Source organism: Eschscholzia californica, unplaced genomic scaffold, assembly GCF_041429995.1.
Source record: "Eschscholzia californica isolate CP2 unplaced genomic scaffold, dmEscCali1.0.p SCAF_5, whole genome shotgun sequence".
In the NCBI taxonomy this organism is placed as follows: Eukaryota; Viridiplantae; Streptophyta; class Magnoliopsida; order Ranunculales; family Papaveraceae; genus Eschscholzia; species Eschscholzia californica.
The window spans coordinates 5929015-6000936 of record NW_028238472.1 but is presented as its reverse complement, the minus strand read 5'-3'; the positions used below and the strand labels follow the sequence as shown (position 1 = coordinate 6000936).

The following is a 71922-nucleotide window of genomic DNA, read 5'->3' as shown; positions in this document are numbered from 1 at the left end:
AATAAAAAAAGTTATCATTTGTATAAAAAATTGCAAACAAACTACAATAGTGTATTACATTTTGCAAAGTAGACGTCTAACACTGTAACCGATGAACGTTTTTTCTCCCAAAATTAGTGTCTTTTGCTTCTCAAGCTTTTAGCCTACCAAACAAGACCTTTCGTCTTCCAAATTGAACTTTTGGATCTGTCTTCCATTCAAATATGGGGAGAAGTTTTTACATATTTGCTGGTCCTTTTGGACTTGGAGCATCTCTAAGGGGTTTTCTAAATTAATTCTGAACTAAAATCATCTCTCAAAATGTAGCCTCGCTCTGAATGCAAAAAAATTACTAAACTGACATCTCATTATTTTATTCGATTTAAATTAAAATAATACTATAGAAAACATATATATAAATATACTATATAAAAAAAATGTTCCTTTCCACAAATATATATATAGAAAATGTAAAGTATAGTTAAAACGGGTATACTATATTAAAAAGAACAAATCTACACTATAAAAATCACAAATATACCTCGAAGTAAAACTACCACACAAGAAGTTGGGCAGGTCACCACTTATGTCTCTCTACCTTCACACCCAACTAGGCAACTAGATGATGATCTTCCAGTTTTATAACTTTTTTCTTACAATTGTGTCTTTTTCAATAACACTCACGTTCATTTGAGTCTAAAAACAACTGAGATCCTGTATTATAATTTATTCTCTAATTGTGCACAATAAACATTTTTTTTAACGTTCTAGTTATATTTTACTATGTTTTTTTTCAGCTTGAAACATCATAAAGGTGTTTCACGGTTTCTTGGGCAATGATTGCATGCTTTTCTTCGTAATTCTTATAACGCTATTACATATGAATAAAAATAAAATGTGGAGGCTTGGAGGGATAAAGAAAAACCTCAAGGGCATAAAGAGTTAGTCAATCACGATTGACTTAAGGTGCATATTTATTTTTCGATTAAAAAATTTACCAAGTTGTCTTTTATCTCCTAATCTTCATCTTCCCCTACCTCAACCTTGAAAGAATGACAATGATTTCCGAAATTTATAGCATTAATACTCTCCCTTCTCTTCGAACAAGTTGGAGGAAAGGAGGAATTATTAAACACAACCATTTTCTAAATAGAATTGAGAGTGTGCTCCGATGTTCTCATGCCAAATTTTGTCTAATCATGATCATTCAAAGAAAAACAAACCCGAAATCTTACTTGGATTGCATAGAAGGTATATCTTGTCTAATATGATCATTCAAGAAAAAATTAAATAAAAGAACAATTTTAAGCCGACTAGTTATGGAAGATGTGGATGGAAATAATTTAAGAGAAAGTAACGTCAGTTTTCTCCTTATACTTTGTCAATATTTGAGCCTTCTCCACCAGCAGGGGCCTGTTTAGAAACGAGAGCTATCCCCAAGTATAAAAAGCTGCATAAAGGTTACTTTGTCTTGGGGACAGCTCTTGTATCAGACCTCCGCCAAATCAGCAAAAAGATGACATTAGGATCAGGCATACTTTACAAGGGTAGTCCGTAGTCATTTCTTTCAAGTATTTCCCCACCACATTTCAAATTCTCAACCGTTTCTTACACACGAGCAAATGTAAATATGCTGTTATCTATTTAACTATTTTGAATCCTTAGATTTTCAGATAAATTAGGGGTTGCTTTCCATTTTTGACCCTAATTTGTGATCAACTAGTTGTTTTGCCCACAAATTTTTAATCAAATGATTAATGTCTGACCTATTTGATCTAGTTTTACGAGAAGTCTGATGAAGGGATTATTCCCCTTTGCAGGAAAGAGATAATCAATTATTTTTAAAGGTCAGTAGAGAAGATTGATAACTCCAATCATAGTTATTCATTTGGGACACATGAACAATTGACTTGATTAACGATCTTTAAATTAGTTAGAACCGAATCCAATATTTCTTGATTCCTTTCTGACGGTAAAGATCAAAATCCCTTTTAATTGACTAGATAATTTTATGAGAATGATTGTTTTATTTTCAATCTTTTGTCAGAGTAGCTAGAGAGACAAATCCAAGATCTTTCCATTCCTTATCATATTTATTATTGTCCAGTTATAAAGACTTCAAAAGCCTAATCTCAATCGAAGTAAGATTCTTTAAAAGACGCAAATCAGATTCTCTAACTGTAGATGAGACTTTATTCAGAATTTTTTCTGATTGGAACTCCCAGATGAAGATTACAGAATCCCCATCCACGGGGATCCCTGGCAGGTCTACAGAGTCCCCATGGGGCTCCCGGCTAGGCCGACACCTTCCCTGACCCCTTTGTGCATTCCTTGGTCGTTCTTATACTGTGCCTTATGCGTTTTTTTTCACTAGTCATTTTCTTCCGATCAAATCATTGATATTTGTGTAAGTTGTTGTAGGATTCAGTCGTCATTAGTCGATTGAGCCGCAAATCGTATTGGTTTCAAGCTAAACATTATGATCCCCAAAACGACTTAACTCGATAATTTTCATCATTTTGTATTCGACCAAATGGGTCACATTGTCACCTTGATGGAATGACAATCCTTCATTCACGCACTTGTCCTGGAACAAGTGCAATGCTCGATTCCCTATCTCATATGAAAATCAGGCAAGATAAAACACTAATCTCTTCAGACTTTTTTTGATTTCAAGGTCAACTATCAAAATAAATGATTAGCTCTTTAATCCGTTTAAACACGACCATTTATTTTCAGTTGCTACTCTTCAAGTGGTCCAAAAACACCAATCCTATTTCAATATGACGACAATGTACATTCTTGTACTCTAACTTACCTTCACGTCTCTCATGCCTTGCTCGATATCCATTTGTCAAATAAAAAATTATTTATTTCGTGTTCTTCAAACTTTTTAAGTTACCAAAAGACATAGTAAATTTATTAATTTACTTCGAAATCCTTTATGTACTCCCAAAGTTTTCGCTAAATATCAAAATAGTTATAAACTTATAATATTTAAAAAAACTAAACAGAGTTGACTAGTAGTATTACTAAAATGTATATAGAAAACGTGAATGTATTTTTATTTTCTTTATTAGGCAAAATGTATTTTCGTTTATTAGTAATGAAATTGAACTAGCAAACACATTAACGATCTACGAAAGAGTTAAAAATTATTAATGAATAATTGTGTTTTGGTGAAAATTGACAAAACATGATTGGAGTGAACTTGAAACTTTTGTCAAGAAATTTGGCCAAGTTTATTTTTAAAGAGATACTTGCTAAACATGCCCGAGATAAACCTGAAAAATGTCAATATGACAATCAGAGTTGTTCTAAATAAAAAACAATTTTGTCAATCCCTTGGTTTAAATACTTTGTCGGATGGGAACAAGAGTGACCTTCAAACTCAAACGACAAGATGACCTTTTAGCAGGTGATGAAGGAAGGAGAGAGGACTTCAAAACTTTTCAAGAATTAATGAGGGGTGATGGATGGGGTTGCACATCTTTTGGCTTCTCACAATTCATAATGGTTGGGGTGGCCATGGATGTGGTGGCGATGGGCAAGATTCTTGAGTATTATGGTTATGGGGAAAGATGAAGATGGGTTTTTGGGTCCCACAAGATTGGAATCCATATCCAGCCAATTCACATTTTATTGGTCTCTATAGCTCCAATATTTAATCTCTTCTTGGACCAATGACTAGGTTCTCTGTATGCAATCTTAGGGATACCATGTGTGATTTTTGTTGGTTTAAATTAGGGACCTTGGCTTGTAGATAAGAAAAATAATAAAAGCGAAAAAGTCGATCACGAAAGGATATTAAATAGACTCGAAGACATAGATAGTTAATTTTGTGTGGGTTGGAGTAGATTTTGACTTGTAATCTCTTCTAGCATTGTTCTTTTAAATAAGTTAAAGTGAAAAAATAGATTTGAACATAAACTCGTATAGTCAAGTGAGTATCTCAGTAATACTAGATTTTCAGATGATTTTGACAGAATCTCATTTCGATTAAATACATCCTGTATAAAATAATTCAACAACTCTCATAGTTAAACAGGTCCATACCAAATATTGAAATTAGAGATGTATAGAAATTGGGCATATACGTAAATGACTAGTATCAAACCATTGACCAAATCCCACTTCGATTAAATACGTTCAATATAAAATAATTCAACAACTCTCATTGTTAAACATGTCTATACCAAATGTTGAGTTCTAAAAAATTGTACTGAAATTAGAGATGTATAGAAAGTGTGCATATATGGAAATGACTAGTATAAACCCATTTTAGATACATGTATATACATAAGTATTATGGCATTTGACAATATGAATCTTTTCAATTGACACCTTTTTAAGACATAAGTTAGTGTTTGAATTGAGTATTTAGGGGGAATGAGTACAAACACAAATTAAGAACTACAAGGAATATGTCATGTTTTTTGGGCTAAAAGATGTGCTCGGAGTTAAGGAAAAAAAAAAGTACTCCAATATTTAAGTTGCAATTTTATCACAAAGTATAACCATGTAATGGATCATGTTGAATATTTTCTTTTTAAAATGTTGAATACATATATATCCGCTTCATATAACTGGTCCAAATAAATATTAATAAACCACAAAAACAACAATAAATTTTAAACTGAAAATGTCACTCAATCAAAATCAAAGTTAAGAATTTTGAAAACATAATCTATCCTACTATCAAAGTATGATCTTAATTTAAATGAGTGTCAATTCTAATCAGTATAATATATTTAGACATCCGTTTCCACAATCATGTTATTAGTCCACTAAGATATTTTGATATACATAACAATCAAACTTTCTCATGGGTCCTAGGATATGAAGCCTCATTATATAATGAGAAAATTGAATTGAAAAAAATAACATTGTAGACCTACTAAATAAGGAAAAAATCTAAATTTCTAAATCAAGACCAACTACACTTGAGAGAGAGGTATGGGGCTTTAATTCAAATAACTCATATCCACTCATGTGCAAATCAACACTCTTCCTAACTTTAGGTTAAAATTGATTAAATATTATTTGTTTCTATTATTGTGAATACATGTGGCAAAGGAAGAAGAGCTATAACAGACACTTTTTAAATGGTCCCAACAACATTTTACTCTTCTACACATTTATATTACTTCCAAGATTGAACAATTCAATAATTAGTTGGATGTCTACACCTAATTTGAATTTGAGTGTTAAGACAACTTCCACCTATATATCACAAGAAATAGTAAATTTGACAATACAAAAATAAATAATTTGAAAACTCAAGTTAAAAGTTTGTTATCTCATAAAAAAATAGGTAAAAATTTGTTCCTTCTTTCTTGAAGTTAGTCTTTTCTTGTTTTAACTTCAACACAAAGACAATTTTACGGTGGAAACAAACAAGTCTTGATTCGTCGAGGAACAAAGTGATCAATATTTTGGAGGGAGTTCATATATCTTTAGGATTTTCTTTGACTCCTCTTCTCTTGACTCTTGCAATATTCTTGTTCTACTTCTTCAATTGTCTACCTAGAAATTCATGTTATACTTTCTCTCTTAGTTAAATGGAAATTTTGGTTTCTAAGAGATTCAATTTCTGAAATTAGAGTTGTTGATTCGATGAAGATGACACATTTAGTTCAAGTTCTAATTTTCTACTTTGTTCCTAGGCCAGCCAGGGTTTTATTTATCTAGTTGTTGCTTAAGAATATACCACCCATGGCGGAAATGAATATGACGTATTGAAATGTCTGAAAATTGAGACCGACGCAATAAAATTAGAAATCATATATTGCTTCTAATGCAACACAAAATGTTGACAAATGGCCCATAAACATTGGGTTCTTTTTAGTAGGTTGTCGTCTTCTTCTCAACGAGAAAAGATTTTCATTGTTAACGGATAATGAAACAAAAGGGTTACTATGAGTAGGGGTGTACACGAGCCGAGCTCTTAACGAGCTGCTCGAGCTCGGCTCGATTATTGCTCGTGCTCGACTCGAATATTAACGAGTCCGAGCTTAACACGAGCTCAAAATCAAGCTCGTTTACATAAACGAGCCGAGCTTGAACATTCTTTGGTGTATCACGAGCTACTCGTGAACAGCTCGTTTAACATATTCTTATAATAGTATAGTACATAATTACGTATTAGTATTGAAACTTGTACATGAAATATCAACCATTAAAAAATTATCGAAATATGAATCATTGATCATTATTATTGTATGTGACAAATGATCATTGAAGTATTTTGATGATTTAGAAAGTTTTAATTTGAAGTATTTTGATAAACGAGCTTAAAACAATGCGAGCTCCAGTTCGAGCTCGAGCCCTTTCAAACTTATACGAACCGAGCTTGAACAAGTGGACAATTACTCGAACGAGCTCGATCTCAACAGTCAAATACACGAACCGAGCTTGAACATCTTACTACTCGGCTCGGCTCGGCTCGAGTACACCCCTAACTATGAGATTTTAAGGGTGGAAATTGAAGGAGATTAGAGAGGAAAAAACTTTAGGAGTTTTATTTTCAAGGAAGTTCTAGAAAAATTTCAATAGTTCTAGATTCTTGCTGAAACCCATACTTGTAACGGGAAACCAAACAAACTTTTTGATATACAAGTAAGTTTTTTTACTAAACTAAATTCATGGGACAGTCCCTGCGTTTAAGTCGATCTTGCCAGCTTCCCTCAACTCGTTTCGAGTGCGGGTATTTCCATTTTCAGGCTCGCTTTCGCCGTTGAGGAAATCTTCTGATCGTTCTACTTGTCGTCTCTGTGGGTTTCCCCAACCCTGAATCATCTCATCCATGTTTCCATGTTCTTGCCCCGTCATGTCATGGTTCATTGGTCCTTCATCAGCTTGAGACCCAATACCACTTCCTCTTAAAGGAGCTTGTGCGAGCATTTCAGCTCGAGTTTGGGCCCGAAGTCGGGCTAGCTCAGTTTGAACAGATTCTGTTTGAGTTTGGGCCCGAAGTCGAGATTGCTCAGCCAGAAACCTATTTGCAATCTGCATATTAGCAGCCTCAGCAGCTTCTCGACTGGCTCTATTTCTATATTCAATCTCTGCCATTAATTCAAAAAAAGCTTTTTTCTCCTCTCGTAAAAGAGCTTGTTTTATCATGAGTCTCTCTTCCGACCGAAACTCCCCTCCGCTTCGCCTAGCAGAAATTATATTGAATTCTGACACTTGTTTCTCGAAAGTCGAAGTAAACTCAGCAATCTTGATAGCAATATTTTGGTCCCATTGCTGGGAGCGAGAGAGCTCCTGACCCGTTGTGTCAGGATCGAGAATTCCATCGTCTTTTTCGGCTTCATAATCAGCCAAGACATGGTAAGGCAGTAGCCTGCAAAATTCATAAAAAGGTACCAATAAACCAGCTGCAATAAAACTTCATGAAAAACCTTTTTTGAGCAAAAGAATAGTCATATGCCCTGGTTAGCATGTCCGCTAGATGTTTCAGAAGACAAAGACAATTACTTTTCAAACATTTGATAAGTTAGTTGTTTAACATACCCTCAGATCAATTAAGAATAGTATAGTATTTCGAGCAAACAATACGCGAACTTAGAAAACAACAAGCATAAAAATGCGAGCACATACTTTTATAGGCTTCCGTGCAAACATTTCACTTAATTTCAATGGAGTTGATAAACCCCGTCAGAGGGGCATAACAAATTAAAAAGAAGGGTTAGATAAAGAAGCATCTATTCTAGTATCTAAACCAAAACATCTAGTTGAAGACCCAAAACAAATTAAGATTGAACGACAGATGAAAAAAAATTGTGTGCAAAGTTACTCTAAACTTAAAGAATTGTTTGAGATGCCAAGGGCTTTTTCTTCATGCTTCTCCCAAGCATTAGATCATTTTTCTCGACATGTTGAAGAGAGAAAATAGTTAAGGTCTCGACATAATAGTACACTAAACTAATGAAAATCGACAGGTTAGAATAGTTCCATTATTACATGTTAAGTAACAATTGTAGGTCTGTTCAAAAAAAAAAAAGTAACAATTGTAGGCGATAAACAATATGACAATCTAAGAGTGTGACCTGAGCAATTCAATTATTGTACCTAACATGATATATGGTCCAGTCGGTTGTACATCTACTCCAAAAACGTAGAGGTCACAGGTTCGATTCATGGTGGAGGCAGAATTCATCATTTATTGACTTGTGTTAAAAGGGTATAAATAAAGTAAATGTAGAAACGGGCTTTCATGCCCTGGGCCGATGATGGTAGTTATCGGGCTTATTCAATCCACGATGTATCCATAACATATTGAATATAATGACACTCTTAGAGTCCATATAAAAAAAAAATCCTTGCCATAGCCACCAACCCAGGATGAAGCTTTGTCATAACAAGTTTGGGTAAGTGAAAACCTAATTCAACTTATAATTGGGAAAATAGAAACAACCATATTCATTTGATCATTTCTAGCCCTTGTTCTCAAACCTAAATAACAAAGTCCTCAAGTTTCATGCTTGTGTGGTGAAAATGTGATAATGATAGAATCACTTTCTTTTGTCTTGATCTGTTATGACAAATTACCAATTTGGCTAAAAAGAAAAATACCCAATCCTTAATAACCCTAGAGAGAGAAAGAGAGAGAGAGATGGAAGTACCTTTCACATGCATCTCTAATGGAAGAGAAAGGGCGCTTGATATCAGGATGACAAACACGCCAAGCATCCTGATACGCTAGTTGTTCATGTCTGTTTACCCTTTGTTGATGCTGCTGAATAGGGTTTAAGCTAGGGTTAGGGTTTGAGATTTGTGGTTGCAGCTGCTGATTTTGCCCTTCTTGATTAGGGTTTTGCTGCTGCTGCCCCTGCTGTTGATATTGTTGTAAGAGAAAGTGCTGCTGTTGCATAGAATTTGTCCCTTCCATGTCTCTCCTGTTTTTTTTTTTTTTTTCAATCGGTGAGCATCAATTTTAAGGGAGTATGAAACCAGAATGCCTCGAACGATCGAACCCGAGACCTAGAGAGCATAAACTTAGTTCTAAACCAACTATATATAAATTCACGGTAGCAATGCGTGCGTTTACGAACAAAATAGTTTGTCGATTTGGCAAAAAATCTAGCAATAAGCTAAAGAGCGGTAGACTTATTTGATACAAAAGTAAATATAGAATGGTTTGTCGCTTGTGTAAGTTGTCATTTTAGTTTGTTGAGTACTCGACTCTTTGTCGATTCAACATACTAATAATTTGGTGGTTTTGAATATAGATTTAAAATTTATGAAACAAGATCATAAGATATTGTTCTAAGTTTTTTAAATATTTTTTAATTTGGCAAAAACTTTTTGTTAGTAGTGGTCAGGGGCCACGGCTGAGGGGTGAGAAGTGGGAGTCTCCTACGACCCACAAGGCTCCATAAGCTCAGGAGCCCGAAATGGGCGAGCAACTTCAATGCTTTTACGGGTTCCAATTTTCAATTTCAAAGCTTGAGCGGGTACACGCTCCTAGCCTGTTTATAATCAAGTTAGAGGTCATTAAGTTTAGGTGGGTGTTTAAGCGCCCTGACCAACCTCAGTGACCTGAGTCAATCAACTTTAACTAACCTATTCTATAGGCGTCCGGAAAAAAATTTTCTGCCCTAGGACTGTCCAGATTGAGAGAGTAAGCATGTTCTCGGACTGCCACGTTCTTATTCTCTTTGACCGGTCAGTTTAAGGGCTTATTTGTTAGACAAGTTCAAGAGACCATTCATAAATTGATCAGGTCTATTACTACTTACAAATTAGTTCAAATCCTATAGGGGCCGATTATGAGAATCTAAGTCTTCTAGGCTGCTCCTCCTCAAATATCTCGTTTAGATGATATCCATCTCAATTAAATACACAAGAAGATTCACTTTCTGAAGATGAAATACTCGAGATGGGTGGACAAGATTGGATTTGAGAAAGAATCAACGTGTAAGACCGAACCCTCCTCCCTAGTCAGTTCTCCATAAGAAATTGACCTATCTGTTTTCATGTTTCCTTGTTATATAGTATAGTTGCATCAATATAAATCAATTCAACCTTTTGTCGATTGTCAATTTACATCTATAGAAAGACGAAGGTTTTAAGATAACGAAATCAGTGGGAACCTTTACCAAAATGCCTATGTGATTTTCGGTATAATTAGTGATTAACTTCACAAGTGGCGAAAAAATATTATAGAAAAGGAAAAAATTGCAACATTTACTTGATAGTACCAAGTCAAATTGGGATTAGGCACCAAGCTTTGAAGTAGGAAATGAAGCACAATATTGGCATTTGAAATGGATTATTCTTAGTTTGGGCTACAAAATCATTAGTTAGTAGTATAAGTACCAAATGAACTCTAAGGGGACCCTTTTGATTATATTGCACAATGAAGAGACTAGACAGATCAATATAATTATAGAACATTTATACATAGAGAAGAATGACAAAAATTCCACCTTCACCTCCTCCTTCTTCATCATTCTACTTCCTTTCATGGCGGCTCTTACTTATCTTCCTCTTGTTCTTCATGCAGATATGATAATTCCTTCAGCCTAGCAAGCTCCCTAGTTAGCTAGTATATTTATACATGACAACATAAATGGTACTTGCTCAAATTAATCCATACTAAATGTAGATGATGAACTTTGATTATGTTGATCATGAAGAAAAATCCCCTGCAACATATTTTAGTGTCAAGACATGGAATATGAAATAAGAGCAACGCTAGAGGAGGCTACAAGTCAATGCATAATCCAGATATACACGAAATCAATGGTCTCTATTTTCGAGACAACTCTCTTTTCCTCTTCTGGTAAACTTTTTCGCTCTAGAAAGACGGTAGTTTCCTATTCAAATCAGGGGTAGGTCTACTTTTGTAGCCTCTTCTATCATTTTTCTATGTTATTAACAACAATTCACTATTAACTATTTGAAGGCATACCATGAGTACCACCATTGATATGCAATGCTCCATCCATGCTTTCTTGATCTATATCCGAATGAGCATCACCATTGTACGAATCCGTCTTACCGTCCTTATCGTCTCCCTCACCCATCACCATAGCCGCTCCGAACCGAACATGACCAACTCCTCCACCTCCACCACCACCCGGAGAGTCAATGGACGTCGAACTAGTCGATGTTGCACCACTTGTTCTAGCATTAGCATTTTCAGGTGCAACCTTGTTGTTGTTGTCGGCGGTGGTGGTTGTGGTGGTGGTGGTGTTTTTTGGTGGGGAAGAAGCTACAATTCTTTTCAACCAAGCATAAAAGAAAGTGAGGATCCAAAAGATCCATGGAATTCCAACCAAGACAATTCCAACAGTAGGATACCATGAATTTGATTCAGATTCAGATTCAGGATGAAGAATATACATAACAAGAAAAGTTCCACCTACTATAACACATGATAATAACAAGATTGATACAATATATATTCTGAAATCCCCTGTTTTTCTTTCCATTCCTGATGAAGCTGTCATTGTCCCAAGTAATATATTGTGATTCCCACACAGACAATGACCTAATTGATCAATCACAATCTCTCTCTAGGTTTGTTTGTTTCTTTCTCTAGATCTCTCTTTCACATTGATTCTAGTTTGGGTTGCAGAGAGATGGATGGAATTGTGGGGTATCAGAATTTCATATGGTGGGGAGGGAGAAGCGTGAGGTAGTTGAAAGAAGTCGGTTAGGTTGCTATTTTTTAGTACTAGAAAGTTTTTGAAGACAATTATTTCCATGTAGCAAAATAAAGAGATTCTTTGTGGGGAGAAAAATTGAAGTACAAAATTTTAAAATTTTTAAAAGAAAACTGTTTTATTAAATTTTTCGAGACAACAAAATATCTTATTCTTCTATATCTATGGCCACCACCACCATTTATTTCTTTATAATGTGAGAATTACTATATTACGAAGTTTTAGTCCAAGTACTTAAAACATGGCTCTGCTAGTCTAACCCAACGGTATTTAAAGGGCTGGGCACATGTACAAATTTTTTATCGCCAACGAAGCAATAAAGCTAGATTAGTACACACTTCATGCCCGACTGCGTGCCCAACCGACTCAAATCCAAGGCAGATGTTAGTTATCTAACCTATTTGGTGGATCCACTTATTTTGCTTGCACATGGTGGAGATCTGCAATTCTTGAGAAGATGACTATCAAAATCATTTGTCTTTCGCAGGTCTCACATCATATTACTAGAGAAACTTATAAGTGTTTATAATGGGTTACTTGACAACTTATTGTAAACAATATGAACTGCCACATATGCAATGAAATAGAGACAATGGAACACGCACTTCTTCATTGTCCGGTTGCCAGGAATATCTGGTTCCACTTTAATATCATATCAGAAAACATAGAATCAATTAAAGATCGGATTTTCTCGTGGAACAATTCTACTTATAGATGCAACATTCCAAAAAGAACACACTTTGCTACTATTATATGGATTATATGGAAAACTAGATGCAATAGTTGTTTTTAAGGAACCAAAACCCAGACATACAGCATCATCAACGCTATACAAAATTTCCCGGAAAATAATGATGAAATTATAAAGGAAAAAAATAAAGATACCGGAAAATGGTCCCCCCCAATAGAACCGTTCTTTAAAATCAATGTTGATGCCTCCTTCAAGACGATTGATGAGAGCATAGGCACGGGTCTAATTATTCACGATCACAAGGCGACTTTCATTGAAGCGGCGGCCGCTTGCACTAGAGCTAGAAATAGCGAAGAGAGCGAAGCTATAGCTATTTGCAAAGGTATGGAATGGGCAATACAAAGAGAATACAAGCACATTATCATCGAAAGTGACAGCTACAACCTCATACAACACATCAAAGATCGGAAGCATTCGATAAGGTGGCAATCAAAGATCCACATCCAGAAAATTAGAGATATGACGAAAAGCTTTGAGGGTATATCCTTCCAATATACAAAAAGAACGATGAACTCTCAAGCAGATGCATTAGCGAAATGGGCGAGAAGAAAGAAAAAAGGAAAGATATGGAAGCAAGTGCCTTATTTTCTTATTAAAAAGTACTGTAAGAATGTTTTAATTTAATTTATATATAGCATCCTATTTCAAATAAAAAAAAAACTAACATGAGTAAAGAAGGGTCTCCACACGCTCGTACATGCATACACAAGCTTTGGGCTTGAGGAATTTACAAAAATAAGCATGATTTACTTCGAGTTTATCTCTGACTCCCTTATCTTGTTCTTTACGTTTCCTAGTCAGTTATTGATTTCTCTGGGGCTATATATACTAACCTTAAAAGAGAAAGACACAAAAGATAACAGTTATCATCTTCTTCTTATTAGATCGACTTTCTAATTTCTCAAATATTATTTCCTTTAGTGCGAGAAGAAAACAGTAGCTGTGGTAAATCTTTAGGGTGTGATCAAAGTATAAAATTTACATTGAAGTTGTTCGGAACCACTTACAAGGAGGACTATGGTTGCCCTTGAATAAAAGTCTTTATGGATTGAAACAAACACCAAGGCGTATAAGAAGTTTGAGTCAGTTATGGAGGAACATGGTTATAAGGAGATTACTTTTGATCATTGTGTGTTTGTTTAGACATTTGATGAGGATGGTATTATTATTTTGTTGTTGTATGTTGACGATATGTTGATTGTGGGCATAAACTTAGGTAGAAGTCAGGAGTTGAAGAAACATCTTAGCCAAATTTTTGCCATGAAATATTTGGATCTAGCGAATCAGATTCTTGGTATAAGAATTGTTCGAGATAGAGGCAAGAAGTTGATTCACTTGTCTCAGGAGAAATACATTGGGAACATAGTTAAGGGTTTTAAATGAACAGATCTAAAGTTGTTAGCACACTGCTTACTGCATACTTAGATTGAGCAACCAATAAAGTCCGAGTACATATTCAAAGAAGGGAGGCGGTTCCATATGCTTATGTAGTTTGGTAGCTTCATAAGTTATGGTTTGGTAGCAGACCAGATATAACTCACGTTGATGGTACATTTGGTCGTTTTTCCATTCCCGAAAAGTAACATTGCAATTATGTGAAGTGAATTATAAGATATATTCGAGGGACTTCTTGTTTGAAGTTCACCTTTGGAGGTGATAAGCCATTACTTATTAGTTATTGTAATAGTCCCACATTGCTCACAAGAGTGTCCAGAGACTGGGCTATATGTGTAAGCTCAAGCTTAATAAGTACCGAGGCCTTTTGGGTGGGCTTGTGGTGCCTTCGCCAAGAACAAAACCCCGTACCCGTGTGGGCTTGGGCCTGGGTGGTTAAAGCGGGGACAATATCGGCAACTGCTAAGGCTTGGGGCGTTACAGTTATATTGATGCTCTCAGAGTTACGGGCCACAATCACGCTTTGGTAGCTTTGGGTTTACGTCGACCCCGGGTGAAAGTCAATTATTTTTTAATTTTGTGTTAGTGAAGATATAAATATGGAAATTTGGTCAAAAATTTTCACAACTTTTTGTTTTGGTGAAACACGATTAGTATATTGTTGGGATTTTTAACGGAACAAGTTTTAACTCCTTTTCTTAACAAAAAATGATCAACCCAACTTCCTGACATAAACAATGACTAGGGTATATCCCGTGCCTTTGGCACGGAATTCATTGAGCACTTTGTATATTTCTAAATAAATATGTAACGTACTAATTTTTTTTCATCCCATTCTTATATTTCTCTTGTAAACCTAAAAAATAAAAACATGATATTCAAGTCACACGCTGAATCATCAAACTGTACCACAAAACAACACCTTCTCTGGAGGAACAATGTTTTACAAATGAGCAAAATAAAATTGATTTAATGTAGAAATTTCGTGCAAGAGCAGTTTCTACATAGAACCCAGATCAATTATCTACAGACTCATCTTAAAATTTTCAATGAAAAATAAACAATAAAACTTTGTCCATTATAAGCACAACTAAAATAAAAAAGGAAATTGAATACCTCATGATCTATGATTCCATTTTTTTAAGGGAAATCAAGCAAGAGTGAAATGCAAAGTAACTGAGTTCCGCAACCTAAAATGAATGCAAATTTTCCAAATTCACTTTTACATAATGAAATGCGAAGTAATTTAAGGGAAATCAAGCGAGAATGAAACACAAATTGAAACATAGGACTTCAAGTTTCACATAATGAGATAATAGATATCATAGCCTCGAAAAATGACCGACTGTTTCATACTTTTTGGAAAATCGTATAGCTAATCATGTACCCTGAAAAAATTAAATAGAAACATTAATAGGTCGTTTCTCACCAAAGAATACAGTCTCTTTAAGAGAAGCAAAGAAGCATAAGAGGAAGTGAGGAGCTTCTCACGAAAGGAATACAGCCAACATTGACCTCATGTCCTCGTGGAAGTAAAAGTAATATGTTAGTTTTCCTTTCCTCTATACCTTATGACTGTAAAACATCTCAAAAGAAATAAGACTTTTCAGCTTCATACTTTAAAGCTACTGTCCAAATCTAACTCACAACTAATTATAAAAAAGAAGCAAAGGAAAGGAAACAAAATATTGTGGTACAAACATACGTCTGACTAACAAATTAGACTCACATTAGAAGTCATCTATTTTATAAGTAGGTTTTGTGTAGAGATGGAAAAGAATTTGGAATATACTTGCATTAGCTCATGACCATCATGTCAAATACTCAACAAAGTCTTTATTTCAAACCACCGTAGCCCAGGTCAGATGAAATAGATACATAGAGAAAGAAACTTCTATGCACTTGAAAGAGCTATCTATTACTTTAAAACAAATTGGATAACATGGGTACAGACTACAGAAGTAACATGTAAACCAAACCTCAAATAAATTAAGAAAGTAAGACATTCATGGTATTATCCAAATTAGTTCAATAGGTAAAGACTACAAACAAAGGGTTTAATTTTTAGTATAAGTATTAATCAGCAAAATAAATAAAAAAAACAATGACAAATTTTACTTCATCTGACTTCAGAAAAATACAACATGCTCCTAACATGGTGTATGTGTACAACTACGTCAAGACTTATCTCAGTTTAACATCTAACAGATTACCGTGAATGATTAATGTAAAACAAATTAAGTAAAGCAATTATTTGGAGGAAAGATTATTAATGTTTAAAATATTGAAGTATTGAATCCTATGTTAACTATCACCCGGAAAAATAAGTACTCATGATTCAATAAGCAAAAAGATAATATATATCTATTATATAAAACAGAAGGGAAAACGATGACTGGGACAAACATCCTTATTTAATTATGCATATTTTCTAGAAGCCCTTCTAAAAATTTAAAATATAGTCCTTCGTAGAAATAATCTATTATATAAAACAGAAGGGAAAACGATGACTGGGACAAACATCCTTATTTAATTATGCATATTGTCTAGAAGCCCTTCTAAAAATTTAAAATATAGTCCTTCGTAGAAATAAAGTTACCTATTTAAAAAACAATAATCTTTTCCTTCTTAGAAATAAAATAACTAATTTAAGGAAAAAAAAAACAAAATAAATTTCAATCATAATCTATATAATAAAATAGAAGGGAAAACGATGACTGTGACAAACATCTTTTTTTAATAAAGGATATTGTCTAGAAGTCCTTCTCAAAATTTAAAATATAGTCATTCGTAGAAATAAAATTACCTATTTACAAAATAATAATCGTTTCCTTCTTAGAAATAAAAATCTTTTTTTAATAAAAGATATTGTCTAGAAGCCCTTCTCAAAATTTAAAACATAGTCGTAAATAAAGTTACCTATTTAAAAAATAATAATCCTTTCTTTCTCAGAAATAAAAATTCTAATTTAAGAAAAAAAGAAACAAAATAAATTTCAATGGTTAAAAAGAAATTAAAATATCTCTCTCAATAATATAATAACTAATTTAATAGAAAAGAAACAAAAAAATAATAACTAATAAAAAAATTTCTCTCTCAATAAAATATAACAATAAATTTCGTAACATTTGATTGATACAAGTGTCCGTGCCCTAGGGCACGGATTATACCCTATTCTATATAATAAAACAGAAGGGAAAACGCTGACTGGGACAAACATTTATTTTTAATAAAGGATATTGTCTAGAAGCCCTTCTATTAATTTATGATATGGTCCTTCGTAGAGGTAAAGTTACCTATTTAAAAAATAATAATTCTTTCCTTCTTAGAAATAAAAATCATTTTTTAATAAAAGATATTGTCTAGAAACCCTTCTCAAAATTTAAAACATAGTCCTTCGTAGAAATAAAGTTACCTATTTACAAAATAATAATCTTTTCCTTCTTAGAAATAAAAATTCTAATTTAAGAAAAAAAGAAACAAAATAAATTTCAAGGGTTAAAAAAAGAAATTAAAATATCTCTCTCAATAAAATAATAACTAATTTAAGAGAAAAAGAAACAAAAAATAATAACTAATAAAAATCTATCTCTCTCAATAAAATATAACAATAAAATTCGTAACATTTGATTGATACAAGTGTCCGTGCCCTAGGGCACGGGATATACCCTAGTATATATATAAATCAAATGTTACAAATTTTATTTTATATTTTATTGAGAGAGAGAGAGAGATTTTTATTAGTTATTATTTTCTTGTATTATTTTTTTGTTTCTTTTTTTCTTAAATTAGTTATTTTATTTCTAAGAAGGAAAAGATTATTGTTTTTTAAATAGGTAACTTTATTTCTACGAAGGACTATATTTTTAATTTTGAGAAGGGCTTCTAGACAATATGCATAATTAAATAAGGATGTTTGTCCCAGTCATCGTTTTCCCTTCTGCTTTATATAATAGACTAGGTATAACCCGTGCCCAAGGCACGGAAAATTTGGTTAATTACAACGGGTATGGGGTAAAATTTATTCCGAAACTAAAATAGTTTAGAATCGAAATGAAGTCGGTAAACACCTTAAATTCACAAAATTTAATTTGATATAATAAATCACAAATTTATAAGAAAAACGTACACAAAAATTATTATTCGTGGAGGACACCGATATGCACAATAATATCGCAAGAACGATATCACATGTTGAGAAATTCAAACATTTCTCATTTCATATTTCGAACATGTAGTAGTGAGATAACTAACCATCAAATTAAGTGCAAATCACACTATTGAGTAATAACTTTCCTAAAAGGTTCATTAAAATCTACTTGTTTTTACAGAGGGTATTGAAAACTCGAACTTTGGGATAATAGAAAACATTACTTGGTTAACTTTTATCAAAGAAAATAGAGAGATATACTTTATTATAAAGTGTTAAGTGGATAAAATTGATTAACTACTACTGCTATGTGGTTTGAGTTTCAAGTCTGTAAAGGATGAACTTATTAAAAAAAATCAAGAAGCATTTGATAAAAAATTTATTCTTTACATCATTTACGTAAGAAGTCTTAATGGAAAACTAACCAGGGATGAAATTGTATTCGTGCATTACATACTATCGAAGAAGGAAAATAACAAATTGGCGTATCCTGCATTTATATCTTGAATGAGCATAAGGTTTAAGACATCAATTTTCATTTTTCACACGGTCAGCCTTTGCTACTCGTAAATCAGTTGAAAAACTCCAAGCATGAATAAAGAAAGTGTTGGAAGTGAAGTAGAACAAAGATTTAACTTTTTTTTTTTTTAACTCAAAGCATGTCTATTATCACCAATGAAGATTATAAAGAGAGATTCAAGGTCCAAATTCCGCTATGACGTTAAGATCTTACATCATTGAATGATATATTATTACGTTTTTCCTCTTTGAATGTTTGCCGAAACTTTCTCTGATTGTTTCACAAAGTAAGGAAGAAATCAAAGACTATTAGAAGATCCAGTTTTTCATTCAAACCAAACCAGATAGATCAATAGAAATAGGAAGTAAATCTAAATTTTTAAAGGAAAGAAAATATGTTCTAATATATTTCATGAAGTGGAAAAAAAATTAATACAAAAATCCGTGAAAACAATCTAAATAAATAAATTTAAAAACTAACTAAAATGGAATCTACAAAAATTTAAGAGCATTTCTCTTGGTTGATTTCTTTTTCTGAAATTGTGGCTGGTCGTTCTTCGGGACTCTATACCAAATACAAAATGAATAACTTAAAATATAGATCTATGAAAAATAATTTGAGTTCAATTTATTAGTCAGGTAAATTAAATAGAAAATACCTTGTAATCCATCCTGAAGATACTTTAACAATTACCTGAAGCGTAAAATATAAGGACCACAACGATCAACATGAAAGTTAGAGAGAGCCAACACAGGATCAATTTTGATTCAAAATTGAACACAAAGAACCCAATCATTGAAAAAGAAGTAAAAGAAAGAGGCAAGGTCTAGAAAAATAAAATATAAACTCAATTCATCCATTATATTAAGGTAATTATAGACAAAATAATCAAACTCCTGATCATCCTCAGTAATATAAACATATAAAAAGTCTTATTAGAGACAAAATATTAACAAATCAGAGTGACTAACAAAACTAAAAAAAAAACTAATATCATCACGTAAGAAAACAAATCGAACGATAAAACGATCAATCTATGGACAATAAGCATGGTGCTCGATCAAGTTAGAAAGAAGAATTCTCATGCAAGTCTTGAAATTCGGGAAAGCTAAACAACCACATTCGAAAACAACAATATTAAGAGGGAAGTAATTCATACAAATCTAATTAATTTCTCTACTTTTGAATGACAATTTGTCGAGAAATTGATTTGAGGGACAAACTAAGCTAGCATTAACTTACGGTTACAAATTAGTTTCCGCCAGTTAACAGAGAGATAAAGTGTAAAGAACAAAATTGAAAATAAGTACTAATAGAAAGAGATTTGTCGAATTACTTATTAGCTATTTCCTAATGTGTAGACATTTGGTTTCCAAATTAATTGAAATTTGGTTTTCGAATTAATTGTTTCCATCCACGATATATTTCCATATGAAATTTCCATTATGATAAAGTGTAAAGAACAAAATTGAAGATATTTAATGTATGATTTTTAATATTGCTCGGGCAATATACATCATTCTATAGTTTCCAAATTGTTGTGTTCCATAATATGGCAATGTGTATTAAATTTATCTGTTTCCTAATTAGTTGTTTCCAAATTAGTTTCCATCGGTTGGTACTAAGTATGAGAAATTGGTATCTATCTTTTTGTATGATGGATTTGTCCAAATTAATAGAAAAGGATGTATTGTAAAAATCAGAGGGTCTTTAGACAATATCTTTTATTAATATAAAAGGATTGTATTGTAAAAATTAGTTATTTTGGTGAGAGAGATAGATTTTAATTTGTTTTCTAACCTTTATAATTTTTTTTTTTTGTGAATTAGTTATTTTTTTCTTTATTTAAATAGGTTAGATCTTATTGACTAATATAACTCTTCCTGATATTCGGTAAGTTTTTCTCTAATTTTGTTTCCAATTCTAAATCGAAGGACCATATTATAAATTTAAGGAAGGATTGCTAAACAAATATTGTTGGAATCGGAGCCTATTTTGGCTCGAGCCGACTCGTCAAACTCAGAAACGGAACGCGCCATTGCGTTCGTCTCGTCGAGCTCTACAATTTAGAGCCAAGAATCACTCAAATCCGATTCCGGATGAATGAGAAATTCAAGGTTAAAGTTTGAACGAAAAATCGGTTGAAATAGGTACTAAATTGTCAAAGAGGACAAGTCACGTTGGGGGGCATTCGCGCGAAGAGGACGCGCTCAGATCTGAACGGTGGGCGTTCTTTCCGCGAGATTGCGCGAGATCTAATGGTCCGCGTTCCTTCCGCGTCCGGACAGAAGCGGGACTGTGCTTTGATAGACACGTGGCTAGCGCGTGGGATACTTTCGGGACAGATCACGCCCATCTAGCGGCTGCTGTTTCACCCGAGTTTTTGAGCCAGATCTGATGGCCAAAAATTCACCCGAAAATCCCAGTTATATAACCAACTCTTCCCAAAGAGTTGTGTCCCTAAAAACCAAGAGTTTTGTCCCCAAAACTCTAGAGATGTGTCCCAAAAGTTTATACCTATTCAATTCCTATAAATACCACCCAAACTCACTTCATTTTTCATCAATTCAATTCATTCTCTTCTACTCTTCCCTTCTAACAATTAGAGGTTCTGGTTAGCCTAGAATATCTAATTAAAGAAGTATTTTCTAGAGGTTCTGGATAGACTAGAATATCTAGAAAAGGAAGAAAGAAGTCTCGAGTGAAATTTGAATTTCAGAAGCATCTAGAAGTTCATCCGCATTAGTCCAAGAGCTCATAATACTGACAAAGGTTCGTCCGCTTTCAGAATATAGAAGTACCATCTTAAAATTCTGAAAGGTTAGTCGTTGTATCCCGAAGGCATTCACCCTAACGTTTGGTACTGTTACGGGGGTGTAAAATGTCTTAAGGAAAGAGAATTTATTCTCGCCTCGACTACATATTTAGAAAGAAGGAATATTGATATATCATTATTCTGTAATTATTTATTTCTCTATAAGTTAGAGAAAGGAAACTCTGTCTAAATCAAGCCAAGACAGAAATCGACTTATCGATTTGATAACCAGAGAAACAACAATCTTAAGACATTTTACATTATTTCTCTAGTTATAAGAAATTGATTTGTTTTAATTTCTGTGTGTTTCAGAAATGGCAAGAACAAGAACCACTCTACGGGTTATTCCGCCTAACACCACGAATGGGGAAAAACCAGAGAAGTTCAAGGGAACTGACTTCAATCGTTGGAAATTGAAGATGATGTTCTACCTCACAACATTGGGCCTGGTTAAATATTTAACCGAAGAGAAACCCACCTATGCAGAAATAGAGGATGAAGCACAGCGTACCGCTGAAATAGAGGCGTGGAAACAAGAAGACTTCTTGTGCAAGAACTATATCCTGAATAGTTTAGATGACGGGCTCTATAATCTATATTCGGTTATAGAAACGTCTAAACAACTGTGGGACACCCTTATCAATAAGTATAAGACTGAAAAGGCGGGTGTCAAAAAGTTCATCGTAGGACGATTCTTGGACTACAAGATGACTGATTCAAAACCAGTTATGACCCAAGTCCAGGAACTACAGAGTCTCCTACAGGAACTACAGGCAGAGAATATGATAACGAATGAACCTTTCCAGGTCCGAGCTCTGATTGAAAAATTACCCCCGGGGTGGAAAGACTTCAAAAATTATCTCCGCCACAAGAATAAGGATATGAGCCTTGAAGAACTCATCCTAAAGCTTCGAATCGAAGAGGACAGTCGCACTGCCGAGAAGAACTCTGAAAGACTCTCGAATGTGAACGTAGTAGAGACTGGTCCAAGTAAGAAGCGTAAGCATCTGTCTAAAGACGGAGGAAAGCCGAAGAAAAAGACGAGGCTCGGCCTATGCTACAACTGTGGCAAACGAGGCCATATGGCAAAGGATTGTCGTTCCAAAACCGGCAAAAGACATAAGAAGTCGAATGACCAAGCCTCGCTGATAGAAGATACCGAAACTCAGAACCTATGTGCTATGGTTACTGAAGCCGAAGAAGTGACTGAGAAACTTCAGAACTTGAACCTCTGTGCAGTGGTATCTGAAGTCAACCTGGTTAACAACCAGAGAGAGTGGTGGGTCGACACCGGAGCAACTCGTCACATTTGTGGTGACAAAGGCCTCTTCTCCTCTTATACCGAAATAAGTGAAGGAGAAACCCTGTTCATGGGAAACGACTCAACCACCCAGGTCAGAGGAAAAGGGAAGATCATACTAAAGTTCACTTCAGGAAAGGAAGTAACTTTGAACGATGTACTTCATGCTCCAGATATCCGTAAGAATCTGGTTTCTGGTTCTCTTCTAAGTAAGAATGGGTTCAAGCTAGTCTTTGAGTCAAACAACTTCGTCTTATCTAAGAATGGGATGTATGTTGGGAAGGGCTACTTATGTGGGGGGTTATTTAAACTAAATGTAACCTCTGTAACGCCAAAGGCGTCTATTATTATTAATAAAATTAATAATTCCGTTTATATTGCTGAGTCCTTTAATATTTGGCATGAAAGACTAGGACATGTGAATAACAAGTCATTAAGGAAATTAATGAACTTAGAGTTAATTCCGAAAGTCGAAATTGATTCAAAACGAACATGTCAAACATGTGTAGAATCAAAGATGACTAAGACATCGTTCAAATCAATAGAACGAGACACAGAACCTCTAGATTTAATTCACAGTGATATTTGTGACTTAAAGATGGTTCAAACCAGAGGTGGTAAAAAGTACTTCATCACTTTTATCGATGACTCCACTCGGTTTTGTTATGTTTACTTACTAAGAAGTAAGGATGAAGCAATCGATAAGTTCGAGCTTTATAAAACCGAAGTGGAAACTCAACTTAATAAAAAGATTAAGGCTTTGAGAAGCGATCGAGGTGGAGAATATGAATCTCCTTTCGCCGAAATATGTGCGAAGAATGGCATAGTTCATCAAACAACGGTTCCTTATACACCTCAACAAAATGGTGTAGCAGAGCGGAAAAACAGAACATTAAAGGAAATGATGAACGCTTTCTTAATAAGTTCTGGTTTACCTCAGAACTTGTGGGGGGAGGCGATATTATCGGCGAATCACTTATTAAATAAGTTACCCCATAGAAAAACCGGTAAAATTCCATATGAATTATGGAAAGGAAGGATGCCATCCTTTAAGTACACGAAAGTGTGGGGGTGCCTAGCAAAGGTATTAGTTCCTCCTCCTAAACGGGTCAAGATAGGACCTAAAACTGTGGACTGTGTATACATAGGGCCTGCAATAAATAGTGGCGCCTATAGATTTCTAGTTCAAAAGTCTGAAATCGAAGATATACACGTAAACACCATTCTGGAATCGAGAGATGCTAAATTCTTTGAACACATCTTTCCTTTCAAACAGAATTCAGAAGTCTCATCTGAAAGTAGAAAACGTGTAAGAGATGAGGAAGAGGAAAATCTAGAGACATCTAAAGAAGATGATATCGAGGAAACAACACTCGAACCTCGAAGAGGCAAAAGGACAAAGAAAGCTAAGACATTTGGTCCTGATTTTCTAACCTATATGGTAGAAAATGAACCTCAAACTTTCACAGAAGCAATGGCTACTCCAGAAGCTCCATTCTGGAAAGAAGCTGTTAATAGTGAAATAGAATCCATCATGCAAAATCATACATGGGAGCTAGTAGACCTCCCACCGGGTTGCAAGCCTCTAGGCTGCAAATGGATTTTCAAAAGAAAATTGAAAACAGATGGATCTATAGACAAGTATAAAGCAAGACTTGTCGCAAAGGGATTCCGACAAAAGGAAGGGTTAGATTATTTCGACACCTATTCTCCAGTTAGTCGAATCACCTCAATAAGAGTGTTAGTAGCTATAGCATCCTTATATAATCTAGAAATTCATCAGATGGATGTGAAAACCGCTTTCTTAAACGGACAACTCGAAGAAGAGATTTATATGAATCAACCAGAAGGGTTCATAGCTCCGGGACAAGAAAAGAAAGTGTGTAGGTTAGTGAAATCACTATATGGGCTAAAGCAAGCTCCAAAGCAGTGGCACTTAAAGTTTGATGACACATTATTATCAAACGGATTCAAGATCAACGAATGTGATAAATGTGTCTATACAAAGGTAACTGCTAAAGGATGTGTTATTCTATGTTTGTATGTGGATGACATGCTAATTATGGGAAATAATTTAGATGTCATCAATACAACTAAAAAGATGCTTTCGAAAACTTTCGACATGAAAGATTTAGGGAAAGCGGAAGTCATTCTTGGAATTAAGGTTTCCAAGACGGCTGAAGGGATAAGTTTATCTCAAACGCATTACGTTGAGAAAATCTTAGAAAAATTCAGCAAAGATGACCTCAAAGTGGCGAATACTCCGATAGATCCAAGTATTCACTTAATGAAGAATACAGGGAATGCAGTAAGACAATTAGAGTACTCTCGGATTATTGGAAGTCTAATGTACCTAATGAACTGTACTCGACCAGACATAGCCTACTCAGTCAGTAAGCTAAGTAGATTTACGAGTAACCCGAATAACACACATTGGAACGCCATAACGAGAGTGTTACGGTATCTAAGAAAGACGAAGGAGTACGGACTCCATTATACCACATATCCCGCTGTCTTAGAGGGATATGCAGATGCAAATTGGATATCAGATACCGACGACACTAAGTCTACCAGTGGATATGTGTTTACACTGGGAGGGGCTGCCATATCTTGGAAATCTTCGAAGCAAACGTGCATTGCTCGATCAACAATGGATTCAGAATTCATTGCTCTAGATAAAGCAGGGGAAGAAGCAGAATGGCTGCGACAATTCCTTGAAGATATTCCAATATGGCCAAAGCCGGTGCCTGCAATCAACATACACTGCGATAACCAAGCAGCGATTGCACTGGCACAAAGCAAGATGTACAACGGTAAGTCTCGACACATTCGTCGGAGACATAATACCGTTAAGCAACTTCTCTCTAAAGGGATCATAACTATAAATTATATAAGATCCAAAGATAACCTAGCGGATCCATTTACAAAAGGGTTATCTAGAGAGTTAGTAGTTGCATCATCAAGGGGAATGGGGCTAACGCCTAAAGTAAATGAGTAAAGGCATGGTGAAACCCTACCTAGATGACTGGAGATCCCACGATCTAGGTTCAAAGGGCAACTGAAGCTATATCCTGACTCGACAGTAACACTGTAAGAGATCTCTATCTCTTACCCATTCCTAGGATGACAACAGTGTTACCTGCATTGAGAGGTTAAGCATTAAGCTTTTAATGAATCCGAAAACTTAGAACTTGATTCTAACGTGAGGTATAGCAGGATACCTTATTACGGATAACCTATATGTGTGTGAATTGATGCCGGTTCTATGGGAAGGTCGTCTAGGCCGACTTCTCTAAAGCACACACGAAATCGGGAATGTTCAGGGCCGAAATGAACACAACCGAGAACCTAAGTTAGTAAGGGATTAGCTGTGTGATAACTATTTTGGATTACAATTCCCAGGACTCAGTTCAAGACGTAAAGTTCACTGCCGTCCTTGTAGACCTTGTAGTTATTCACTAGGAAAGGTTCAAAGTCGAAAGACTACCTTCTTCCGATGCAGCGAAGTTCCGCTTATGAGCTCTGTCAGTGTCAGTCTGTCAGTATAGTATGTCTGCATATATCATAGCATAAAACCTCAAATTTTCATTCATGTGGGGGATTGTTGGAATCGGAGCCTATTTTGGCTCGAGCCGACTCGTCAAACTCAGAAACGGAACGCGCCATTGCGTTCGTCTCGTCGAGCTCTACAATTTAGAGCCAAGAATCACTCAAATCCAATTCCGGATGAATGAGAAATTCAAGGTTAAAGTTTGAACGAAAAATCGGTTGAAATAGGTACTAAATTGTCAAAGAGGACAAGTCACGTTGGGGGGCATTCGCGCGAAGAGGACGCGCTCAGATCTGAACGGTGGGCGTTCTTTCCGCGAGATTGCGCGAGATCTAATGGTCCGCGTTCCTTCCGCGTCCGGACAGAAGCGGGACTGTGCTTTGATAGACACGTGGCTAGCGCGTGGGATACTTTCGGGACAGATCACGCCCATCTAGCGGCTGCTGTTTCACCCGAGTTTTTGAGCCAGATCTGATGGCCAAAAATTCACCCGAAAATCCCAGTTATATAACCAACTCTTCCCAAAGAGTTGTGTCCCTAAAAACCAAGAGTTTTGTCCCCAAAACTCTAGAGATGTGTCCCAAAAGTTTATACCTATTCAATTCCTATAAATACCACCCAAACTCACTTCATTTTTCATCAATTCAATTCATTCTCTTCTACTCTTCCCTTCTAACAATTAGAGGTTCTGGTTAGCCTAGAATATCTAATTAAAGAAGTATTTTCTAGAGGTTCTGGATAGACTAGAATATCTAGAAAAGGAAGAAAGAAGTCTCGAGTGAAATTTGAATTTCAGAAGCATCTAGAAGTTCATCCGCATTAGTCCAAGAGCTCATAATACTGACAAAGGTTCGTCCGCTTTCAGAATATAGAAGTACCATCTTAAAATTCTGAAAGGTTAGTCGTTGTATCCCGAAGGCATTCACCCTAACGTTTGGTACTGTTACGGGGGTGTAAAATGTCTTAAGGAAAGAGAATTTATTCTCGCCTCGACTACATATTTAGAAAGAAGGAATATTGATATATCATTATTCTGTAATTATTTATTTCTCTATAAGTTAGAGAAAGGAAACTCTGTCTAAATCAAGCCAAGACAGAAATCGACTTATCGATTTGATAACCAGAGAAACAACAAATATTACGATATTTATTATATATTTTATTGAGAGAGAGTGATTTTTATTAGTTATTATTTTTTTATATTATTTTTTTATTTCTTTTCTCTTAAATTAATTATTATTTTATTGAGAGAGAGAGATTTTAATTTCTTCTTTTAACCCTTGAAATTTATTTTGTTTCTTTTTTTCTTAAGTTAGTTATTTTATTTCTAAGAAGTAAAAGATTATTGTTTTTTAAATAGGTAACTTTATCTCTACGAAGGACTATATTTTAAATTTTGAGAAGGACTTCTAGACAATATGCATAATTAAATAAGGATGTTTGTCCCAGTCATCGTTTTCCCTTCTGTTTTATATAATAGATATATAAAGTAGTTTATATGTTCTCTCAAGAAACAAAACAAAAAAAGAGCAGTTTGTATGGCTTAAAATGTATGACTGGATATTTATATATGTTATAAATATATTTTATCTTTGGTAATATAACCAAGCCAAACAACATTTGATGTATGACTCGATATTTATATATGTTTTTGAATAACAAATTACATCTTCAATAAAAACAATAAAAATAGAAAACAACAACAAATTACATCTAACAAATGTTAGGAAAATCCTTTTTTTTTTTTGTTGAAACTTAGGAAAATTCATTTGGTATTAAGAGAAGACTTTTGTAACGGCAAGCCAGAAAAGAACAAGGTTTGTCAAACTTTAGAATTATTTGCATATGCCCAGAGGGAGAAGTTGACCTTTTGCTTTGCGTTCACACAGGATTGGAATCTAAACCCAACCAAACTTTTGGTGTGTTCACACCTAATAATAGAGTAATCTCCAATGGACACTACGTGTGTTTAATAGTTTTCCCTTCACTTTTTAAAGCAATACGAATGGACCTAGTTAGGTCTATTCCAAAAATGATACAAGAGGTTACAAAAATTGACCTATCTAAGACTTCAATAAGACCCGATTGTTTATCGAGGAAAAAAAATCATTAAAAGAGAAATGACTTGAAAATGAAGATCCATGCATGCATGATTTCCTGCAAGTTAAGAATAGACTTCGACTTGTAGATGTAGACTCTTCTAGTATTGCTCTACTCTGGTACTTGATTTGTACTATCGGTTAGACGAGTGTATATCGTGATAGAGCAACAAAGTCACTTAGTCACCCATGTTTGCATTACATTTTCCCCGAACAGCCTACCAGCTCGGTAATTATAAGCAGTACATTTGACTGGTGATGCTCGTTTCATCACATTATACGGTAAGTGATTTAGGCAGACACACCATATACTCTTGCATGACATGCTTTGGCGACAATTTGTTTTTCTTCCATAACAAGTTTGGCTGAATTGTTTGTGTTACAGGCACAGATTGCGCCTACTATTTCCGTATTTCCAGGCTATAGGAAGAGTTTTGCAACAAAAGAAAAAGGTAGTTTGGGTGTGTGGTGTGGTGGTGTGTATATGATGACTAAATTACATTACTTTAGTATGTATATGTGAAAAGCAAGATAAATATATTAAGGGTTATTTCTAGTTTAAGCCCCCTAGTTTAAGCTATATGGTCTGCCTAGTGTATATCGTAAAGCAATAACAAGTAATGTTCTCGGCCCCCTAGTTTAAGCTATATGGTCTGCCTAGTTTAAGCCCCCTAGGTCACTAACATCTCACGGAATAGAGGACGAAAAATAAAAAAGGGGGCTAAATTGAAAGCTAGCCATCTTTAGGGGGCCATTTTGGTGAGTTGGTCATCTTTAGGGGGCCAAAATGAAATTAATCCAAATAAAAATAAATAAATAATATCTTTTTTTTTTTCTCACTCTCCTTCTTCCTATCTCTTCTTTTTTTCCTCTCTCCTTTCTTCTCTGTCTCTACTCACTGTCCGGCGAAGGGGAGGATCCTCTGCAACGGACGAACAAAGGTCTAGTCGACTCGTCATGATCGGTCAGCGACCTTCATCGGAGAAGATGATGAGGGGACGATTAGGATGAAAGTGAAATGTAATGAAGTGGGAGAAATAAGAGGAGATGAGGTGGCTTTGATGTTTCAAAAAAAAAAAATTAGAATAAATTTAATTTTGGCTCCCAAAGGTATATCTGAAACTTTTTTTTACCCTCGGAATTCTAATGAAATTTCTGAACAACGGTGAGTTGTTCACAGAGTGAAGGCCAAAACGGAATGAACCCATGTTTCTTTTACTAGAAAAATACTTAATATTTGGTGCTTATTAATATTGTTAGAACAAAGTTCATTGTCACTTAAAATGGTAAACTTTGTATAATTATAGTTTGTTTGTGAGAGAAGTTGTCCTTTTTTTAGGTCAAGTTGTTCTGGGGGTAGAGTGGGGTTGGATTGTTGGAATCTCTCCCCACCATTGCCCATTTACTAACTACCAAGCCAACCTACTACACAAAAGTAAAACATCAAGCCAATCAAATGAGTTTCACATAACAATTCTCTACTTTGTGAACCCACTTGCTCATGCATAATGCCATAATCTGTCTGCCCAAGCAGGGAGTAAGAATCCAAAAAAACAAATCTGCAACTGATGTGATAGTGATACATCATATATGTATGAACGGGAGAAATTGATTGTGATGTCTAGTGTCTTACTGCTTGAGAACGGCTTCCTATGTATTTTTAATTAGTTTTTCAGTGGAGTTTCTACTAATGCTTTTTGATAGAGTGGCCTTACTCTATGAGAGCAATTCCAAGGAGGGTGGGGCTGACGTCAAAAATTCAAATATTTGGCCTCAGCCCCACCTTCCAACCACAGTCGGTTGGGACTCGACACTTTCAGTCGCCCCTAACAATCGGGGCGACTGAAGGCTTCCCAACATGACTGTTGGGCTTCATCCTAGCTGTTGGATTTTATCCAAAGACTAGATCTTCTCTCTCTTCTTTTTTTTTTTTTTTTTTTTTTCTTTTTTACAAATTTCAATTAGTTTAAATATTCTTTTTGAACTCTACACATTACCAATTAAAATACATCCCACCAAAATGTCGGTCTCCGAATAATTTTTCATCCTTGGAAAAAAATATTATTTCAAAAATAGTTCAGACACGTGTTTTGTATATATATAAAACCACACATGTTTTTCGCACACCAACAAAAAGGCCACAAACGCGTTTCGCACATGAACAAATTTCCGGCCTCAAAAGAGGCTGGGGTTGGAGCTGAATTTTTGAGGTTGAGCTGAGACTGAAAATTTTGGGCGAAAAAATGGCCTTTTCGGCCTAAGACAGACTGGGCCTGGAGTTGCTCTAAGAACATATTCTTTAAAAAAACATACCTTCAAAGCTATCCCAAGTTATTAATTACTATACTATTGATATTTGTATAAAATTAAACATATCGAAACGCATATATATATATATATATATATATATATCAAAACGATAAATCGGTTGTATTTGGACGACATATTTTATTTGAGAGTTGACGTTATGTCCAACCACTTTCCCAACTGAATTCGGTCGGGTGTCGTGGTCGATCCAGATTTAGAGCGAGAGAGAGAGAGAGCGAGAGAGAGTTTTTTACTTTCTTTCTCTAAATCTGGCCCGACCACGTCACCGGTCGGAATTCAGCCGGGAGAGTGGCCGGACGTAACATCATTTTTTTTATTTTGTTTAGTATGTCTTATTAATATAAAACTAGGATATAGGGAGTGCCCGTAAGACACGAAATTTTCTATATATTCATGTAAAGCGATTATCATAAAATATTCTGGTCATTTACAAATATATAAGTAAATAAATTGTACTTTCTAAAAGAATAATAATGAAGATTAAATTATGTTGTTTGAAGAGAGAAAAGAGGAAAGAGAGAGAAATAAAGCCGTTTTTTCAAAGAGGGAAAAAGATAAATAATGTGAGAAGTTATAGGAAGTGGGTAGTTATTTTGACTTTTGGATATTTATCATTTAAAAGCTCTTTTAAAAAGAATGGTTAAGATTCATAAATAACAAATGAACGTCTGAGATTTATAGATGTTATTAAACTTTTTTTTTTTTGTTGAACTAGCTTTAATAGATTAAATAACAACGTTATTACAATATTTATTAATTAAAATACAAGGTACATTCTTCCACTCTTTGCTCGCGTTATAGATGTTATTAAACTAATAAAATTATTAAATGGTCAACAGTTGGTAGCCCAAGTGGTTCCAAGGTGTTCACATAAACTCCAGACCTCCCTGGAGGTCTCAGGTTCGAATCCTAGAGAAGGTGAAATCTTTGGATATTTGAATTGAGATTATGTAGGTATTAATAAAGTTGTTGAGCTTCAGGCCATTGTCTTTGTTGGGCATAGGCCTGGTGTTGTTAATGTTTGAGTGGGTAGTTATCGAGCTTATCACATCTATGATGTATCAAATGCTAAATATCACGACGTACGTAGATCGTAGTCGTCTTCCAAAAAAACAAAATTAATAAATGAAATTAGCAAAAAGATGAAATTATCTACCGTTTTTGTCTTATCAATTATGTTACCAATATCTTATTTTTCCTTTTATTCACCACCCTCTCATATATTAGTTAGACACCTGCTCCGCTTTACTGGGGTCTTAGATTCGATTCTTATAGAAACAAGAATGTATGATTATTAAGACGGGATATAAACAAAGTAGAGATATGAATGACTGAACTTTCAAATTCCACAAAATGGTAGGGGCCAAAATATTTTTGTAATATCCATAGTTAGATTGTTTATTCAATTTATACGAAAAAGATACTAAATAGAGCTCACAGAATGGACCTTTCAGGACTCCAAATATTTTTGTAATATAGAGTTTATTCAATCTACATAATAAATACAAAATGATTCGAAAAAATTGAGTCTGATCATGTATCAAACGATGTGGCTGACCAAAATTGATCAGGTCGTGAGATGACAAAAATGATCTGACTAATTGAACTCGACCACATCAGCGCTGGCCTTGTTGTCGGCCCAACGAGACATTTAACAATTCTCAATTTTTTAGTCTAACCACAAAGTGGCATCTTAGTAAATAACCGAAAACATAATCATTTATTTATCATCTATAAATACTCATCTTCAAGAATCATCTTTCAAACCTCTTAGTAGTCCTTTTGACTATTCGACCATTTTTCACGGAGAAAGAAGCCTAAAGAAGATATAGAAAACAGAAGCTAGTAGTACTATAATTTACTAACCCTAGAGAGAGATAGAGATATAGAGAGAAAGAGAGAGGAAACCCTAATTCAATGAATATGATTTCAACAAAAAATCAATCTCTGCATCTAAATCCAGCAACAATTACAACCAATACAGGAGAAATTTCAACATCTATGAAGAAAGATGAAAGAATTCCTCAATGGAGTCATCAAGAAACTAGAGATTTCATCTCTATTCGTGCTGAATTAGAACGAGATTTCACTGTTGCTAAACGAAATAAAACTCTTTGGGAAATTGTTTCATCAAAAATGAAAGAAAAAGGTTATAGAAGAAGTCCTGATCAGTGTAAATGCAAATGGAAGAATCTCGTCAATCGCTATAAGGTACTAATCAATCTCTTAACCTATGTGATTGGAATTTTAGATCTTGTTAATTATGATTAGGGTTTTGATCAAATTAGGGTTTTGATTGAATTAGGTCATTGATTTTCAGGGAAAAGAGACATCAGATCCAGAAATCGGTAGACAATGTCCATTTTTTGATGAACTTCATGAGGTTTTCACAGATAGAGCAAAGAATATGCATAGATTACTGATGGAATCAGAATCAGGAACAGTAGAAATGAAGAAAAGAGGGAAAAGAAGAATTATAGGAGATAGATCTTCAAATGAGTTTTCAGATGAAGAAGATAATAATAATGAAGGAGAAGATGAAAGTCAAGAACAAGAAAAGATTACAAGAATTACAAGTAACAAGAAAAGAAAAACCCTAATTAAAGATCAAAACATAATTGGAACAGAGAAATCAGTTCATGAAATGCTTAGGGAATTTTTTGAGCAGCAACAGAGGATGGAGATTCAATGGATGGAGATGATGGAAAGAAGAGCAATGGAAAGAAGAATGTTTGAACAAGAATGGAGACAATCAATGGAGAAATTAGAGAGAGAAAGAATGATGGTTGAACAAGCTTGGAGAGAGAGAGAAGAACATAGAAGGATGAGAGAAGAAGTTAGGGCTGAGAAAAGAGATGCTCTTTTAACTACTTTATTGAATAAACTCATTCATGAAGATCATCTTTAAGAAAAAATTGTTAAAATTAGTAGAGACTAGAGAGAGAGAGAAAAACAAATTGATCATTAATTATACATTTTATTCATGAGATTAAGACAAAAAGGAGTATAGTTTAATTAGTAGTATAATCTTTGTAAAAGTGTGTATTTCTTTTATTGATTTGGAATTCTTCCAATTTTTAGAGCTTTCAACAAAAAAAAAAAAGAGAGAGTTTTAGGTAGATATTTGGCAAAAATTGAAATTTATGTTTTGTAATTAGTCATTAAGTTTGTATGGGGAGTTGGAATTGATGACTCTAATTTTTCTTGGAAGGTTGTTTTTGAAAATGTGTTCCATAAGAATTACTATGTTGTTCCTACTCTTTTATTGTTGAAAGATGGTTTCTTCCTACCGTTTGATGTATTTCTTGACACACTTTATGTTAATGATCGCTAATGGTCGCGCTTATGACGCATACAAACGTTCTCCTGGAAACTAAGACTATCAAAAACAAATTAAGATTCATTACTCATACAAACAAGACCAATATTTTGTCTGGCTAAAATCCAACTCAATTCGCCCGGTGTGTAGCCAGACATGATTTAGAGAGAGAAAATGTATATTTTGTCTGGCCAAAATCCAACTGAATTCGCCCGGTGTGTGGCTACATACCTTATACAAAAACTCTTGCATATCAAACAACAAAACAAACTTAAGCCACATACCTTATACAATAACTCTTGCACATCAAACATTAAACAACAAAACAAAAACAAACTTATTCCATATTCCATAAAGTCGCCCTTTTTCATGTGCAATGGAGATTGTGAAACACAACCTTAGATTCGTTGCATAACCCAGACTCCCGAGCAACAACAAGAATAAAAAGGAATTGCACTCCAAGTAGGGCAAAATTTCATTAAAGGTGCATCATTAGATTAAAAAGTTGCTTGTATATTTGATTATTTCCAAGTACAACTACAAAATGAAAAGAAAAGAGAAAAGAAATGGAAAAGGAAAAGTGTTTAGCCAAGAGGATGGAAGAAATATGTAGATAGTAATTTTGGGTTTCATTGTAGGTACACATACTACACACATCAAAGAGAAGGGCTCTTTAATTCTCTATCTCTCTCTCTAAGTAGATCAGGTGGAGTCACTGGGAGGTTTCTCCTTCGGATGTTTTGCCGAGTAATGATCACCTAGCTGATTCGCATTAGCTAGTTGCGCCTGAAACACATATTACAAGTAGTAATTGATATATCAAATAGAATATACTACATTTTACTCTTAACAATTTTATATTTCCAAATGATTCGATACAAGTAAAGAAGGTAACTCTAATCTTAAGTTCATCTCGCGGAAGAGTAATACAGAAACCATCATCCTAGTTTGTTTGGCATTTACTTGTGTTGACTGTACAGGGTTTAGAGTTTGGGCTTAATTGGACGTGTTATATGAAAAACATAGTGACCGCCAGGAGATGGCAAGTGATGGAGAATTACGATTACACGATACGATTATCATGTCAGAGGCCATAGAGTCGACTTACACACCATCTTTTTTGTTCATTCCAAATAAAGCTAAGAATCTCAAGGGAATGAATGGACAAAATCTAAGGTCTACTTCAATTTACTCGAAACTGAAATTCCCATCACTCTCTCTTGATTCTAAACAAAGCTAAGAAGCTTAAGAAAATGAAGAAACAACATCAAGGGTCTATTTCAATTTCCTCAGAATTGAAATATCCACCACAGTTTTATTAGTTCCAAATAAAGCTAAGAATCTCGAGCAAATGAGTAAACAACATCAAGGACTTCAATTTCCTAGGATTGAAATATCCACCACTCCTCCATAGACTCAATCGGAAGAATTCAGGAAGCAAGATAATAGGCACAAAACCATATGTTATGCCGTTATGGTTCTACATCTTTGCCGTATAAATCTAAGAAATTAAGAATCTCAAGAAAATGAATCAACAACATCCTGCAAGTACTTCAATTTCCTTGGAAATGAAGAACCGAATTCCTAAATCCTCAACTATCTATTATTTACCTTCATTTACTCACGGGTAACAAAAAGTTTTGGGCATTTTGGTCCTCTCTTCTCTCTTTCTACAAATTAATCTTGTCTAAATTCTTGAATACATCTTGTTTCCTAGAAGCAAAGTCCTATAGGCAGCTCTCGTCTAGACATCTTGATATTAAGGCAGTTTTCACTTAACGGATTACTACAAAATGCTTACAATTTTCGGTTTTGTCCCCAAATACTTTTCCAATGTATATGATTATATCAATGAGAACTTCTCAAAGATGATGGAATCAACTTTTCCGTCAATATTTTAGCAAGCAAATCACTTTTTCATATTATATGACAAAGGTAAGACTACGACACAATTTAGGATTCCATGTTATGACCTCATTATATTCAAATACCAAACAACATCAATTGAGCAAGAACGCTTCGAGAATTTCAAATCTATATTTTTCCTTTGATCAAAGTTATATCGACAGATCAATGTATTATATATCCAATGATTTTAGCATTTTTAGTTACATCTCTTCAAACCCATTAATTCAATCAACAAACATTATCTTTAACTTCACTTTTATTAGGGTTTCACTTCAAAATTGTAAATTCAGTCATTTTTTTCTTCTTTCCCCACCGGTTTACCCAAATTAGTAATTAGATTAGACTTCATTAATAACATTAATACTATTTCTTGGCCAAAATTTAGTTAAGCCCACAAATTTTAACACTGATTCCTTCTCAAAGAACCAAAAAGGCACCATCTTTGAAGAAAATTAGGTTTTCAATGGAGAAAGCGATAACAGAGTACAATGTATATAATTTTAGGGTTTTGAGGGTATATATATATATATATATATATATACCTTGCAGATAGGGCAGATGACTTTGAGAGCAACAGCTCTAGCTTCAAATTGAGATCCTTTTGATTTCTGATTCTTCTCTGCATTCTTCTTCTGTGCTTCGATCTTCTGCTTTCCTCTCGTCATCTCCTTTCTCTTCTCTCTCATCAAATTTATGATTTCTGATCATATATATATCTTTCAAAACAGAAATATAGGCCGTTGGATTCAAATTCTCGGATTCATGACTGAAAGCCCCACGCTAGCATGTTCAAGGGTAATCATTCTCGGTTTTTTGAGGTTGCAACTATTAAAGAAAAATGATAGAAGGCTTCAAAACTAGACCTACTTCATACCTAAATAGGAAGCAACCATCAATCAAGAGAGTGAAAAAATGCATCAATCAAGAAAAAGAGTTGACCGAGAAATGATTTTCGCTAATTTTGTATAGGCCTAAGGTAGGCTTTGACTTGTAACATTTTCTAACATTGCTCATACATAAGAGCCTTATTACAATACTTGAGGAAAGAAAAGTAGGGATTATTGTCTAAATGGTATTACAATTATGGATACCGGACCATTTAACTAATCTGTTGGCTTGAACTTTTCCTTTTGCGGAGGTATTTGAGAAAATTTGCAAATGCATAACAGATTTTTGATTGTTTTGACATGAGCCTTCGACTGCTAGTAAATCATTTTATTGTGGTCTTGGAGATGATCGGTCGACTGTCACTTTCAACATGTATGAATTTTACATTGTTACTAGAAGCCCATTTGGTGCCCATTAAAAAAAACTTAGATTTCGCATTCTTCCTAGTTTCTTGATCTGATGGTGTCGGCTTTTGCAAGACATAATCAATGTGCACCAGACATAACCTAAGTGCGCCCGAAACAAATGCATGTATACTATGTAGGGGTGTACTCGAGTCGAGCTGATGCGAGTAGTAAGATGTTCAAGCTCGGTTGATGTCTTTTACTGTTTGCTTAAGCTTGAGATCGGTCGAGCAACTGTCCACTTTCTTGAAGTCGACTCGTATATGTTTTAAAGAGCTCGAGCTCGTATCGCTTTAAGCTCGTTTATCAAAATACTTCAAATTAAAACAACTCCCACATTATCAAAATACTTCAATGGTCATTTGTCACATACAACAATAATGATTAATGAGCATAACCAGAAAAAAAAATCAAAGATCTTTATAATACTTAATAATAATAATGGTTGTTATTCCGTGTACAAGTTTCAATATAGATACATAATTGTGTACTACACTTATAGACAATACGGTAAGCGAATTGTTCACGAGTAACTCGGTACACAAAAAAATGATCAAACGTGACTTGTTTATATAATTAAGCATGATTTTGAACTCGTGTTAAGCTCGCACTCGTTAATCTTCGAGTCGAGCACGAATAATAGTCGAGTCAAGTTCGAGCAGCTCGTTATAATCTCGACTCGAGTACACCCCTAAATTATTATGTATAATTTACATTTTTTTTTACTTTTTGAAAGTGACATTTTAGCATCGACCCTGAAATTTTGAAACTGACATTTTAGCAGAGACTAATTTTAATTTTACCTACTATGTCCATTGGGGATGCTATTAGATTCAAAATTCCGTTAAAACCCCTTATAAACCCCACCGCTGGAAGAAGCGAGAGACACAATTAGTTCTACGCCTCTCACTCTCTCACTCTCCCAAGCGGAGCTTCAGCAACTTCAGATTCCCAAATTAGGGTTTTTCAGTTTTAGGGGTTTTGGCAGTTGGAAGAGGGGTACTAGGACTGGAAACAAGAAAGCTTCTTTATTTGGGAGAAATCGCCGAAAGTGAAAGAGGATTTTGGGGGTTTTTAATATTTCCGAAGTGAACAAAGAAGAAGAGAGGGAAATAGATAGACAGAGAGAGAGAGATAGAAGCTTGGGAGGGTTTTAGGAGAAGAGTTTGCTGGACGAAGAAGGAGGATCAAGGCAGTAAGGGTTTTGACTTTCGGAAGTAAGTAAAATTTTCAATTTCATTTCGTCATCATCAACTTCATTTCTTTATAGCAGTATCGAATGAAATGATTTAGTTGCATATTACTAGTTGGGAATTTAAGATTTAGTCAATTAGGGTTCTGGGTTGTCATGTAACCAGTAATTGATTGATTAGGTTTTCTTTGCAATATGAGAACCACTTGAGTCCTTATCATTTGGGGATTGACTGTTCCTTTTTAATGCCTACTTCCCCTCATACATTTTTCTTTTTATGGAAGTTAGTGTGAGAATAGTCCGGAAAATGGGTATCTAGCAATCATGCATATAATGTCTAGGTCCTCTCCACTGGGTGCCAGTTGGTTTTGAGTTGGATGACCACAAACTTAACAGTTTGAAAATCAGATATTTGAGAATTTTCCTTTGGTGAAGTGAATATCAGTGGTTCGGTGAAGTGGATGGAGGTAATCATGTTGCATTAGATATTTGAGAATTTTTCCTTTGCATACGTTGTTGAGTTCGTTGGAGAACACGATTTCTTCTTTAGGAAAACTAGATGACAACAATCATCGCACTGTTATAATTGTGCTTTATGAATCAAGGTTCACCCTCAAACAAGCCAAGTATGACCTTTTGTTCGATTTTGGTAGCTGTTTATTACGTGTAGTTCCATCCCCCTAATATGAATCCCTTGTTACAGTCAGGAGGCGCTTGGTCATTCAACCGAAAGGAAAGACTTTTTCCGAGTGGCTCACGAGATCTCGTGAGAAGGAGCGATCAAATGGATCAATGAATAGATGAGTTCATGGTTCAAACTTCGAGTAAGTGCGATGTGTAATTAAAATTTAGATGATTCTTCTATGGATTATTTCTTCAATATGGTGAATGTATCTCAATTACTGGTGTCTTTGTGGAAGAATCTTTTTGTTTTTGGATGTTATTGTTAAGAATTTGAGGCCTGTATCATCAAAAGATCAGCTAGAATTTAAGAAATTATTCCGGTTATTTTTTATCTATTTGATATCTTTTGTAATTTGGACAGGGAAGTGGAACTTAGGTTTAGCTCTGAGGGAGTAGTTTCTTTAATGCTCATCAAAGTTGCATCGACAAGCCTTAGACGCAAAAGATTCTTCGTAAGGTCAGCTTCTCTTCTGTTTAACCCATATCGTAAATAAAATTTGTGATTAGATTTTGCTACTGCTCGTTTCCAAATCGAATTTTCCTCATGACTAATTCCTTTATTGTATAACAATCTATTTTTGTGGAGCAGTCAAGGAATTGTGTCACATTGCACTCTTACCTTTTACTTTTCGACGCAACAGAACGTCTACTTGAAGTGTAACGAAATTAACCATCATATATTGAGAAGAGAATTTTCCAGCTTTGGTTACTCGCGAGAATACCCGATTAGCAAATTTGATTCAGATTATCAACCCGCATGCTTACAACACTGGTTTAAGAATTGGCATGAACTGAGAAGAAGTAAACTAACTGCAAGTACTTTTGGCGGAGCTATTGGGTTCTGGCCTCGTCGAAGAGTCCAGTTGTGGCGAGAGAAGATTGGGGAGATCGAACCTTTCTCTGGGAATATTGCAACTATTTGGAACAATGTCAAAGAAGAAGAAGCACTTGAAAGATATAAACTAATAACCGGAAATAATGTCTATTTTCCTGAATTTCAGATTTACAGTGAACAGGATCGTAAAGACGAATGGCTTGGTTGTTCTCCGGATGGGGTAGTTGATCGAATTTTCTATGGGTTGCCATCTCGTGGCGTTTTGGAGATTAAATGTCCATTTTTCGGTGGGGATAAGAAAATATCTTACCCGTGGAAACGAATTCCTCTTTATTGCATTCCACAAGCTCAGGGTTTAATGGAGATAATGGACAGAGAATGGATGGATTTCTATGTGTGGACTCTTAATGGGAGCAGTTTATTTAGAATTCACAGGGATCGTGAATACTGGGATCTTCTAAGACTAGCCTTATCTGATTTCTGGTGGGAACATGTTTATCCTGCAAAAGAGATAAGAACTAAATACGGTAAATCTTCGTTGTCTAATCCCTCTGTTCAGCTTCAGATCCAAAAATTCAGACCAGCACCAAGGCATGAACTCCATGGTGCTCTTATTTATGCAAGCAAATGTGTTGCTGAAGAATCCGTATTATTGGTACGAGAAATACGAGGGAAATTGGTGAGCGAACAATCTTGGTATATTCACGGATTGGGATCTGAGCGAAGTGTAGAATTAGGAATGGATCAAATGACAGGGCAATGGCTGGACAAAGAGCAGGCCGTGGGACTCTAAAACTATGAACATTTTGATGGTACAAATGTTTGTAGCAGGAGACACTAGCTCTGAGGCGTACAACTCTCGGTAATTCAGTGATCTCTGTAGGAGAATGTACGTTCTTGCCCATTCAAATTGCCTATTTCTTATGACTTATTAGGTTAAACTGTTGATGAACTTATCTTAGCTGGATTTGGGGCAAAATCGCCATTGTAGTGAGACCACCCTTCGGATATACTAAAACATCTCTCCATGTTATTAAATTTTTGTTTAAATGTTTTTCAGGAATGGAATTCGGTCATTTTCGCAAGGAAATGTTATTATATTCAGGTGTTCGTTTCAAGTTTCAAACTCGAATTCCTCGCAGAGTAAGTTTTCATCTAATAAACAAAATACATGGGAACATGATCTTATACTTTTAATACTTCACTGATTGTGGTTCAACTTTTCTCTGGTTTTTGAAGTTGTTGGAGAGCTTTCAGTAGCCATTTTCTCCACTCCCCTCACGATGCAAAATAGTTTCCTCGACAAATATAAATTTGACTTGTCTGCATGACTGCCTAGGTGCGGAGAGTGTGTCCGTCATTGTCTGTCAGAAGATATTTGAATCGAACAGATGGTTTCTTTAGATCTTCATCGAGCATCATAAGTAAGAACTTTGATATGGTTATGTTTGTTGTATTTATACCCTTCGATAGAAACTTATACTTTTGGACAAACATTTTGTATGAATAAATGAATTTGCCTATTCTTCATAGAATCAACATATGCAACATATTACAAACTTACTTTATCTCTTGGTTCACTTGTTAGTATTTGGTGCAATCTGCTGGATCAAAGTGAAAAGTCTTCTCCTACAAGTTCTACCTTCCTCGCGAAATCTTATCTCCATATTGGTACCGAAACAAAATGAAGATATTAAATTCTTTTATGTTTGTTGATTTATTACTAAGCCCGAGAAATTCTATTCATCCCTCAATTTGGTCCTTCTCCCAGCCCTCTCCACCTGATGTGGTAACATATCACTTGAGCGTGAAAGCAAATGGAGAGAGAATGATGAGAGTATATGCTCCACGTCGCTGCATCAGGCAGAAGGCTGGGGGAGGGACAAAATGGAGAGATAAATAGAATTTGTTACAGGGAAAGGAACAAACAACTATGTATACATTATTCCTTTTCTGTTGTAAATTGTCGGTCTATTTGCTTCAATGTGTATCGATATTTGCATGCAACTTAATGGAAATAAAGGAAGAGAAAAAGATAGAAATATTAAGATATACTAAAACAAAGAGATGATCTTGAACCAAACTATATTAGAAGAATTCTTTCCAAACCTTTTCCATACACTTTCTTATCTCTTACAAACTTATCTCAACAATACACAAACTACATCTATTTATAGGGTGGGAGAAGTAATAGGATGTTGACACATACCCTATGTGTTGTCACTTGCATGGTGTGTTGTCACCACCAAGATGACACTTTGCATATGGAGTTGTAGAATGGTGACACATAACCTCATGTGTTGTCACTTGCATGATGTGGTGTCACTTAACCACAAACACTTGTCACATGGAGCTACCATATGGTGACACCTCTCATATGGAGCTACCATAAGGTGACACCACATCAAGGTGGTATTGTAGAAATGGTGGGTGGCTAGAGATATAAGTTGGATAAGAAAAAGGGTATATTAAAGGCACCCAAATCCCTTGCATCACCAATGATTTATGGGCAGCCACATCCCTTATAACACCCCCCCTTGGATGATCATCACTTGAAATAATTGCCTCATTAAAACCTTGTCAGAAAAACCCAGTGGGACAAAATCTGATGAAGGAAAAGAGTACAAATAATAGATTCCGAGTGACGTTGGATACGCTAAATACTGCCTCGTTAAAACCTTGTCAGAAAAACTCATTGGGACAAAAACTGGACGAAGGAAAAAGAGTACAGAGCGTAGATAGCGATACATGAACCTGCACATGATAATAGACTCCCCCTGATGAATATTATATCTTGGAACGATGTAGTCTTACATCATCAGGCTATTCAAGCGTCGCATTCCGATGCCATCTACCAGTTTTTTGAACGTCGTAGTAGGCAGAGACTTGGTGAACAAGTCAGCATAATTCTCACAAGATTGTATCTTCTGGATATCAATTTCATTATTCTTCTGGAGATGATGTGAGTAGAACAATTTAGGGGATATGTGCTTAGTCCTATCGCCTTTGATGTATCCTTCTCTGATCTGAGCGATGCAAGCCGAATTATCTTCGTGAATGACTGTGGGAGATTTTGTGATTGAATCAAGACCACTTGAGCTTCTAATGTGTTCAATAATGGATCTAAGCCATACACATTCTCTTGTTGCTTCATGGAGAGCAATAATTTCTGCATGGTTAGATGAGGTAGCGGGCATACTTTGTTTACTAGATCGACATGAGAAAGCTGTACCTCCGCTTGTGAATACATAGCCTGTCTGTGAAATCCCTTTGTGCGGATCAGAAATATAACCGGCATCTGTGTATCCTTTTACTTGAGAATCACCAGATAAGTTCTTTGAATAGAACAATCCCATATCAGTTGTTCCTCTCAGATATCTTAGAATTTGCTTTACACCAACCCAATGCCTCTTAGTAGGTGCAGAGCTATATCTGGCCAATAGATTTACTGCAAAAGCAATGTCCGGTCTAGTGCATTGAGCTAAGTATGATAATGCACCAATAGCACTCATATATGGTACTTCTGGACCAAGGAGTGTTTCGTCCTCTTCTTTAGGTCGAAATGGATCTTTCAGAGCATCGAGAGACCTAACAACCATGGGAGTACTAAGCGGATAAGAATTCTCCATGTTAAAGCGCTTCAGGACTTTTTCAGTGTATAATGTTTGATGAACAAGTATGCCACTTGTGCTTCTTTCAATTTGTAAGCCAAGACAAAATTTTGTTTTCCCGAGATCTTTCATCTCGAATTCTTTCTTCAAATATTCTGCTGCTTTAGAGAGCTCTTCTGGAGTTCCTATAAGGTTGATATCATCAACATATACTGCAAGAATCGCGAATCCAACATCACCTTTCTTGATAAATAAACATGGGCAAACGAGATCATTAACATAACCTTCCTTGATCAGATATTCACTAAGACGATTGTACCACATTCGTCCAGCTTGTTTCAATCCGTACAAAGCTCGATTAAGCTTTAGTGAATACATGGTACGTGGGTTGCCTCCAGGCAATTTAAATCCTTCAGGGACTTTCATATAAATGTCAGTATCTAATTTTCCATATAGATACGCAGTGACCACGTCCATTAAATTCATCTCGAGTTCTTCTAGAAATGCTAAACTGATCAAATATCGAAAGGTTATTCCATCCATAACTGGAGAATATGTTTCTTCATAATCGATCCCTGGTTTCTGCAGAAAACCTTGTGCCACGAGTCTCGCCTTATAGCGGACAACCTCATTGTTCTCATTTCGTTTTCTAACGAATACCCATTTGAAACCTACAGGGTTTATATCTTTGGGTGTCAGGACTACAGTTCCAAAAACGTTACGTTTTGACAGTGAATTCAGCTCTGTCTGGATTGCTTCTTTCCATTTTACCCAATCAGTCCTTTTCCGACATTCCTCAATAGAATGTGGTTCCTAATCATCACTTTCAATGATAATATCAGTGGCTACTGAAAGCGCAAATATATCATCGATGATTATGTTATCTCGATTGAACACTTTACCATTACAAGCATAATTTATAGATATCTCTTCATTTGGAGATAACTCATGCTCTTCAAGAGCTTCTGCCTCTTCTGGGGCTTTACCCACTTCTAGGGGTGTATTTGTCGTTTCTTCTGGAACATTACTTTCTTGTGGTTGGTTTTTCCTCTTCCGGGGAACTATATCTTTAGAACCGATTGGTCGTCCACGTTTCAGACGTGCTTTGGACGATTCATTTGCTGCAATATTTTTATCGTGTCCTTCAGGGACATCTATCCTTGCTGGAACATTTGCAGCAGGTATATGTGACTTTCTCACTCTCGCTGCGTCATTAAATGCGTCAGGCATTTTATTAGCAATCTCTTGTAGATGTATTATCCTTTGTACTTCAACTTCAGATTGATTAGTACGAGGATCAAAATGAGACAAATTTGGTGTAACCCAAGAAGGTTCCTTTTTGGTAACATTTGCTTCAGGCAAATTTACTCCCCCTAATGGCGGGAAAACTGTCTCATCAAAATGACAATCGACGAAGCGTGCAGTGAAAGTCTCACCCGTCAAGGGATCGAGATATCGAATAATAGATGGTGTATTAAAACCAATATATATTCCCAGTCGGCGCTGAGGCCCAAACTTTGTGCGTTGTGGGGCTGTAATAGGAACATATACAGCACATCCAAAAATACGCAAATGAGATATGTTTGGCTGCTGGCCTTGAACATATTGCAAAGGTGAGAATTGATTATTCGAAGTAGGACGTAACCTTATCAAAGTTGCAGCATGAAGAACTGCAGGTCCCCATGCAGTAACCGGTAATTTAGTCCTCATCAACATTGGTCTCGCAATCAGTTGGATATGCTTAATGAATGATTCAGCTAGACCATTCTGAGTATGAATATGAGCTACAGGATGTTCAACATTAATTCCAACTGAGAGACAATAGGAATCGAAAGTACTCGATGTAAATTCTCCTGCTCCATCTAGACGAATTGACGTAATCGGATAATCAGGAAAGTGAGCTCGTAAACGAATTATCTGAGCTAATAACTTTGCAAACGCCTGATTCCGCGTGGAGAGCAGATTTACATGAGACCATCTAGTTGATGCATCTATTAATACCATAAAGTATTTAAATGGTCCACACTGCGGGTGTATAGGGCCACATATATCACCTTGAATCCTTTCAAAAAATTTGGGAGATTCGATATGTACTTTCGTCAGGGATGGGCGAGTAATAAACTTCCCTAATGAGCAACCAGTGCAAGTAAAATCCCTATCTTTCAGAAACTTCTGGTTTTGAAGAGGGTGTCCCTGGGAGTTTTGTATTATTCTACACATCATGGTAGATCCTGGGTGTCCCAGTCGATCATGCCAAATTTTATAAGTATTTGGATCGTGCAACTTCGGGTTGACAACGACATATGATTCAACTGTTTTAATCTCTGTAAGATATAACCCAGAAGAAAGAGCTTCAAGTCTTTCCAGAACACGCTTCTGGCATGATATACTCGAGGTGATATATAAATATTCTTTATCATTCTCAGACCCAGTCTCGACGTGATACCCATTCAGACGAATGTCTTTGAAACTCAATAGATTCTTCAGGGATCTAGTCGAGTACAAAGCATCCTCAATAATTATTTTCGTACCACGGGGCAATATTATAGTAGCTCTTCCGAAGCCTTCTATAATATTTGATGAGCCAGCGATAGTAATCGCATTTGCCTCACATAATTTTAAGGTCGAGAAATATTTTGTATTTCGAAGTATCGAATTTGTGGTCCCACTGTCTGCTAGACAGCTATCTTCATCACCTTTAGATATGTTTCTTCTGGAATCCATACCTTTCATAATATAATATAAGATTCAAACCACAAGTATTTATAACATAAACAAAAGTATTACAGATACATATAATATACTATCTAATATCTAACAGACAAAAGTTATTATAATATAGCATTATAATAGATAGAAAAGTTAAATACACTAAATATTAAACATATCATCAGTTTGATTTTCTCCTTCAGGGAGATAATCTCCAACACACAATGGTGGATCAAGTTCCATGTGGTTCATCTCTGGTGCAGCTTTAGATTTCAGAGATGCTTGGTATAGGTCCACCAAATGTCTCGCCGTACGACAGGTACGGGACCAATGACCTTCCATACCACAACGGTAACAAGCTTCTTCACGAGCTTTGGGAGGGGTATTATATTTACCCTTTACTTTATCAGGCTTTCTCGCTGCGTAATTCTTTGAATTTTCTCCCTTTTCCCACTTCCGGTGGTAAGGGGTTTGCCTGTTTCTCTCCCATTTGTTCGTGCGGGATCCACGTTGGTGGTTTCTTCCGGAACCACGTCTCCCTTTGTAATTTTGTTTCCTACCATGATCATTTGGCAATATCGCATGTGCTTCAGGCACATGTACGGACCCAGTGGGTCGAGATTCATGGTTATGCAATAACAACTGGTTATTCTGTTCATTGACCAAAAGACAAGTCAGTAACTGGGAGAATTTAGAGAAACGTCTCTCTCGGTATTGTGACTGCAGGACAATATCCGAGGCATGGAACGTACTCAATGTTTTATCTATCATCTGTTCATCAGTGATAATATCTCCTCCCACTTTTAGTCTGGAAACAATTTTACAAAGGCTGGAATTATAAGCAGAAATGGAAGAAAAATCTTGTAGTCGAAGATTTATAAAATCATTTCGAGCTTTTGGAAGGATGACCATCTTCAGGTGATCATATCTATCTTTTAAGATATTCCATAAAGCCAAGGGATCTTCCACATACAAATACTCTGACTTCAGGTCATCATGTATGTGACGTCTCAAAAAGCTTAAAGCATGAGCCCGTAACATTTCATCTGCATTATTCCCTTATTCAATTGTGTTCAGGAGATTTTTGTATTTTAGATTCAGTCTAGTTTCGACTGCCCATTCCATGTAATTCTTACCTGTTATATCTAGAGCTGAAAATTCAAGTCTAGCAAGGTTAGACATTATGAAATATGAATTAAAATATTATACCTTTTACCAGACGGAGTAGCGGCTTAGTTTGTTCGATATTTCACCGATGTTGACTTCGGCAAATGAGCAGAGTAACGACTTCTTTCAGCTGGCTAGAGACTCGTGCTGATAACGTGTTGTAAATTGTCGGTCTATTTGCTTCAATGTGTATCGATATTTGCATGCAACTTAATGGAAATAAAGGAAGAGAAAAAGATAGAAATATTAAGATATACTAAAACAAAGAGATGATCTTGAACCAAACTATATTAGAAGAATTCTTTCCAAACCTTTTCCATACACTTTCTTATCTCTTACAAACTTATCTCAACAATACACAAAGTACATCTATTTATAGGGTGGGAGAAGTAATAGGATGTTGACACATACCCTATGTGTTGTCACTTGCATGGTGTGTTGTCACCACCAAGATGACACTTTGCATATGGAGTTGTAGAATGGTGACACATAACCTCATGTGTTGTCACTTGCATGATGTGGCGTCACTTAACCACAAACACTTGTCACATGGAGCTACCATAAGGTGACACCTCTCATATGGAGCTTCCATAAGGTGACACCACATCAAGGTGGTATTGTAGAAATGGTGGGTGGCTAGAGATATAAGTTGGATAAGAAAAAGGGTATATTAAAGGCACCCAAATCCCTTGCATCACCAATGATTTATGGGCAGCCACATCCCTTATAATATTTTCAAATGGTTTGTATGAGTTTTGATTTTGTACAGTTAGGTTTAAATACAAGTGGAACTGTGGAAGTATCATCGTTTCCACTTCTTTCAAATATGAGTATTTGCATTAAGATTGTGCGAATTAGCCTTTTGGAATGCTGGTGATATTATCTGATGCAGGCGCATAGGCGTGTGGGCCCACGTCCACGCGTGCCCACACCCTATTGTGTCATAATAGTAGTTTATTTAGTAGAAGAGAAGTTACTTTAATTTGATATTTCTTTATTTTAAAGTTTCTATGTTTGAGTAGTTTATTATTTTAGAAATCCTAGTTTGAGTCTATCTAGGAAGGTTTATTATCTTATAAAAGGGGATCTAGTCTATGTTATTATTCACCTTGAAGAGAAAAACAATTGAAGTTATTAAGAATTTAAGTTTAGTTTATCGTTTGTTACAGTTTTCTTTAATTGTTCTTAGTTTATTTTATTGTTCTTTAATTATTCCGCTGCGTCTACATCAAGTGGTATTCAGAGCCATTTTTTTTAACCAATCACAATGGTTAATCCTACCGTTCCTACTCCAACAATCAAAGAGAAGACACCAACTTTTGCCTCCGAATGGGACAACATCAACAAAAAGTTATCCTCGGTTACAAAATTGGAAGAAGCTTTCGAAAATTGCAAGAAGGAAACTATGGGAAAATTCGATAATCACAAGAAGGAAACTATGGAAAAATTCGATCAAGTCAATGATTCGATCATGAAGCTATCTAAACAACTCGAAGGCATATGTAAGTCTCCTTCTGTTACCACTACTCCTTCTTCTACTACTTCCATTCAAGCATCATTACCACTTCCAACCACAACACCAACTTCAAATTCCCTACTTGGACAACCTAACACTACCCCAATCCCGATTCACATAAACCCTACATCACCACTATCACCGGTTTTCCCACTCACATACATAAACCCCACAACACCACCTTTCTCTTTCAACGAACAACTAACATCGAACAAACCCGATTCATTCTCCCATTATTCCACTACCAACCCAAGTACCACCCAACCATACCCCTTTCAAACACCTCGGCAATATTATTCACCAAACACCATCCCACTCGAAACCCAAACCCAAAACCACCACACATATACAAACCCTAGTTATGTAGGCTACAACCCGGATTCTATAGGCACCCCTAGTTTCCCTACACATAATATTCAAATCCCATCTATAGCCACCACCCAAATAACCCTACCCCAATATCACCAACATGTTCCTGGTTCCCTCCCAATCTTTTGGTGTCAAACACCATCACCAACACAACAAACCTCTCCTTATTATTCCATATCCCCAACACTTCTACCACAAAATTTTGAATCTTCTCATCAAGTTGAAACTCAGTTATCAACACACCCAAGTAATCAAAACCCAGAATTTAGTGAAGGAAAAGAAGAACAAAAAGAAATTATCAAAACCCATCAAAACCAAGAAGAAGAACAACAAGAGAAACACCCATTAGTCACTACAGACACTAAGTTTGATGATGTGAATGATCAGTCTTTAGTATTCGGTGGAGGGATTCATGATGGATTTTCGGATTCATGTGACTGGGATATGTCAAATATTGTTAAATTTGATGATTTGATAGTTCCATCTGGTTCAAATCAGGCTTTGCCACCTTATGATGGTTCTTCTTCATCTTCTTCCTACCGTATTCGCATGGAAGTGCCTACTTATGATGGTTCGAATCATAAAATTTTTCTGAATCAATTATGTCCCACATCGCCGCTTTCTCTATCAAATCTCTTCCTACAAAATTTTCTTCAAACAATTAAGAAAAATAGGATCAATTTTCCAATTCTTACAATGAACCTATACTCAATGGTCAAAGATCACATACCAATTGAACAACTTCCATCTAGGTTTCACATATCAATTGAAGAAAACAAACAGTGGACTCCAGGTATTGATCACGTTGGAGTACATAAACTACATGAAGATGAACGTGGAAAAGTCAATTTTGCGTGGCATATCTACACTACATGGTTCCATATCGATATCTTAGTTAGCGATGGTTATGCTTATACTTTGGCTATTGATGAAGTATTTTGGAAATTTGTTACAATTACTCTTACTTCACACTTGCTCATTGTACTTCACACTTTCTTGAAGATTAAGTGGTTGAGCCTACCGTGGGAAGATGGCGAGATGAACATTATTTATTCACTAAGGTTAATTTTGCGAGAATCATTGGCATATGAGTTTGGGTACGAGGTTGACGATTACTTGCACATTAGTATCCTTCCATTCCAGTGCAAACTTCGTTCGAAGTGGAAATTACGGATCGCCATGACAAAGTTCATCGTCTGCGGGTGCATCAACTTGTTTTCTCCATCCTACAATCGGTTCGGGACGAACCTTCTGGGGAACAGGGTGCTGATGCAGGCGCATAGGCGTGTGGGCCCACGTCCACGCGTGCCCACACCCTATTGAGTCATAATAGTAGTTTATTTAGTAGAAGAGAAGTTACTTTAATTTGATATTTCTTTATTTTAAAGTTTCTATGTTTGAGTAGTTTATTATTTTAGGAATCCTAGTTTGAGTCTATCTAGGAAGGTTTATTATCTTATAAAAGGGGATCTAGTCTATGTTATTATTCACCTTGAAGAGAAAAACAATTGAAGTTATTAAGAATTTAAGTTTAGTTTATCGTTTGTTACAGTTTTCTTTAATTGTTCTTAGTTTATTTTATTGTTCTTTAATTATTCCGCTGCGTCTACATCAATCGCTTTGACATATTAGGGCCTCACACTTTAAAACGTGCCACTGCTGGCGATATTATCGCTTTGACATATTAGGGCCTTACACCTTAAAACGTGCCACTGCTGACCATATTACATATTAGGGCCTCACAGTTCAAAATGTGCCGCTAAGAAATGATGTCTAATCCCATGAAAGGGGTCTTACACTTGCAGCCGATGTGGGACTTTTTCGAAGGATTACTACACTTCTTTTACTGTTTTCAAAGGATAATGCTAATTAAGCATGATTTGAAGCCAGCATGCTCCTTACTCCTTTTCAATTACTCAGAAAGTGTCCTGTTTTCTGAGATTAGATCCCATATCGACGAAGTACCATACCTTTATAGCAGAGTTATAAGGTTTCATGATACAAACGACAAAGGTATGATCCTTTTTTTTTTGTTGAACGACAAAGGTATGATCCTTACAAATAAAAATTGAATATAAGTGGTTCAATTTTCCTTTCGAACACCGATAAAAAAGGACTAAAATGGCTATTTCAAAGTTAAACGAAATCAAGTGTTCTCAATTTTTAAATCGGGTTTCTCTTACTCGGAATAATTTTTTTACACTTTTTGATGGACAAAATTACACCAGTTGAGTCTGATAAATGATTTTTTTCCTATCATTTTTCTTTCCAAGTACTCTTCTCATCTTCTCTGAGCGATCCTCCCCAAAGTTGTTAAACTGGATGTTCTTCTTGTACAAGGCGGAGATAGAAAGAGATGAATTTTTTTTTTTTTTTTTATATTTTTTTCTTAAGATGTCTTTTAATATCTTTCTTTGTCAAATTAATTACCCAGAGGGTCTGGTTAATTCACGGGTAATTGCGGAGAGGGTCTGGTTAATTAAGCGGTTCAAAAGTGTCCCTATATGTGATCTACAATTTCTAGGATATGCAGTTTATTCGTCATTAACATACTATACCGACTGCAACAAAAAAATACTTTACCGTGTACACAAAGTCAACTGAAATATCCAATTTCGAAGTAATCAGTTTAATAATACAATTTTTTTAATATAAATGACTCATTCAAACCAAACCTAAAGATTAGATACTTTGAAACACTAGTTAACAAATTTAAGAACAGAATCCAACCTAGGTGGGGATAATAAGTCATCAAATTAACAAATTTATACAGATAAGTCAAGTCAAACTTAAGTTCTTTTAACAAATGAACATAAATATGTCAAGAGTTGTTGACATCATTTGAATTTTATATGTCTGAAAATATCCCTTGGGCAAGAATATGTTAATATAAGTTCGAAACTTTGAGTTCAAGATACAAATACAAGTATAACTTTAAAATAAAATTTAGATGCTACGGACATGGACAAAAATCATATGATCTTAAATTGCAACAAATAATGCTAGACGTTTTTGTCCGTGGGAATTAGACTACTTATTTGCAATGAGTCTTGTCCTTGTATTGCAGCTAGAGTCTCCTCTAGAAACGATGCAACATAGAAGATGAGGCATTTAATCACGACGCTTTTGAAGCCACTCGGTGAGACTCAACATGAAAGATAGATAGACTAGCGCTATGAGCGTGAACAAGACACATAGATAGACTAGTGGTGGAGCTAAATTCTAGACCTTTGATGTCTCATTTCTCTAGACGAATGTAATTACACTAACTAATAATATGCAGTACAACAATCTACACAAAAAAAAAACATCTTAAATTTCAAATCCTAATCCTTATTACACCAAAGTACTAAAAACTACTTAAAAATTGAGAAATAAAATAAAACATCTAAATCCACATAATGGATTCTAATAGAAATAACACATTTTGGATAAGAATTAGGTCATACCTTACCTTACCCTTGGAGATATATGAGCCCATAATGGATTCTTCATAACAACAGTAAACTCTTGTTTTTCAGATAAATCCACATCATCTCCAACCCTAGCTGTCCATTCAAACTCCCTCACTAAATTACCAACAAAATACTCAAGATGAAGCAAAGCTAAATTAAGACCAGGACAAATCCTTCTTCCAGCACCAAATGGCATCATCTTAATCTCCCTACTCCCTGTTATATCAAATACTTCCTCTTCTTTACCTTCTTCATTTAGAAATCTCTCTGGTTTAAACTCCATTGGATCTTCCCAATGTTTTGAATCCAACCCTATTTCAGCTACCATGAAATTTACAGTAGCATCTTTGGGTACATCATACCCATTTAACCTAATTTCTTCTGTTACTGCATGAGGTAGAACAAAATGACCTGGTGGGTGTCTTCTTAATCCTTCTAAAACTATTGCTTTTAAATATGGGATTTTGTTTAAATCTTCTTCTTTGATTTCATTTTCTGATGAACCCACTACTTTTTCAATCTCATTGAATAATTTTGATTGAATTTCTTGATGTTTAACCAAATTAGCCATTACCCATTGAAGAGCTGTTGATGTTGTATCAGTTCCTGCATTTAAAAATTCAGAACATAAACTAACAATCTCATGTTCATCAAGTTTTCTATCTCCTTCTTCTGGTAATTTTAAATCCAAAAGTGTATCAACATAAGCAGTTGATATAAATTTCTCTTCTTCTTGATCTTCTTGAGTTTTCTTTTGATTTTCTTGACGAGATCTGATCAATGGAATAAGAACTTTCTCTTGATCATCTCGAAGTTTATAAAGTTTGTTCCATTGATTCTTGAACAAAATCTTCGAAATATTGGGGAAAAAGTTAAGAAGATTGAATCTACCAAAACTCAATAATAAATTTCTTTGAACAGTTTCAATTTCTCTAATCTTTTTCTCATCTAATTTCTCCCCAAAACACATCAAGACAAGTAAACAAAACATTGCGTATTGAAAATGATCAACAACTTTAACTGGTTGATTCGATTCAGAATGAGATTTGATTTGATTACGAAGAATTTCGAGAACAGATTGACGAGCTTTAGAGTAAGATTTAATCTTAGAAGGATGAAGAATCTGATAAGTAAGATTCCGACGAAGAAGTCTCCAAAGAGAACCATAAGAAGCTGAACTAATATTATGTTGATTACTAGTGATGATTTTTGAAGTTGCAGGAGCAGGAGGACGATCAGAGAACAAAGCACCGTTTTGAATTAGGGCTTGATGAGCAAGATCTGAAGTAGTGATGAAAATAGCTTTACGATGACCGATTTGAAGAGTAATAATCGGACCGTATTTTGATTTAAGATTTCTAAGGATTTGTTCAATATTTTCAAATGATTTTCCAAGCCATTGAATACTTGTTAAAATAGGGATTGAAATCGGACCAGGTGGAAGTTTTTTTTTACCTTTGAATTGAAAGAGATCGATTAATGATTTTACGATTGCGGAGATTGATAGTGTTACTAATATGATGAACCAAATAGACTCCATGAAAGAAGAAGAATAAGATATGATTCTCTCTCTAGAATTGGTGAAGAAGAAGAAGATACAGAGTTATGTGATGTTTTTCTCTCTCTCTCTAGAATTTGTTTTGTTGTGGGCAGATGGATGAGATATTGAGATGAGATGTGGAGGAAGATTTGCCCTAACTTTTTTCTATTTAAAAGATGTGGTGGTGGGAAGTGAGGTAGAATCCCGCCAAAATTGGCATGCCTTGAGGAATAAGTAATTATGAATAAGTACGAAAATTAACTTAAAAAAAAGAATAGTACTATGAGAATTGCTTATTTATTTTGTATAGGAAAGAACACAGAACATTTATACTGTATCAATCCTCATCTCTTATAGCTACGGTTGAACATAAGTGATACGCAAGAAAGTATAATTTTTTTCTTTATGTAATTTTACTATTCAATCATTGAAGTGTACTTTAACTTAGACATTTATGGTTTCGACAAAAAAAAAAAAGAGTTCGACATTTATGGCACATTCGCTTTTCAGTGTTATTCTTGTATATAAATTGTTGAGGGGTGATTTAATGAGTTCGAGCTCATACAGTGAAGGTATGAGCTCGAGCTTGTAGCCGTTGATTGCCAGGGATCGACCCTCATCCAAAAACATACAGCTGGATTTCTCCTTAAATCAAGGGAAACTTAAAACCAACCGAAAATGGGTACAGAATTGCCATTCGTTCACTCTATACGTTTTCAATAAGTTTGATAAGGAACTCATGTGTTTCCTGAACTACTTTTCTCTCTCCTCTCTTTATTTCTCTTTTTCCCTCTAAGTTCAAATCAAATTCTTCATTTTATAGGTAAATTTTACTCGTCGTTTATTTGGTTAGAATGAATTTGTTGTTATTATGATGAAATTTGTTTTGGGTGATTATATTTTGCATCTTTGGGATTTTCTTATTCTGATTTTGATTTGACTCGATCGAGTGGGATTTCTAATTTGCCCTAATAAACTCATCGCCTTCTAGATATTTGGTGTTTGGGATTTAATAGTCAAATTTCTTTCATAATTGGTTAGTAATTCTAGTACTCGGATGAGGGTTAGTGAAAGAGATGAGTTGCAAGACTGGATAAACACGAGAAGCAATTGCGAGGATCCTTTCTATGCAGATATAGAATGGAAATTGATGAGTTGATGACTACGGAATAAATTGGACATTCGAAAAGAACGGAGAGTGTAGAGAAACCATGGCAAAATTTTGTAAATAGGTGTAAATAAAGGACTCATTTTCGGTTGATTTTAAGTTTTCATTAATTTAAGGAGGAAACCAGCTGTATGTTTTTGGATGAGGGTTGATCTCTGGCAATCAACGGCTACAAGCTCGAGCTCATACCTTCACCGCATGAGCTCGAGCTCATTAAATCACCCCTCTAAATTGTTATAAAAACTTTCAAAATAATCTTAGAGATCTCATAATCTTATACGATGTGTTGTAGTTTTTTTTTTTTGTTGAACAAGATGTGTTGTAGTTAGAGATCATAAGAGTATCTCCATAAGTGCTCTAAATCTCTATATATAGAGTTTTCCAAGCTCCAAAAGAAACTCTATTACTCTGTAATATAAAAATTTGTGAATAGTGAAGCTTCATATTTGAAGCTCTATAATATATAGTTGATGTGACATAATATATTTTCGGTCTTTGGTTTCGATAAAACTTATATTTGAGTCTTTAATATGTTTTATAAATTGACACTTATGTCCTATTATTTTGTATTCTAATAAACTAATAATACTGTTTAATTAATTATATAATTATAAATTACCATAATTAAAATTTTATTTATAAAAAGAAAATACTAAACAAAATACAAAATTAGATAATAAATAGTGTTATTTTCCAAATAGCCTCCAACTTTATGACCTAAGTGCCTAGCCCCCTACTTTATCAAAAATACCCAGATGGCTCGCTTTTTGAGTTACCGTTATAACACCGTTAACCAGTCATCACCTCTCTCTCCTCCATCTCATCAGATCTCACTACCACCTCATCTTCTTGTCACCTCATCGTCTTCACCAGCGAAGGTAGACGATCGATCAATTTTACGGTCGACAACCTTCAAAAAAAAAAAAAAAATCTCTATCTTAAAAAAAGTTGTTTTCTTTCCAACCACGAAGGATTATATTTCTTAACTGAAACACCATCACTTTGCCCTCTTTTACCAACTCTATCAATTTCATTATCATCTCTAACTTGTTCATCTAATAACTTAATTTCTTCATCTTCTTCAATAATATTATTATTATCAGATGATACATCAAGCACAAATCTTTCTTTCTTACTAGATCCAGATACATTTTTTTTGCAATTAGGTATTGATGATTCTAATCTATTAACAGTTTCAGTAAGATTTATGACTAAAGCTTCAAGCTTTTTTAACTGAATTTCGTGTCGATCTAATACACCTGAAGGTACACCTATCTCAAGTTCATATTTTTGTTCTTGATCCTCTTTTTGTTCTTCTTCTACCATTACTTGTTCAGATAAAGATAAGTTACAATTAACTGGAAAAAGTTTAAGAAGGAAACCTAACAAAAGAAGTGAAATCTTACCTTGAAGAACAACAACCATTGTAGAGAGAGAAAGAGGCCAGTCAGATATAGGGAAAGAGACTTTTTACTGCAAATTTAGAAGAAGTTTTCTTTCACTCATATAACTATCTGGTTTATCAAGAGGGCGGGTACTGCTCCTTCAACTTCAAGGATTCATATACACTAAGACCGAAGTCTTACCCATCATTTGTAGATGGAGCTTCGACAGCAGCTAGGTCTAGAGGGAAATTGTGAGCATTACGTTCATGCATAACTTCCATGCCAAGGTTAGCACGGTTGATGATATCAGCCCAAGTGTTAATTACACGACCTTGACTGTCAACTACAGATTGGTTGAAATTAAAACCATTTAGGTTGAAAGCCATGGTGCTAATACCTAAAGTAGTGAACCAGATACCTACTACAGGCCAAGCGGCTAGGAAGAAATGTAAAGAACGAGAATTGTTGAAACTAGCATATTGGAAGATCAATCGGTCAAAATAATCATGAGCGGCTACGATATAGAACGATTGCCATTTCATTTGAGTTAATTCAACGATTGAAAGAAATTCTAATTAATTGCATGCAATTAGATCAATCAAATTCTGATATTGTATTGATATGTAATGATTTAGGCTAATGAATCCGTCTATTTGGATTCATGCGGGATAATGATAAAGAATAGGCAAAGAATAATTTACAGATGAGAAAAAAATAGGTTAGGGGGTCGAATTAGGCATATTTGAGAACCATTTGGATCGAGTAGTGATTCAAATGGTTCTCAAAAGGCCAAACGTATCCGATGTTAGATCGATTGTCACGGGTTTTGAATCTTTATCTGCAAATTTGGAGTGAGAATCGATGATGAAAGTGGTTAAAGAAGTGGATTATATAAGTGTAACTGAAATTAGGGCAAGAATTCAGGTTTTGAAATGAAAATTGATACAAGGTTCTTGAACAGACCTTCGCCGGAGAAATAAAATTTCTTTTTTTTTTTGGGAGAGAAAAAAAATGTTTTGTTTGAAGGTCACCGACTGAAAAATTGGTCAGCTAGCGACCTTCGCCGGTGAAGACGATGAGGTGGTAGAAAGAGGTGATGAGATGGAGGAGAGAGAGGTGATGACTGGTTAACGGTGTTATAACAGTAACTCAAAAAGGGGGTCATCTAGGCATTTTTGATAAAGTAGGGAGCTAGGCAGGAAGCTGGTCACAAAGTTGGGGGCTATTTGGAAAATAACCCTAATAAATAAGGTCATATCGTCTCTTAAAATTTAATCATTTTTCTAAGACATAGCATCACCCCGTCTTGTCCATAATCTTGCACAGCTAGAGAACAACATTATAGAGAAATACCTAAGTTCTATTATAGACCCAGAAGAACGTGAGTATTTTCGAAAACAAAAACAAATAATTATGAGAAAAAATACTGAAGCAGGAGGATCTTCGTCAATTTTTACCCAACTTAGAAGTGGGTATGGAGGTGGTGGATATGGAAGAGAGTATAGATATGGTCGATTCGGAAGTGTGGTGAGTATGAAGGTGGTGGACATCAAATTGGTAGATACGAAAGTGGTGGATACGGAGGTGGGTATGGAGGTGTAGACGGAGGTGAACCTAGAAGTGGACACGGAGGTGCAGACTTAACGGAATACTAAATAATTTTAGGGGAGTAGTTACGTAACAACATTAGTCTATATTTTTGTATTTTGTAGTAATGTACGCATTGTAATATCTCTGATATTATATATTTGATTTTTAATATATTGTTTTTATAATTAATATTCTATGTTAATTATATTTAATTTATCAAATTTTAGAAGTTATAATAAATAAAAATAGTAAGTTATAGATTTAAAACTAATAATAATAACAAAGATGCCAATATAGAGACTTGAATAGTGTTTTGCGTTTGTAGTGAAACTCTACTTAGAGCATCTCCAAACGTGCTCTATTTCTTCATAAATAGAGATTTTGGAGCTCCAAAGGCTCCTCTACTTCTCTATAATGTAGAGAATGGTGAATAGTGAGCTTCACTTCTTTATATTATAGAGCTGATTTGACATAATAGATTTTTGGTCCTTGGTTGCCATAAAATTTATACTTGAGTCCTTAATATCTTTTATGAATTGACACTTGTGTCCTATTACTTTTGTATTCTAGTAAACTAATAATACTATTTAATTAATTATATAGTTATAAATGGCCATAATTAAAATTTTGTTAATAAACATAAAATACGTAACAAAATACAAAATTGGTAGATACGGAAGTGGTGGGTATGAAGGTGTAGACGGAGGCGAATCTAGAAATGGAGGCGAAGGTGGAGACTTACCGGAGTACTAAATAATTTTACGGGAGTAGTTACGTAACAATATTAGTTTATATTTTCGTAATTTGTAGTAATGTACGCATTGTAATATCTCTAAGATTTGTAGTAACGTACGCATTGTAATATCTCTAATATTATATGTATTTTTTAATATAGTGTTTTTATATGTAATCTATATTAATTATATTCAATTTATCAAATTTTAGAAGTTATAAGTAATGAAAATAATAAGTTATAAATTTAAAACTAATAAAATAACACAGATGCCAATATAGAGACTTGAATAGTGTTTTGCGTTAGGAGTGAAACTCTATTTAAGGAGTGAAAATATAGAGATTATGCCAATATAGAGGTTGAACGTTTGGAGATGCTCTTAAAGAGTAAAAATATAGAGATTATGCCAATATAGAGGTTTCACGTTTGTAGATGCTCTAAAAGCCATGTCTTTTCTTTTACATAAAGTCCTAAAACATTCATTTTTTATATGGACAAAAGATGACAAGTTTTTATTAGGATTTCTTGAAGAATAAGCAAAATTATTATTATTTTATTGAGTGAAAAAATAAAGATAAACAAATTCCGTTTTTTTTAATGAAAAGGTTCCAAAATTACTCGGTACTATGTAATTTGTGTATGGAATAACGTGATGATGGAAGCGCAAACGTGTTTTTGTTTGTTATTCTTAAGGTTGTGTTTGATATCAGGGAAATAATTTCACGAAAATAAAAGAGTTTCATGGAAAGTCTTCCACGGGATTTATTTACTCCTTATGTAGTCAAAATGACATTTTTTTTTTCTGTTACCAAAGTTACATTTTTTTTTTTTGCAATAGAATTCGTTATTTTTTTTCAAAATCCCCATGAAAAAAATTAATTTAATATCGTGTGATCCAATGGAACACATATCAGATATTAAACTGATAAGAACAGATCAAGTGTAGTACAAAAATTACATTTTCGTCCTTATGATGTCTAAATTACATTTTTTACTCTTATGTTTCAAAATTATACTTTTACCCCTATGTTGTAAAGTTATTTAACCTTGTGTCATTTCAATGTAAAAGTGTAGACATGCCATTTTAACAAGATAAAGGTAAGAATGTCATTCAGACCATATAAGGGTAAAAATGTCTTTTTGATTTATACGAGGGTAAAAATGTCATTTTGACAACATAAGGGTAAAATGTCAATTTGATATTATGAAAGGATGAAAATATAATTTTCGCTATATAAAGTCAAAATGTCATTTTAACAACTTAGTAAACATGTCATTTGGTAAGAAGGGCAAAAATGTTATTTGCAAAATATATAAGTAAAAATTTATTTTGCTAAATTTTATAGGTAAAATGTCGTTTAGAACATATATAGAGATAAATATTAGGTTTCAAGTATCCGAATATATTTAAATATTTTTATTTTCATTTTTGATTTCTCACAGAAACTAATTCCTAGGATAGAACAAAGAATTAAAAGTGGGTTATTTCGTGGAAATAAATTTCTTAAGGATTTAAAACCATAAAATTTACTTCGTATCAAACAGTGGAAATACCTAAGTGATATCAAAGACACCCTAAGTGAAATGAGAGGAAAGGCCTACTTTTCTTTTGCACCAGGAAAAAGGATGAATATTGGTACAATCATTTCTTTTGGGTAGGATCCCACATTTTTGGTTTTTCCTTTGAATGATATTTGACTTGTACTATTAAGTAATGGTATTTGACAAACATACCAATTACGAAAAGTAGTAATGAAATATCTCCATTTTGTTTTGAAGGGAAGATACGTTGTTTCAAATTGTGTTGTTTAGATTATCGATATCAACTTCTTAACACCAATTGATCTATTTCAAATTTTGAGATGTTAATTAGGTTTTCAAAAATGTGGAGTAAAATTTGTCCTAATTTTTTTCTAATCCTCATCTCTTATAGCTATGGTTGAATATAAGTGATAGTATCAATACCTGGCCCTGACTCTTGGGTGGGCCTTAACGAACGTAATGACGGAGGCTCCCTCTGTAACATATTAGCCTTCGCTTCCTATAAATTGGAGTGTGTTTAACATTTTAACTTTAATTGATTTCACTAAACAAACAATATATTAATAAGGTTTGAACCATTTGTTCTTTTAGTGTCCTTTTAATCAAGAGGAAAAAACTATTCTACCAACTCTACTACCTCAACGGACAGGATATACATTCGCATAAAAAATACATATAATATCGCAATCTACATATAATATTATATAATTAGAGGGCCCCTAAATTTGAGAGCTCTAGGCTGTCGTTTAGGTCGCCTAGAACCAAGGCCAGCCCTAGTCGGTGACATCTGAATCTTAACTATAATATCTAAGATAATAAACTCGCTTTTTTGCTTTTTCACACTGCAAAAGATTTTCAATAACAAAAAAAAAAAAATAGTGCAAAAAGATTCCTTTTTATATGGATGAAAGATGACATAGCTTTTTATTAGGATTTCGTGAGGAATAAACAAAACAAAAGTGATATAGGGGGACTCCCTAAGCCTACTCCCAACTGTACCCCCCTCACATGGGAAGGTTATTTTGGTCTTTTCAGAGTTACTGTCAGACTGAAAAGTCTAAAATAGGCTTCCCATGTGAGGGGGAGTACATTTGGGAATAGACCTAGGGATTTGAGTACGGAATGATGTGATGATGGAAGCACATACGTCATTTTCTTTTCTTAAGTGAAATGAGAGATAGAGCCTACCTTTCTTTTGCACCACAAACAAGAAAGGATATTTGTATAATATTTCTTTTGGGTGGAATCCCACATTTTTTTTGTTTGAATGATATTTGACTAGTACTATTAATGGTATTTGACTAATATAACAAAAGTAGTATTGAAATATCACCATTTTGTCTTGAAGGGAAGATATATTCTTTCAAATTGTGTTGTTTAGATCATAGACATAACTTTTTAACACCAATTAATATATTTCAACAATTTGGATGTCAATTAGCTTTTCTTCTAGATTTTAGTTTATGTAATTGACATGCTTCACTAAAATAACATTTAACATTATATTAAGTTTTTCTTTTTGTTGTTGAGAGAAAGAAATACAAGAACTAGGGAACAAGGATTAAATCAAGGTCTTGAACGGAGTGTCAAGTACGTCTGCATCGGTTTTTCTTCCCCCATTTAGCTAATTAAAATTTTGTTAAGTTGATGGAATAAGGTTATCCCAATTAAACAAAGAATACTAGTTTTAAAATATGTTTTTGATGTCTTAACTAGTTCCACGTTGACTTGGCTTATTGAAAGTGTTAGATGAGATTAAAAAAATAACAAACCTCGTACAATCTTTTTTGTGAAACTATAAAATTGCAAAAACAGTGAAGAATAATATATAGTAATTTGGATAAAATATGGAGTAGTTTTTATTGTCTCTTTGAAGAGGATGTATAATAGTTTCAGTGGTGCTATACGATTCAAAAAAGCGAGTTCACTACAGGTAGAAAGTTGACGTGGTTGGTTCCCATTAACCAGAGTGTCTCTTCAAACAACTCGTCTAATGAGAGCCGGCCACGTTTGCTTTCTACGACTTTAGCATTTTTCTAATAGTTTATGTTCAAGTTTTTTTTTTGCATTGTAGTTTACACTGAAGTTTGTTCATGAAAGAAAATAGAAGGAAGGTTCTATTTATAGATAAAGAAGCAACACATTAGAGAACAAGGATTAATCTGGATCTCTGTATTTATCGCCTCTTGGCCGGCCAAGAAATATAAGCTTGGCTGCCATCTACCCTAGAACAGACGGAGATTTCCGGAAAAACCTGCTAACGAAAGAAGACCCCCTATGGATAAGAGACATAACGTTAAAGAGAGGGCTAGAAAAGAAACTTACTCGATTTCTTAGCTAAAAGTAGAAAACACCAATAATGATGTCGTTTTTATTGAATATAAATACAATTCAACAAGAAAAGATGAAAACCATTTCAAACACATAAATATGACCGATACCTTATTAGACTTCATATCTAAACAATCATAAAAACCAACACCCACAAAAAGTCGTACGAGCATATACAAGCAAGTGTTGATTATTAATGTCATACACCATATACCATATCGACAACTAAGAAAAAAAAGGCTGAGTTTATTATACATTACAATTTTTCTTGGGCTTAAATTACAGAATGAGGTGAATAGAGAAGTGGGAAATAGAGATACAAGTTTTAAACCAACAACATAAAGAAAATCTCTGCGAGGGGGGAAGGTGAGTTCAGGGATCATTGTGCCCATGGCAATGAACTAAGTTCAGTTACTTTGTCCTGTGGAGCTTTGTCCCGCTTCTCTATATACGCGGAAGGGAACCATCCAGCCTTACCCATGCATTCGCCTTCAGCCCACCCGTGCAAACTTACCTAGATATATCCAGAAAAGAAACATAAAAACAGATCAAATAAGTAACTCTTCCGATTGAACATATATATGTACATCTTATAGATATGCGTTGAGAAACAATTAGGCAAAGGACGGAAATATATTGGTTTCTTTTGATGTACTCCGGCAAAGAGAAAATAAAGCTCAACTAAACAAGGAGAAAGAAAAGATAACTTAGGAGTCAATGAATGTAATATCTGTAATGACAAAGAACAATAAAAGCAGAAAAGTAACAAAAGATTTGCGTAGTTCGGTTGTAAAACCTACTCCACGTCCAACAATGATGCAATGTTGAAGAATAAAACTACAAATATTTCTGAAGAATTTCGAAACATAATAATCCACTAACCAAAGCACTCCACGAGATTTCTCAAGAGTTTCTATATATATAACACACCAACCCTAGCACTCTACGCCACCACGAACTCTCCCAAAACCTAAAATACAGGATAGTTCTGCTTACACTAAAGACTGCCCTGTATAAGATTTGAACAAACATAACTTAAATTGTTGGCCCCAGATTTCTTCTCAGGGACCTACAAGCAGTTTTTTGGGTCGCAATCTAGGTTTGATGTCGACCCATATTCAAGGCACTTTTCAACAATATCCTAGATCGCTAGGGCTCAAGCTTAGTAAGTGACGGCGCTTTCTGGATGCACCTCATGGTGCCTTCACGGAGAACAAAACCCTACCCTTTCGGCTTGAATCTGGGTGGTGAAAGTGGGAACAAAATAGAAAAGTTCTTCTAAATAGAGCGTAACTTGGTTTAAAATTCCTTCAGGATTTTGTTCCAGATATATGGAGAGCTGAAGTTAATACATTTTATTTGTTCCGTAGTGATTAAGATCTTCCAAGTACTTTTCTTGTCCAAGGACTATGTAATGGCACTACTTAGGTTACCGTCTAGAATCAAGTCTTTTATAAAGGTTTAGGCCTCGAGTGAGCACCAATGTTTTGGGCTTTTGTGTGATAGACATCAGCAATGCGGTCCCACCAACTCCTCTATCCGTAAATTTGAATTGTAACTATCTAACTACAGCTAAGGATAACAGGTTACTCTAAAGAAAAGAGTCCTTACTTGGCGGACCACAATATAGTCACCAATAGAGAGACTAAGTTCTCCATCTGCTTGAGCATCAAAAGGGTGTATAACCTGCATGAAATTAACGACAACCACCATCAGCAGAAAGAAATAATTACTTTGTGGAATTTCACTTAGTGAAGTCTGAACCAGCTCTTGTGATAATGTCAAATTCTTTTAGTTAATTTAATTGATGCTTGACCAGCTTCCGTATATCACGTTATATCTATCACAAAAATCTATTACTGCCAGAGGCGGAAGTGCTACTTGACTAACCAGAGCAGTAGCCTGGACTGGGCTACTAAAGGTTCCTCATGTGGACCCTAACAGGTCAAAACGTTCGCTGATATTGACTAGTTAGCCTGGGTATATATATCCATTAGAGTAACCTCCATAAACCAGGTCTCTAGTAAAATCAGTCCGAATATCTAAACTTCGAGATTGAATACACGCGATCCATGTAATGGAATGTCAGAAACAAATACGTCACTATATTCGTTGAGAATAATAAACATTGTAGTACTAACTCACTAAGTAATATGCTTACAAATGAGCAAGGAGGAGATCAGAGGGTCTCCAACGAGAAATTTTGCAAATTAGGCATCTTGGAACAGATCCAACCACATAAACGTGGTGAAAATCAACTACCAAATGGCAATTTTCACATTTCGCATGCTCAGACTATTATATCCCAGACCTACAATATAGATTGTCTTAAGGAAAGTGACGTACTTCTGCAATAAAACATGTGTCCTCAGAACCAGATTCTACATCACCAGTATGGTGTGAATTATTTGCCAAATCTGCAGGTTGAACGACTCCGTCAGTCTGCAGTTTTACTCGTTCAGATGTGAACTCCATCTGCTGTTTTTCTATAATCATCTGTTTCCAACAGCAAAAGCTTCAGAAAGACAACATTCATAGACTAATTATGACAGAAAAAGGAAAAAAATAAACACCTTAGCGTGGAGCTTCTCTAAGATATCTGCAGAGGTGTGATGATAAGACCTTTCGGCGTTTGCCTGAAATATGGATTGGCAACAACAAGGTTCCAGCAACCATAGAGATACAACTTTAATCTTTGAAAGTGAAAATATCTATATCAGAGTTTAAATTGATGCAGTACCATTGTGAGAAGTCTCTCGAAAGTGAGCTTTTGTTGGTGAGCCTCAACTAACGACATAGCGGCTACTGCTTCTCGTCCCATTGCCATCATAGAAGATTTCAGCTCTTCCAATTTTGCCTCAGCATTTTGAAGCTTAAAATCAGCCTCTGCTAAAGTTCCAGCTTCTTTGCATTTTAATCGGCGTCTTGTAACTTCAGCTGCCTGCATTCACTACACGTTGACTAGGTTTCATCTCTTCTACCTCCAACAAAAACTATATCCTACTGAAAATACCTGAGAGTCGACTTCCTGCCGAATCCTGTCGTATTGACGAGTCAGGTGACGAGCGTCGTCTAATGGAGCTCCACTTATTGATGCTCGTAGTGGCTCAGAAACCTACATACAAATAATATTATAACACTATTGTACAAAATAAACACAACCAACAATGTGAAACATAAACATTGAAAGCAATAAGAGAACTGGAGCAACTGAAAAATAATTATCAGCCAAGAAGCATAGAGAAGTCTTTTTCCATCTATTTATTCGTTTTAGACTTTTAGTCTTTTTAGTCAGAGACTAATATAACAAATGAGTGTTAGATGCAGCAAAAACTATGACAGTCATAACCTGAGGACCAAGAATGCTAATAAAATCCTCCCTCTCTTCTTCAATTAACTTGTGGGCGGTACCGAATTGAAGAGCGGCATTTGCAAGACCAGAAGGAGAGCTTTGATTCTCATTCCCGTATGCCCAACAATCTTCAGCCAACTTTCTTACTACAACATTAAAGTTTCATTACCAGAAAAAGTATGAAAAGTTAATAAAATTCATTTGAGAGACACGAAATGGACACGAAACACGAAATTCTGAACTAATATATAAAAACATATAACTTCAGACCGACCTATTTCCATTTGTTTCGAGCTGGAAGAAATAAAACTTTCAACCCCTCGAACAATGTTCCTCTGAAAATGCTGCATAACAATGTATAGGATGATTATTTTTATTAAATTATGAGTAGAAAGAAGAGGTTATAAATCAAGGAGACTACGTATTATTCCAAAATACGTGCTGGAGAAGAACATTACGGAAGCTTGTAGCTTTGCGATTGCCCGCCAACCTCAATTAAGATGGAAATAATCTAAAAAGTACAATGTTCTAATAAAAAATAATTCTATCAAGGGGTAGTAAAAGCGCACCTTTGCTGCTCTTGTCGAGTTATAGAGATTTTGGAGTTGTTCATGGCATTGAAGTTCAGCTTCATCAATAACGACAGCATCATTACCGAAATGCCCTAATTGCCTTAAAACTGCCTGCGAAGTTATAAGAAATTTCACAGTTTAAAACGATACATGTCTTAACACCTTAATAAAACAAGCATGAGTAAGAACATATATAACATAGCATAAAACTTCATAGAATATTTTGTAAAGGTATCTAGGAATGACATTAATGGTGAATCGAAAAGCGAAGGGGAATACTGTAAAAGCTTAACCCACGATCGTTCATCTTTCTGACCACAATTACTCGGTTAAATTCAATACATGATCATCAGTTCTCATACATTTCTTCACTAATTTTCTACGATAAATACGGGTAAGTTATTTTCCTCCATCAACAACCTTTTGTTGGACTAGTTACCAAGTTAGTTTCCACCCTCTAGGTCAACTGTTCGAGACACGGTGTCATACCCCTTAAAGTATGCTGACATTTCAAAAAAGAAAATTAACTAAATTAGATCATATTAAATGGAAATGACCAAATTTCTCCTTCAAATTAAGCAGAATAAAAATAAATATTTGAATTGATGGTAAATTGGATCATATCCCAATAAAGGTTCAGAATCTAATGAACTAATATGCCTTCAATTATAGGGATATAAACCAGATAAATACAACAAAACCCACAAATTAAAGAAACAAACATCAACTAATACAACTAATTTTCATCAAGTTCACATCTTTTTCACTTAATTCGTACAAAATTTGTCCGAAAAAATAGATTCTTTAGTGGCATGAAGAACAAAATAGAAGCAAAATTACCTGTTGTTGTTTTGCTACTTGCTCCCTAAGCTTACTCGCTTGTTTTCTAATAGCTTCCATCAAAAAAGTATGAGGAAAAAGATTTTCCGCCTAATTTTACAGACTTATCAATCACAAGCCTTGAAAGACTTCCATCAAAATTCACTAAATCATCTAACTAGAGACCAGAGAGAGAGAGAGAGAGAGAGAGAGAGAGAGAGAGAGAGAGAGAGAGAGAGAGAGAGAGAGAGAGAGAGAGAGAGAGAGAGAGAGAGGGGTTTTAGAGAGAGAGAGAAAGTATATCCTACAACTGTTGGGTATTTTTGTAGAGAGAGAGAGAGAGAATGATTTGGCGTAAAGGCTACTAGTGTTAATAAGAGAAGAAGCAGTAACTGTTTAAGAGAGATGATGAAAAGTGAGACTGTCGAATTTATGAAGAGGAACAAATCCTCAGAATATATAGGTTCCCTCACCCAGAGTTGCTTCCTGCACTGGCAGCTAAATTATGCCACATCACTCAATCCCACCTGGAATGCTGACGAGTCATTCATTCTACTATTGTTACACCAAACTTACACACTCATCATACAATGGAATTTGATCTTGTCTTTGCCATATATGTACATATGGGAATACGACTTCAAAATCTTCGTTGAAAAAACAAACAATAACAAGATAGATAATTGAAATATTTAATTTATTGAGAAAGAAATTTAGAATATTCTTGATTTTTAAATCGGATCTTATACTTTTGGCAACTTTGTTATAATTGTTAATACAATCATTGAAGAAATTATTGTCAAAGATAAAATATTGATGCAAAAGTGTTGGAATTTTGTTGTTCGAAGAGTTAATATGCCAAATATTAGGTTCAATATTCTTTTCCTCCACTCAAAATGAACTATTCACTTATCTTCTTCATGTGTAGTCAGCAATTCATAACTATTCTTCCAACTGGTGATGTGTGAATTTCTTTCTCTTTTCTTCTTGAAATTAATGAATTAATATGATTCACAGCCCATAGTACAATGCATAATGCTTATGTTTAGTGGTTTAGTCATCAAATTTCACACAACTCAGAAGTGATGGATAATCAAAGGTTGTTGTTAGGGGAACAAAACTCCCTATTTTAACTTCCTTTTATAACAAATTTTCATCTCTTTTCTCCATCACTTTTATCACCAACCAGTGCCATTGATTTGTCCCCCCATTTTCTCGTATATGTCCACTCACTTCACTTCACTTCATTTCACTTCACTTCACATCTCTCTCCTCTCTCTTTGTCGTTTGGCGATGCTAACAACTGTCAGCAGAAAAAAGAAGAAAAATATAACCGGAGATCAGATTGATAAATGCATAGAGAGAAATGTACATTTTCTAATAAGATAAAGTTAACCTTATAAAAATTAGATAGTCAATCTTACAAAAGTGATAGCTCGCATAAAATCAATCATAAACAAATGGTACTAGCAACATTACCTTAGGAATTTTGCAACAAAAAAAAGACGTAACCTTAGGAATTAAAAATCATAAGTAAATGCCAGCCAACAACATTAATACACAATGAAGTCCCTTGACCTGTCCAGAGAGAAGATATAGACGGTCACTCCAGCAGTGTTAGATGTACCTTTACAGCACGAGCTTTTGAAAAGTGACTTTATGGTCTAAAAGGCTTGACGATTAACGCCTCGACCGGGCAAATAAGGGAATATTTGCCACCCCAACTTTTTATTAAGTAATGTTTGGGAAAAGTGCTTAACTAATTTTTTTAGCTTCCTTTTGAGGGTTACCTATTAGCTATTACACAGGGTTTGGCCCATGGCTAAGAAATGGAAGGGAGATCTTTGTTTGTGAGAACATTGGCTAGAGATGGATGTGACAGAAATAATGTTTTTTTGTTTCTCCGACTTTTGGCGCGCACAATCAGAATACGTTATAAAAATTCGTGAAACTTCATGGGATTTCACGAGAATTTACAGGATCTAGCAAGTACACAAAAAGTTCTTTTTTTTTCAAATCACCTCTTTGCCATGAATTGGCCCTTGAAAAGGTTTTAGCAATGAATGGCTTTTTGAATTCCAAGATAGCAAATTTGTGTACATCATCATAGACCGAATGGCTTTTTGAAATCCAAGATAGCAAATTTTTGAATTCCGAGAAAAAATCCACTTTTGAAAAGGTTTTCCGCATAGACTGCAAGCCTGCAAGCAATGCCATGAGCCAATTTTGCCAATGCCCATACTCCATTTAGGATACTATATAACATCTACTACGTATTGATTCAAGCATCCATAAACGAAAGACAATAGTGGCACATCCTTCGCGTAGTGTTGTTTTATATTAGATGTGAGGAATTGGAGAATTTCAGATATCTTTTTTGAGAAATCATAGAGATGGAAGAAAACGATGCGAGAAAAATTTAGAGATGAAAGGACGAAGGTGAGAGGAAAGATGAACAAAAGGAACTTAAAAGACATAACTAGGTATCGGAAAAAGTGAGGCCGAGTGAGAATGTTGGACAACATTGAAGACCAATTGGACACGGTTAGGTATAGAAGTACGGAGTGCTTATAGGGCAAGTGCAAATCGCCAAAAGGGTATAACCTCGTATGAACTAATTCATTCGTAATATTATCAAACTTAAACAAAGATGATTACATACCAACAAGAGATCTACGACGAAAAACAACATAAAATAACACTAATTTACGTATAATAGACATAATCCTTATATAAATCAATTCCTTCAGTTCTTGGTACAATCAGTTGGCAAGAAGTTAACTTTCTTCCCTTCAATATCATACTCAACAAGGAAATTCCTCTGCGCAACATTCCCAAAGATTGAGAAATCTTCAGACTTAGAAAAAGCTAAACAAACAGTACCTTCTTCTACTTGTATGAATGTATTATACGGTTTTAAGACAATATCGGCATCCGTAAAGTGAGCAGTAATTGTGGGTACAGTCTTAAGTTCTTGAATATTGTAACATAAGTTTAGACCACTTGGACCAGTAACTGGTTCAGCATCAATAGCACTTCTCACTTTCGACTCGAATGCTTCATATGTTTGGGTTGGAAGAATTGTCAACGTTGTTCCTGAATCGATAATAATGTTACCTCGTTCGACATATCCACCTCTAGCTTGTTCAGGAGATGATTTCGATGATTTGACAAGGATTCTTTCATCATCATTACCCAGACTGATTGATTCAAGTGTGAGGTAATAGAATGGAGATGGTCTACCAGAAATAGAAATCTTACTAATTAATGGAGTTGAAAGAACTCCATCATCTGAAATATCAGCTTGACTACCAAAGTTAAGTTTACTTGTTTGATTTTCAGATTCAGATGTTGGGTTTATCAAACAATAAGAGAATTTACCATCAATGGCAGAACTCAATTGAGATATAAAAGATAATGGGCCTCTACCTAAGCCCACAAGCCCAGAACTACCTGCACTAAATGTTCCTGCATTATCATGACCACAACCAATTGCTATATTAGGAAAAGAAATGGGCCTACCACTCGTGGAGTCGAAAGTTACTGTCTCAGCCGCTAAGTCTCCTGTAGTTCGAGATTGATCTCCGTAACCAATTTCATACTGACAAGTTGATCGACATGAACCCGATTGTCCTAACGCTGAACAAGCTTTAGAAGAGCACGAAAAATCTTTATAAGTTGAAGATTTTTTCGGGTTAAAAAGTGGTGCATCTTGTTCATAACAATTTTCACAAGGTAAACATTGTGTCCAAGTAATATCACTTCCTGTATCAGCAATAGCTAATATATCAACTTTTGGTTTTCCGAGTCCAAACTTCATTAGATATTCGCCAGAGTAAGATATTACATCTGACGTTATCGAACCATTTTCGTCTCTAGAAGCGGCTAGTAACGAATTCTTTAACACATTGACACGGTTTATTGATCTTTCGATTGATTTTTGGACTCGTTCGAAATGATTTAGGTTTGGGTTGTAGAATGGAGATAGAGGAGAGTCATGGTGAATAAAATCAACACTAAAACCACCTCTAGTACTAGCTGAGATTAAAGATAATGTTGAAAGAAAAACAGAGAAATATGCAAGGATGGAGAGTTTGGTTGCCATGACTAGTTTAGAAAGAGATAAAGAGAGATGGTTGTGAGGAAGAATGTGATGGGGAGGATGGAATTTATAGTGAGAGAAAGATGTTATAGAATATGAAATGAAAAGGAAGGTTTTAAGGATTTGGAAGGAAAGATGAAACAAATATTCTGCATTCCTCCTTTGGTCT

The 71922-nt window shown here is 35.0% G+C and overlaps 6 protein-coding genes and 1 pseudogene across 16 annotated transcripts; 2 read left to right on the top strand and 5 right to left on the bottom strand.

Annotated features, from left to right (window-relative positions):
* Positions 1–6473: 6473 nt before the first annotated feature.
* Positions 6474–9174, bottom strand: LOC147536566 (uncharacterized). Its single transcript, XM_086641677.1, has 2 exons — positions 8607–9174; positions 6474–7324 (listed from the first exon to the last, which is right to left on the bottom strand). The coding sequence occupies exons 1-2, from the start codon at positions 8870–8872 to the stop codon at positions 6622–6624; spliced, it is 969 nt and encodes a 322-aa protein (XP_086497803.1). The 5' UTR covers positions 8873–9174; the 3' UTR covers positions 6474–6621.
* Positions 9175–10199: 1025 nt separating this feature from the next.
* On the bottom strand, positions 10200–11586 carry LOC147536565 (Putative membrane lipoprotein). The gene is made up of 2 exons (XM_086641894.1): positions 10898–11586; positions 10200–10631 (listed from the first exon to the last, which is right to left on the bottom strand). The coding sequence occupies exons 1-2, from the start codon at positions 11436–11438 to the stop codon at positions 10615–10617; spliced, it is 558 nt and encodes a 185-aa protein (XP_086498020.1). The 5' UTR covers positions 11439–11586; the 3' UTR covers positions 10200–10614.
* Positions 11587–32325: 20739 nt separating this feature from the next.
* LOC147536564 (trihelix transcription factor GT-3b-like) lies at positions 32326–33766 on the top strand. 2 transcript variants are annotated; one of them, XM_086644935.1, is made up of 2 exons: positions 32326–32773; positions 32883–33766. In XM_086644935.1, the coding sequence occupies exons 1-2, from the start codon at positions 32480–32482 to the stop codon at positions 33468–33470; spliced, it is 882 nt and encodes a 293-aa protein (XP_086501061.1). In that variant the 5' UTR covers positions 32326–32479; the 3' UTR covers positions 33471–33766. The 2 variants fall into 2 exon arrangements, with proteins under 2 accessions (XP_086501061.1, XP_086501060.1); XM_086644934.1 differs by having other exon boundaries at positions 32345–32773; positions 32868–33766.
* A 4089-nt stretch (positions 33767–37855) lies between these two features.
* On the top strand, positions 37856–41856 carry LOC147536563 (uncharacterized). 9 transcript variants are annotated; one of them, XM_086642608.1, is made up of 7 exons: positions 37867–38276; positions 38977–39097; positions 39319–39414; positions 39547–40681; positions 40853–40935; positions 41032–41216; positions 41381–41856. In XM_086642608.1, exons 3-4 carry the CDS (start codon positions 39362–39364, stop codon positions 40583–40585), a joined length of 1092 nt encoding a protein of 363 aa, XP_086498734.1. In that variant the 5' UTR covers positions 37867–38276; positions 38977–39097; positions 39319–39361; the 3' UTR covers positions 40586–40681; positions 40853–40935; positions 41032–41216; positions 41381–41856. The 9 variants fall into 9 exon arrangements, with proteins under 9 accessions (XP_086498730.1, XP_086498734.1, XP_086498736.1 ...); XM_086642610.1 differs by having other exon boundaries at positions 37867–38298; positions 39547–40654; XM_086642605.1 differs by having other exon boundaries at positions 37867–38298.
* A 10605-nt stretch (positions 41857–52461) lies between these two features.
* On the bottom strand, positions 52462–54371 carry LOC147536562 (cytochrome P450 89A2-like). The gene has a single exon (XM_086643253.1). The coding sequence runs from the start codon at positions 54157–54159 to the stop codon at positions 52615–52617; it is 1545 nt and encodes a 514-aa protein (XP_086499379.1). The 5' UTR covers positions 54160–54371; the 3' UTR covers positions 52462–52614.
* An 8620-nt stretch (positions 54372–62991) lies between these two features.
* LOC147536561 (SH3 domain-containing protein) lies at positions 62992–68025 on the bottom strand. 2 transcript variants are annotated; one of them, XM_086644028.1, is made up of 11 exons: positions 67928–68025; positions 67673–67856; positions 66830–66943; positions 66535–66604; positions 66258–66406; positions 65922–66023; positions 65649–65849; positions 65482–65544; positions 65255–65404; positions 64520–64594; positions 62992–63422 (listed from the first exon to the last, which is right to left on the bottom strand). In XM_086644028.1, exons 2-11 carry the CDS (start codon positions 67730–67732, stop codon positions 63288–63290), a joined length of 1119 nt encoding a protein of 372 aa, XP_086500154.1. In that variant the 5' UTR covers positions 67733–67856; positions 67928–68025; the 3' UTR covers positions 62992–63287. The 2 variants fall into 2 exon arrangements, with proteins under 2 accessions (XP_086500154.1, XP_086500153.1); XM_086644027.1 differs by having other exon boundaries at positions 67673–68007.
* A 2372-nt stretch (positions 68026–70397) lies between these two features.
* On the bottom strand, positions 70398–71756 carry LOC147536560 (aspartic proteinase CDR1 pseudogene; annotated as a pseudogene).
* Positions 71757–71922: the final 166 nt, after the last annotated feature.

Excerpts from the sequence above, each read along its gene's own strand:
- LOC147536566 (XM_086641677.1), bottom strand. The coding sequence starts at position 8,872 with ATGGAAGGGACAAATTCTATGCAACAGCAGCACTTTCTCTTACAACAA. Across the intron at positions 7,325-8,606 it reads ATTAGAGATGCATGTGAAAG|GCTACTGCCTTACCATGTCT; the intron begins GTACTTCCATCT and ends TGAATTTTGCAG.
- LOC147536565 (XM_086641894.1), bottom strand. The coding sequence starts at position 11,438 with ATGACAGCTTCATCAGGAATGGAAAGAAAAACAGGGGATTTCAGAATA.
- LOC147536564 (XM_086644934.1), top strand. The coding sequence starts at position 32,480 with ATGAATATGATTTCAACAAAAAATCAATCTCTGCATCTAAATCCAGCA. Across the intron at positions 32,774-32,867 it reads ATCTCGTCAATCGCTATAAG|GTCATTGATTTTCAGGGAAA; the intron begins GTACTAATCAAT and ends TGATTGAATTAG.
- LOC147536563 (XM_086642608.1), top strand. The coding sequence starts at position 39,362 with ATGCTCATCAAAGTTGCATCGACAAGCCTTAGACGCAAAAGATTCTTC. Across the intron at positions 39,415-39,546 it reads CGCAAAAGATTCTTCGTAAG|TCAAGGAATTGTGTCACATT; the intron begins GTCAGCTTCTCT and ends TTTGTGGAGCAG.
- LOC147536562 (XM_086643253.1), bottom strand. The coding sequence starts at position 54,159 with ATGGAGTCTATTTGGTTCATCATATTAGTAACACTATCAATCTCCGCA.
- LOC147536561 (XM_086644028.1), bottom strand. The coding sequence starts at position 67,732 with ATGGAAGCTATTAGAAAACAAGCGAGTAAGCTTAGGGAGCAAGTAGCA. Across the intron at positions 66,605-66,829 it reads ACTCGACAAGAGCAGCAAAG|CATTTTCAGAGGAACATTGT; the intron begins GTGCGCTTTTAC and ends ATTGTTATGCAG. Across the intron at positions 65,405-65,481 it reads TAGAGAAGCTCCACGCTAAG|ATGATTATAGAAAAACAGCA; the intron begins GTGTTTATTTTT and ends TGTTGGAAACAG.